Source organism: Canis aureus, chromosome 31 (genome assembly GCF_053574225.1).
Source record: "Canis aureus isolate CA01 chromosome 31, VMU_Caureus_v.1.0, whole genome shotgun sequence".
Lineage (NCBI taxonomy): Eukaryota > Metazoa > Chordata > Mammalia > Carnivora > Canidae > Canis > Canis aureus.
The window spans coordinates 6,376,181-6,448,269 of record NC_135641.1 but is presented as its reverse complement, the minus strand read 5'-3'; the positions used below and the strand labels follow the sequence as shown (position 1 = coordinate 6,448,269).

At 34.8% G+C, this 72,089-nt stretch overlaps 1 long non-coding RNA gene across 1 annotated transcript; it reads right to left on the bottom strand.

Annotated features, from left to right (window-relative positions):
* Positions 1-45,606: 45,606 nt before the first annotated feature.
* On the bottom strand, positions 45,607-61,289 carry LOC144302142 (uncharacterized). The gene is made up of 2 exons (XR_013369014.1): positions 61,153-61,289; positions 45,607-46,024 (listed from the first exon to the last, which is right to left on the bottom strand). It is a non-coding gene; the product is annotated as an uncharacterized LOC144302142 (long non-coding RNA).
* Between the last annotated feature and the right edge of the window lie 10,800 nt (positions 61,290-72,089).

The window sequence follows — 72,089 nt, the reverse complement described above, 5'->3', positions numbered from 1 at the left end:
GTGGGTCTATGTAGTTTAAACATTAGGTACTTTTACTCATTCTGGGTTAAGAAAGTAGTATGTCACTAAAAAATAAAATAGGAGTGTGCATAGTTGACTAGAACTAGTATGTAACAACTTGCTTGGTTATGGAGAAAGCTGCTTCTCAGAGAAGGATTGTGCAATGTTGAAATGCCAAAAAATGCAGATCTAAGAAACTTGTGGCAAAGGCAAAAAAGAAAGAAGGGTTTATTTGTAAGATGGAGAGTAAATAAAACAATGAGACTGTGGCAAGAAATGAGGTCTGGTGGGGCTACACGGCACAGGTATAAATGCTTCTAAGGAGGCAGGACTACTGGAAGCCCACTCCTGAGAGATGTCGAAGCACATTCTATCATTCTATTGCTGGCATGGCATGATTTGGGATATGTTGTTGTTATGTTCAACCTTCAGAGGCAGATAAACTCTCCATCCAAAATTTGGTTTGGATTATGTGACTAATGATGATATTCACACACACACACACACACACACACACACCCCAAGAAGATCTGAAAAAGTGTATTGTCTACAAAATTGATGACTCTGGGGAGAGCAGGACAGGCTTCTCAAGTGAATACAAAATGTCTTGGAAAGGCAAATGAGGATTTTATAGTGGCTAGCTCTGGGATCAGGGTGAGGGTTCTTGCAGCTGTGTAGGGGTTTGTGTGGTATGAATCCCCAGCTGATGCCAGAGGAGGGAGCACCCAGGCCTTCCAGGCAGCTTGCCAGCTTACCTGAAGTGAGAGAGTTAGGTTCTAGGTTCTTATCTCACAGTTGAAGAATGAATCTCAAGGTCAAAGGACAGGGAGTAAAACCATAGAGTTTTACTAAGCAAGAGTACAGAAAAAGCTCTCAGGAGTGAAAGGGGTCCCGACACCAGGGGCTTGTAGAGTTGGTCTTTTATCGGAAGCCAACTGGGGAACCTAAATCCTTTTAAGATCTCTATTGATATCACCCTTGAGTAAGGGCTAGTGATAACACCGTTAATGGCTTACTTCCTTTTTAGGGTCCTGTAATTCTTTGTTGGTCACAAGTAGCTGTTACAACTAGGCACCACCTCTGGCACCTGGGATGGGATGGTCTGGTTTATTTATTTTTGGTATCCTTTCATTTCCACATTTTTTGGATTTTTTTGTGAGCCTGACTCCATGGCCTCCCACCTAGCCCTGCCTGTCCCTTACTCAAACTCCAGTGTGGGACACAAAGGCAGAGGTGAGACCTAAACCTGCCAGCAGTCAAACACTAGCTAAAGGCATCAGAGCCTTCATTATGGCCACCATCTGCTGAAACCTGTGTAAGCCTCTCTGATGAACTTCTTCAGACCAAAGAGCTAAGCATTAACTGAAAGGGAAAGTAGAACCAGGGAATGCAGCAGAATTGGCTACAGCCATGCCTTAATTTATTTCTGAATCTTGCATTAAACACATGAAATTTAATGTAGTCTCAGTCAAATTCTCCTAATGGTTTATGACATGGCAAAATGGAAAATAAAGCCCAAATGACCAGCTCAAATATGGGCATGAAAACAAGGCAGCATAACCAGACCATTTAGGGCCGGTTGTAGAAAGACTATGTTGCTCAATACATGACGTTAAGACCATACGGATGAACACTGAGTCCCTGCCTCCTCCTCATATGGCAACGGATGTTCAGATGGGTTTTAGTTCATATCAAAATTATAAAACTGCTAACATGTTTGAGGTTGACTTTTTTTTTTTTTTTTTTTTAAGTTTTGGAACGTAGACACATTTTTTATTTCTAAAACCAGAGGTCAGAAAGTTAAAAAAATTATCTACTTATAAGAAAGGTACCTGTAGCAGCTTCCTGGGTTTTCTCTTAGAACAGAGAGGGTTCATCACCTCTCTTCTTTGTCTCTGTCTCTCTTCCACAGACAGTGAATATGAGGCTCTCACAGTAGAAATATTAACATGGTGTCCCAAAAAGTATCTGAAAGACTGTGAAAGAAGAATGCCATGCAAGCTTAGTATCTTTCATCTTTTCTGGGAGAGAGAAATAAATTCTCAACTTATTCTCACTTCTTAACTGGCAAACCGTAACAAAAACACTTGCAAGGTAATTGCGAAAAAAGTTACACAGTAGGCAAAAGATATGAGGAAAACATTCCCCACGAATTGACAATAGAGAGAATACAAAATCACTGTAAATTAATTTTATTTTTGAATTTTCTAAGAAGTGCTTAAATATGCCTAACAGTGACAAGATAAAGCAAATATCAGATATGTAAATATATATTATAAATATGCATTGTATATTAAATAGTAAGTTTTTAATATTATATACAATATGCTATTATAATAAAATACATTGATAGGTTACAAAATTAGATTGGCAAGGTTTATAAAAGTTTGGGGAAATTTTGCATTGGCTAATTTGTTAGGATTTAAGGAGTCCCATACCACCTGCTTTTGGCAAGGAAAATGCAAATAGGCTATATGAAGATCAATTTGACGAATGAAATCAAAGAATTGAGAAGTGACTCATTCAACCATTAAGAATAATCTCAACAAATTAAAAAAATATGGGTACATCGTTCTGTTTAAATTGGAAAAATTTATTTACAAGTAAAAAATTGGCTAGATAAAAATAAACAACTGAATTAAGGAATGATATTCATTCATTAGAAATATAGTTTAGGCATTACGTATATAAACATTGAATTTAAAACCAAAAATAAAGAGGTAGATTTGGTTCATTTGGAATGGGGGTAGCTAACTTTGGTGTGAAAATCCAGTCCTATGTCTATATAACAACTCATGTACGGAAAACTAATGTACAGAAAGAAATCCTTTCTGTAGATTATATCAATCCAGTCAATAGAGCTGATACAATTCTGAGTGTGGTGATTTAGTTGATTTTAATACTTATTCCTATTAATGAATCTAAAGTTCGTTCTAATGAAGAACATGATGATTTAGCCTAACCTACCATGTTAGGAAATCATTATTGCTAAAAAAAAAAAAAAAAAAATAGAGTTGTTGACTTTGAGTTTTTAAAGATGCTAAAGAATTTTCTTAAATCAATATGAACTTTTATTTTTTTTTACTTCTCAATATTCAAAAGAAAATGTCCATGAAAGATATTTGGTTTTTATAGTAAAAATGTATACTTTCTTTTTTTAGTAAGCACATTTCAAGATAAACATCATATATTTAAATTTATTTAAATATTTGTATTCTCACAGAACATAAATCTGATTTCTGGGTAAACTTGAATTGTGCAACTACCCATGTTACATTATTTAGAGATTGAATCTTTTAGTTATCAGATAGTAACAAGCTTCTGACTATGGATAATACTGACAGCATATCTACCTTATCCTCCCTTGAAAATGAAACCACTTATGCATATTTACTTTATTTTTTTGGCTTCTTTCTCTGTTAGTGACATTATACACAATGACTTAATTATCTGGATAGTAGTCCTGCCTCGCATTTTGTAAATGATGCACCATCACACCATCTTATAGTTTAATGACAGAGATAAATTGCATTTAAACAACTGAAGTTTTATTCCAGTCCAGTGTTCACTGATGGAATTGTTTGAGCCAACAATCCCATTCAGTTCTCTCTTTTCAGGAATTTCAAGTCCACACATTAAATATGATTTAGTGTAACACTTGGCAAACATCTCAGGCAAGAAGAAACTTACCGTGAATTTTACAAAGAAATTGAGGAAGTGGAATTGAGAATTGAAGAATGCAATGTGAAATATGATAAATAAAGGTACTGGAGTAATTGTTATAATATATGTTTATATAATTTATATGTTAATATAATTTTTATATTATATGTTTATGTAATTTATCCATAAATTTATGCAATTCTTGTCCCCAAAAATCCAGGGACCATACATAAATGAATAAAGTGTAGAATATTAAACCTTTTGAAAATATTGAAGGACAAATGCTGTAAAGAAAGATAACAACTATGTATTCTAGAGAAAAAAAACCAATCTGAACTTACTGTAATGTGAATAAAAGCAGGCAGATTCTAAAACGAAGCAGGAATTTGCAAAACCAGAATGACACAGGAGGTGAATATCTTGGCTTTAGCAGCTTTTAGCCTTACAACACCACTGCAGTTGATTTCACAGGCAGCAGCTAAAATTCTGATAGGATATTCAGGATCAGAGGGGCTTAAAAAGCAGAAGAGAGAGGTGGGGAAAATAACAGAGACCTCAGGGGTGCTGGTACCACTCAGAACAGAATTGGAGATGTGAGTCTTGTATTCTCACCTTAACACACTGTAAGATATAATTTTAAATTACTGGACCTAGAAGAAATAGGCAAACGTGTCTCATTCTCAAGAAAGATGACAACAGATATTGACAATGTAATAACCCAGATGTTGGAATTATCAGGTTAGAATTTTACACATGTATTTTTAATGATAGTTAATACTGTAAAGAAAAATATCTCTACCATGAGCGAAAAGGTAAGAAAATATCTCAGGGAGATAAAACATATAAATACAGGTGAAAAGAAAATTCTAGAAGTGGAAGCATACCTGAAATATTTTCAATGTTGAATCCTCTGAATTTGTTGAATACACATTACCACCCCTACCTCTACCTTCATCTTCCCTGTATGTGAGTCTGTAAACAAAATTCCCCTTTTTATAAGGACAGCAGTCATATTGGATTCAGGCCCACTCCAATGATCTCATTTTATTTAACTAATTATATTTGCAAGGACCCTATTCTGAAGTAAGGTCACATTCTGATGTGCTAGGGATTAGGATTAAATTTAGGGATTTGGGGGGGAAACAAGTCAACTCATAAGAGGTTCAATGGAGGAAAAAGTCAATAGCATAAAGATACTTAGTGGAAATTGTATGATCTAAAAAAAGAAAATGTTGAAAAAAAGAAAACATAAGAGAGCAGCGTCTTGTGGAATAATATCTAAATATCTAAAAAACAAAATGTAACAAGAACTCCACAAAGAGAGGAGAAAAAGAGATTATGACAGAAAACTAATTTAAAAAGATAGTGGTTGAGGGGCTCCTGGGTGACTCAGTTGGTTAAGGGTCTGAATGTTCAGCTCAGGTCATGACCTGGGGTCCTGGATGGAGTGAGCCCCCTAGTTGGGCTCCCTGCTTAGCAGGGGGTCTGCTATTCCCTGTCTCCACCCCCCATGCTCTCTTCCTCTCTCTCAAATAAATAAATAAATAAAATCTTTTTTTAAAAAAAGAAAAGATAGTGAAGCCTGGGTGGCTCAGTGGTTGAGTCTTTGGCCCAGGGTGTGATCCCAGTCCCAGGATGGAGTCCCGTCTGCATGGGGCTCCTCGCAGGGAGTCTGCTTCTCCCTCTGCCTGTGTCTCTGCTTCTCTCTGTGTCTCTCATGAATAAATAAAAAAATTTTTTTTTTAAATTAAAAAGAAAAGACAGTGGTTGATAATTTTAGAAAGACGATCTAAGATAAGAATTTACAGGTTTCTGAAGATAAACCCTAAGAAGAATAAAGTCAGATTAAACCAACATAGCAACGATGCTCAAAAACAAAGATAAAGACAACATCTTAAAAGCAGTGAAATTAAAAAGTACATTACATACAGAAGAACAATAATTTGAACAACTTCTGACTTGAATTATATCAATTAGCACATACTGATCAAAATAAATAAATAATTTAACAAATACATTAACTGAGAAGATAAAGCTCTTCTGTAGAATTCTAACTGTTGTTACATAGGATCTGATAGAAATAGATAATCCCCATTTAGAAATCATTATAATGATGTTTTTAAAAGATTTTATTTATTCATTCATGAGAGACATGGAGAGAGGCAGAGACACAGGGCAGAGGGAGAAACAGGCTCCCTATGGGGAGCCTGATGTGGGACTCGATCCCAGGACCCCAGGATCACACCCTGGGCCAAAGGCAGATGCTCAACCCCTGAGCCACCCAGGGATCCCTGTAATGATAATTGATACAGTTAAGTGTCATCAATGAAAACTAGAGCTAATGGGTGTACGTATGACAAAAAACTTGTGTGGTAGGGTAGTATCTATATATTCATATTGATTTATTTATTGCCAAGGTTATATGGGGTTATTGAGTTGTCTGTCACTGCTCAGGAAGGTGTACACTAGGGGATTTTAAGGTGATACTGCATATAGATACATTATAGAGAGATGATGGGTAAATATAAAGAAAGATGATGGAAGAAATATGGCATGATGTTAACAATTTGGATATCGTAGGTGAGATATGTTCTGTGTACTGCACTTGCAACTTCTTGCAGGTTGAAAACTGTTTTTAAAAGGATAGAAAATCAGTTTTCCAATATCATGAATGAAAAAAGGAACTCCCTGTAGATGTTGAATATATCAAATATAATATATACAAATAATATCACAATTATATATATATGAATAATATTTTTTCACAAGGCAATTTTCACAAAGAATATACAGATTATTTGAAAAAAATGCAAACTATGACATTTGGTAGGGGAAATAGAAATGAAATGAATGGCATATTTTTGAAGAAATTAATTCCATCATTAAATATCTTTCAATAAAGAAAATCCCAAGGCCCAAGGACTCCTGTGAGAATTTCTTTTGAAATTTCAAGGAGGAATTAATATTAATCCTAAGAAATTGTTTCAAGGAATAGAAGTTATGGAAGAGTTTCTAAATTTCTTGTGAGACCAGCAAAATCTTCCTATCAATAGTTAATGAAAATTTTGCAAATGAGAATACAGATAATCTTTATCACAAACTTAAATACAAAAATCCTTATATATTAGCAAATCAATCCAGTGCCATAAAAAAGTAACACATGATAATTAAGTAATGTTTATTCAACAGATTCAGAAGGATTCAACATTGAAAATTTAATTAATATAATCAGTCCTATTAACAAAAGAGGAGAGATTGCCAAAAAAACATTTGATAAAATTTAACATCAATCCATGAGAAAACTCTCAGCAAGTTGTATTTTAAAAGAATTCCTTTAATCTGATAGAGAATATCTTTTTAAAAATCCTAGCATTATTATCAAGCTAAATGGCAAACAATATTGAATGCTATTTCATTAGCTCTGGTTACAATCAGCGATTTCCACTTTAACAAGAGTAATATGAAGAAAGGAAAACTTACATAGTAAAATTAAGTGATGTCATTAAAAATAACACAAGAGTGAAAGAAGTAATACAGAGAGGGAACATAAATATTTTTGATGCATGAATCCAACAAAAGGCTCCTATCTTGACTATGTAAGAAAGAATACCTGCACTTAATTAAAAAAGAGATAATACAATGGATAAATGTGCAAAATGCATTAATAGAAACTTTATCGACACTCTCCAAAGGACTAATAACCTAAGAAAAGTTGTGTGAGGCTATTGATTGACAGGGAAATGCAATTAAAATCAAATTGTTATATCAAGTGACTAAAAGGAAAAAGAAAAAGCACTATTTGTGAGAAAATAGAGTAAGAGAAATTCTCACTCCCACACACCGCAGTGGGAATGCATATTGGTGCAACTGCAGCAGAATCTCTTAAGGTACTATGTGGCTATGTGTGCACATGCATCATAAAATTTGAAACTGGTGCCCTATCAATTGATTGATTGTTTTAAATCTTTGACTGTTATATACAATGCTTCATTCAATTATTTAAAAAAAAATACTATGCCTATCCTTAAAGGAAAAGGTAAAAGGTATACATGCAATTTATCATAAATTAAAATGATACACATGAATATATTTTTATATAAACATTCATATATATATATATAACTATATATAAGTTACCAGACTGCTGATAAAATATATTTGAAATTTAGAGCTGCTTCGATCACCAGATTTTTAAAAGGCCTTGTTCTTGTGTATCTGCATAGAAAGAATTTTATACCATGATCTAATGGCAAATTAGAATTTTCCTGAAGGGCAAAGATAATGTTGGGTCAATAAACAACATACAGCTTAGGTAAGCACTGTTATACAGTGAAATTAAACCACCTCGCCTGGCTTTTTATCACTTTTTCACAGTTGGCTTGCTAGTTACTACTTATCCTTGACATCATCCCCCTCATAAAATTTGAGGATATACTCCTTGACTTTGAGAGGCTCCAGTCACTCTTAGTTTCACATGTCTTCCTACTATCCACTTATCTTCACCAACTATAGAAAACAATGAAAATCTTTGACTGCAATTATCATGGGCCACCCACAGGTCATGAAGGGTTTGCTCCAATCCCGTCTGTGTATCTGCAGACCCTTGCCTCCCCTGGCTGAGCTCTGGCAAACTGCTTATGTTCCAAAGGTCACAGGATGGTTGTGGCGATTAACTCAGCTGTGGTAATCATTTCACAACATATACATAAATTAAGTCATCCCATAGTACACCTTAGAGATCACACTGTGCAGCCCAAATGTACACAATTTTTATATGTAATCTACCTTAATACGACTGGTAATTTTTTTTAAAAAAGAAGAAAAGGAAGATCACGGTTTGGAAAACACTGTTTTAGCAGCTAGATCTTGAATGTTTCAGCAGTGTTGGGGGTGGGGTTGTGCACTCCTCCCCTTTGCAAAACAATTTTCAACATATCGTCTTCTAGTTTGTCCTTGCAATTCATGCATGTGCTTATGACCAGCACAGCTAAAGATTAAATATATAAATGCTGGTTTTGCTGCATGGCAGTTTAGTTTGCCAAATCTGGTTTCGAATGGTTTGACAGCCTGGGAAAGGCTTGAGTTCAGTTGCTATGACAGTTTACTGTTAAGTGTTCAAATCATGCTAAGTTTGCACTAAAATTGTATGGTCTCAGCGGCAATTCCATGCAGCAATCAGTTTTGCATGTTTAATTGCATATCTTATACGAGTCATTTAGATTCAACTTCTTGCAAATATAGCCTTGATTTTGGGTAAGAGAAAACCTAAGATGTGTGTAAAGCTTCATGATAATGCATGGCAGAGGAAAGCCAAGTGGAGGCAGCTGGGAGATTGCACAGCAACATGTTGATTGGTAGGAAAACAAATTAAAATATACTGTACTATAAATACTTGCTTTTTCATTTGAAATCTCTGTTGGTGTACCTATGATGGACTTGAAGTGATCTTCCTTCACTTGGACATTATAGGAAAAAGGGAAAAAGTTATGAGTTCTGTTCTTCTTGGCTATACTTTTTGGTAATAACTTAGGAGTTATTACATATTTTATTCTTGATTTATCAATAGTACACTTACTATATTTTCCTATTTCATTGAAGCAAATTGGATTTATTAGATCAGATAAAATTGTGAATCTAAGAGTAGAAAAATAAAAATAAATCAAAACTAATGTTTCTCTACAGATCAAAAATGTGTTCGTAAGCTTTAATCCAAATTGCCTGTGATTATGAAATATGATTAAATACTTTTAAATCAGCTTTAAATTTAAGTGCATGTGGTAAAAATTAAAATGTGAGGAAAATAAATGATATATAGGGAATAATAAAGAACATTTTTTCCTTCCTGTAAATTCTCATTTCTAATCCTCAGAGTTATGGATTATTTTTATAATATTTGCGCTTAAAAAATCAAAGCTGGAATTGCTCTGAATAGATTATTATTCAGATAAAATAGTGATAGTCATAATTATACTGCTGTAGTGGTATCAGAAGCAGCCATGAAACTGAATGGATCCTGTATTAATTTCTAGAGAACTATATTAAGTAAAGTTTGTATATGACAATGAATATTTATTCACAAAATAACAAATGTAAGATATGAGGGTACTGTTCCAATAACCAGGACTTGAGGGGCAGCTGGGTGGTTCAGTGGCTTAAGCAACCAAACTCTTGGTTTCAGCTCAGGTCCATCTCAGGGTTCTGGGATCTTGCCCAGCATCAGGCTTTGCGCTCAGCAGGGAGTCTGCTTCTTCTGGATTCTCTCTCCCTCTCCTTCTGCCCCTCCCCCTGCTTGTGCTGTCTCTCTCTCTCTCTCATAAAGAAATCTTCAAATTACCAGGACTTGAAATCATTGTTGTTTTATCAAATTACTTAATTTTATTTTGAATAATAAAATAATGGTGAAGTTCATTTTCTCTACCCCAGACCAATTTCTATACACTGTTCCTGAGAAGAAGCACTGCTTGAATTTACAATGTACTGCCAGGGCCACTTCATATCTTTACAAGTGTAGCCTAGATTTTAGGGAAAAAACAAAACTGCTTTGTTGGTCCTATCATACATCACATGATATTTTCTTAATCAGGCTCCTTATTGTTGGATATTAAGAATGTTTTAAATAACTTTTTTCTCACAAGGAATGCACCGGTAAACATTTGTTCCATCTTACCTTATGAACCTGAGCTAGAGTTTAACCAGAAATGTGTTCTTCAGTATAGCGGTTTCCAGCCACATGTGGCTATTGAGCAATAGAAATGTGGCCAATGTGTATTTAGATGTGTTGTTAAATACATGCTTTATTTCCAAAGCTTTATAAAAAAAAAAAGGCAGACTGTAAAATACCTCATTAGTGTTTTAATGTTAATTACATGTTTAAATAATGATACTTTGGAAATAGGTTAGATATATTACTAAAATTAATGTCATATTTTTATTTTTACTTTTTAAACGTGTGGATATACACATGTATGCATAATATATCTATACACATGTACATGTATGTGCATATGTAATATGTATATGATTATGTATTATTATATGTAAACATGAATAAGTATAGTCAGAAAAGTGCATACCGTATAGACATATACAGAGATGGATTTGTTTAGCTAGCATTTTATTGTCACATATTTTTAATTATTATAGCTTTAAAATAAAATATGAAATCTGGCAGATTAAAACTCTAAATGTATTTTTTCTCCATTAATCGTGCCATTCTATCTGCCATGATGTAACTTTCCCTTTTCTATATACTGGGAATCAGTTTATTTTGTTCCATGGAAATAGTCTTTTGTTCATTTAAATATGATCACATTGCTTTTATAGATTATTTTGATCAATGCTGACTCTTCCAATCTATTTGTATGGTGTAACTCTCTCTTAGATGTTCCCTGAAAAAAAAATATTTTTATATAAACAACATGTACCTTCAGTAAAAAATATTATATAAAACCTTCAGTACAGTCTTTTATAATATTTGCTATTCCTGTTAATACATGAAATCGAATGCTCGAGTAGTGAATCATATATACCTCCAGCCTAAATTGATAATAACTCCAATTAAGTATTTTTCCCCCAGAGAAAACAGCACTTTGCACAATGATTTGTCTCATTGTTACGGAACTGACAGAGATTCTTTCAAAATAAAACTTTCAAAGTGTTAGCTTGTCTAACAAGCTCTCTGTTAAATTTAAGAAAAGAGGAAATGAATCCCGTGGGTGCACCTGCCTTCGCACTTTGTTCAATAGCCGACTTTGTTGACTGGACACACAACACTCCATGTAACAGCCCCAACATGCGGAAAATCCTTACATGTTTTGAAGACTAGAGCAGAATAATACAGTTAGATGTTGTTTCATGACATTTATGTGTATTGTAATAATTTTAATACATTTGTAAGTCTCAATATCAAACTATTTCTACAAATTATGCTTTGTGGATTTAGTGACACTCTAAACATATGCTTGAGTTCCTGTCAGCATGTCAGCATGTCTGACTTTATGTGACTCATCTGAGACTCATGATGTCCCTGACACAAGAAGATGTCCAGAAAGGATTGGCCTTGCACTGGTCGTTTTATGATACCTGGATTAAGATGATGGATATTACAATGCATTCAGAAGAGTCTTATGAATGTCACTTAATGTAATTTTTGTCATTTAGTATAGTTGAGTAGTTGAATATTGTGTCATGATTTTATGTCTTTTTTGAAAATTTTATGTCTTTTTGATCATTTCCTTTATCATGTTTGAAAGAGAAACAAACATGGCTTGGGAACTTTCCTGATGGGTCTTATTATTATGTTCTTGTGAGTTTTAACTTTATTGTATTTATATCACATATTTAAAGTATATACTTTCTTGCAAAAACTATTTTTATAGCATGCACAAATATGAATTTACCACTGATTTTTTGTCAACTTTAAAGGAATTGCATTGAAATCTCTACATAAAAAGTGAGGATTTTCCCCTCTGTATGTTCTCTTTCAGTTACCAATAAATGAGGCTTGAGTAGCCCCTGGCAAGATTTACTGTGTCTGCTTGGGCAGAGTTTCTCTATACGATTTAAAATTTTTATTTATTTTACAAATGCCATGACAGGAAGTCCCCAAGATGAAACTTGCCAAAGTAGAGTCTGAGTATCCTCAGGCAAATATACCAAGCAAAAATATATGCATGACAAATTTCTTGGAGTCAACGATTTTTAAAAATTATTTTAGTTATAATCCAAACACAGATGTGGTGCAGAGAAAAATCTCATTGGCCTTATTTTGAACACTAGACATTAAAGAAAAAGCACACATAAATCACATATAAAACTGCACTCTACAACCTTCATTCCAGTGTAAGCAAGGCCAGCTGCATGCTTTCCTCACAGAGAGGCAGTAAGCATGCATCCATGGAAGCATTTGATAAACACTTTCCAAATGTCAAAAGACTGTAAAAGTGTTATTTTTGTTTTTTGAGGTATTATTTGCAAAGGGTAAAACGCATAATTCTTCAGGGCACAATTCAATAAATTTTTATATCCATGTAACATCCAAGAACAAATTGTAAAATTAAAATGTATAGTTCATATTTTTCCTCAACATAATCTTTGGAGATTTATCCATGTTCTTGCATAATTCATTTTATGCTGCTGAGATAATCAGAAGAATGCTGTTTTATTGTTGTGTAATATTCTATTATAAAAAGACACCACACTTGTCTTCTACTATTTTCATAGATATTTAGGTTGTTTCCAACTTTTAAGTGGTGAAATAAAGCAGTTGTGAACACTTTCGTGTATGTGTGTACTCATTTCTCTTAAGTACATGCTTAAGCACAAGATTCCTGGGTGACAAGGTAGGCTTAAGTGTAGCACTGAATTGGAAAGAGCAAGACATTTTTTCCACAAGTGTTTTAACAATTTTACACTTACACAAGCACTGTGAGGTTTATATTTGCCCCACATCCTCTGCAAATCTGATTTGCCATTCTATTTGTTAATATATCTTTGTAATTCGGGATCCCTGGGTGGCGCAGCAGTTTGGCGCCTGCCTTTGGCCCAGGGCGCGATCCTGGAGACCCGGGATCGAATCCCACGTCGGGCTCCCGGTGCGTGGAGCCTGCTTCTCCCTCTGCCTGTGTCTCTGACTCTCTCTCTCTCTCTCTGTGACTATCATAAAAACAAACAAAAAACAAAACAAAACAAAAAGAATCATCTCATAAAAAAATATATATATATATCTTTGTAATTCATAAAAAATGAAATATACTTATTTAAATAAATGGCATAATGAAATTATGACAAATATATATGTCTGTCCTTACAAACACAATCAAAAGAATTAATATTTTCATCACCACAAAAGGATACCTATGTCCCAATATGATCCAGCAATTTCACTTTTGGCTATTTACTTAGAAGAATTGACAGCAGGATCTTGAAGAGATATTGTACACTCATGTTAACAGAAGCATTACTTATAATAGCTAATAGGTAAAAGTAACCCAAGAGTATGTCGATGGATAAATGGATTAAATACACACAATGGACTATTATTCAGCCTCATGAAGGAATGGAATTCTGATAAATGCTTAAATGTAGATGAAGCTCATGGGTATTTGTTTAAGGTGAGAGGGGAAATTTGATTCTTATTACTTCATTCTAACTGGAAACCAAAATCAGTTGTTTTTAAGGATCACATCTTTTAAATATAAACTCTGCTCGCCAGCTCAAATGTAAACTTTTCAGTCTAAATATAGATGTATTCATTTTTTAATCTCATATTCATTACATCTCCTCTTGACATGAAGCAATTGCTTAATAAATGTTGAATTATGGAATTAATGCAAGAAGTGATGAATGAATTAATAGTTATGTCGATATTAACAATGTCATTGTTTTTAATGACAGAATAATTTCACAATAGAAGAAGCAAGAAAAGAAGCATTATTTTGAAACAAAATGGAGAAAAGCTGAGAAACATAGATTTAGGCAGAATAGTCCACAAAGTCTTCAAAAAGATGCCCTAGGAGACACCTGCCCCTCTCCAGTCACAGATGCCAATTCTTATTTGAAAACTACTGCTTTAAATCCTCAGATGATAGCATTGGGAATATAATCTAAAATTATTTGCAAGTATTTTTTATTAGGATTTTTTTGTTCCTTGAAAAAGGGAACCAAGATTATAAGCAACTTTTGTTAACAACCCTTCCATATTAGAAGAAACCCACAAATTTTAAAGAGCTTTACATTTGAATAATAAAATGATTTTAAAAATTATCTCCAAGAATATTATTCAGCAATATCAAATTTTATAGACTGTTGCTATAATCAAGGAATATGTCTGCTGTGTAAACCTTTGTGATGCTCAAAATTATGGTGTAATTCCTTAGTGGAGTGTTATACTATAACTTTGCCAATAGAGAAACATGAGCTTCGTCACCTGTCATGAATTCCCTCAGATGTGGCTATTAGTGCAAACCTCTGGCTCAACCCAACTCTAAGTCATGCTGTAATTTGCTTCATGATGTGCTTTGATGGAACAAGAGAGAATCAATTTTCATTTTGGAGCAAATGGAATAAATCTGCACCTGCAGTTGACATGGAGGTCAGAACCTCATCCCAGAAACGCAGAGCATGCCACACATGTTTCTAGCTTTATAATTTCTATATTTGATGACTATAATTCACTGAGTATACACACCTGAAACTACTCACTCAATGACTTCAGCTGGTATAGAATGAAGTGGTTCAATTATTTAAACTGACTGTTGCTAATAACACTCCAATATAATTTCATAGTCATTGTATCTGCTTAAATGATACTCCAATATCATTTCAGATGACCAAGTAGATGACCTTGTCATAAAACATTCGAAATTGTCTGTGAAACTTCAAATAAAATAGAGCAAAACCAGAGGTGCTTACCTTTATTGCACACTTACCATATGTCAGATGGTGATCTATAGGTACATAGAAGCAAGCACAGCTGTCTTTCATTTCATGATTACAACAACCCTGTTATTTGACTTTTATGATTTTCGTGTTTGTATTAGGATTTTGAAACTTAAAACCATAACAAGCAATACTAGTTAGAATCCTGAAGCTTGATGGAGAGGCAAAGGCACAGCATAGCAACTAATCCCAGACTCCTTTTGACTTGTAGATATAAGTCTGATAATTCTCTGTATATCTTAATTAAAACTGGCTATTCTATGGAGGAGCTCTTCCTGGAGGTTAAATTATTTTAACAGACTATTGATGAGTGGACTCGGCAAAAACTGAACTAAAAATGTTTAGTTTGAATCAACAGAGGATTCTAATGAAATGATAGGACATTATAGTATGAATGTCTAAATCTGCCTCTGAAATCTATCTAGAAATGCAAAGAGGGGAAAAAAGAGGGAAAGATTGAGCCATGTTATTTACAGTGCATGTTTGGCATGCTAGAGATTAAGCAAGGACAGTTGAATAGACTTTTTATCATAGCAACAAATTCATGAGGTGGGGTCAACCACTCTCATCTTGCTCTGTTAAGACTGAGGCTCAAGGTTATATAAGGACTACATGATATTTACAGGAGGTGCCATATTCACTGCATGAACCAAGGTTTGTCTGACAAGCTCTGCCTGAGAAAATTCATGAGCTTTTAGGCAGATTAACACTTCTGATGTGCCATTTCTCAATGTCTGCTTCTCTTTCCAGCACTACTGATCCACCCTGGATTGACTTTTAGGAATGTGTGTGAAATGCATTTAGCACGTGAAAATGCATTGCAATTTTTTGCAAAGCAAGAGCAGCAGAATTAGATGTGAATAAAAATCTTCTTGAGAGCCATAGGGACCAAGAAATGCTAATAAATGAATTTTTTTTTTTTTTTGCTAGAAACAACTGTCATAGGCATTGTTGAATTAGTCCCTCAAAACTGAAGGAAGCGATCATTTATGTTGTATATTAACTAAATTTTAGTAAATAATACATCTTTATCTTTTTAAGTCTCATAAATAGATACATGCTCCAATTATTATTCCTTATTTTTAATGTCATATACTGGCATTTTATTAAAAAAACAGTATATGGGGGATCCCTGGGTGGCTCAGCAGTTTAGCACCTGCCTTCAGCCTAGGGTGTGATCCTGGAGTCCCGGGATCGAGTCCCACGTTGGGCTCCCTGCGTGGAGCCTGCTTCTCCCTCTGTGTCTCTGCCTCTCCCTCTCTGTGTCTCTCATTAACAAATAAATAAAATCTTAAAAAAAATTATATGATTATAATGGTCAATTTGAACATTTGAAAGGTATAATAGATAATTAATAAAAATAACATATTTTACTAACTAGAGCAAGAGTCAATAGACTATGGTCTGCTAGCCAAAATCTAAAATGTTTATTGTCTTATCTTTATAGAGTCTGCAATCCCTGACTTAATGAATAATATTTTTAACAACTAATTATATTGTTTTGCTATTTCTCTGTTCATTTGTTCCATTTCCCAATGTAGAATACACATTGCAGTTTGTATATTATATATATACACATATATATTATACATTTTAAATATTCTATATTTATTTATTTTCTTGGAATGAACTAAAAGCATGGGTGTGTATATACATGTACATATGTGTATATATATACACATATAATAGATATATGGCATATATATGTGTATATATAAATTATAAATATAAAAATAGTATATATACTAAATTTAGGGGCTGCTTTGAATTTCTAGTGAAACCCAGTGAAATAAAATTCAGCCCAAACTGCATGAATTAGAAAAAAGCTTTTCCTATTTTTGGACACTCATTGCCTCCTTCCAGAAAATGATGTAGCAAAGAGATTTATTTGTGTTCATTAGGAAGAGGAATTGAACCTGCTAAAATTGCATAATGCTATGTCACACATGTGTATGTTATAAACCTGAACTTTTTTACTATTATCAATACTGGCAAAACAATACCAAAGATAAATATTATCATATGAGTAAACTGCAATTCAGAATTGTTTATATATATATATTTAAGATTTTATTTATTTATTCATGAGAGACACAGAGAGAGAGGCAGAGACACAGGCAGAGGGAGAAGCAGGCTCCCCGCAGGGAACCCGATACAGGGACTTGATCCCAGGAACCCGGGATCCTGACCTGAGCCAAAAGCAGATGCTCAGCCTCTGAGCCACCCAGGCATCCCAGAATTGTTTATATAAAAGTGAAAAAAGAGGGGTTTGGGTGGGGCCCTCATCTAGGGGGTATGGGCTTCAGGCTGAAAGTGAGTGTCCAAGGTAAGGGAGGGAGAGAGCAGCAAAGCCCAGCTCCAGATTCACTTCTGAGCTGGGAGGACAATCACTTACAGGTCTGGCCTCTCTCTTTGTAGGGAGGTGGTGGGTTGCAGGTTCCTTATCTCTGTTCCTCCCTGTAACCCCGAGAACTCAAAACCACCAAGTAACAGGGCTTCTGATGCCTTTATCACTCTGGCATGGTACTATCCATGTTGCAATCAGATTATCATAGCCGTGGCCCAGTCTGGAAAACGTCGGAGAAAAAACGAGTCTCTGGTCTCTGTATATGGATTCGCCACTTACCATCATTTGGATGATGTGGGAGAAACCAGAAGGACAATGTTCAGGTGTTGTTCAGTGGCAGTCCAGATGTCTGGATGCCTTCCTCAAAATTCAGTAATTTAAATCTACCTTAAATTGCAGAGCTGGTTCAGAATTTTGGGGAAATTTGGGGGAAACACGGAAATTGTTTCTGTGTCTAGAGTACCCATACAAAATTTTCTAGTCCCAAAATGTGCTGACATAACAAGAAGAAAAAAGTGAGAAAAGAAGGAAAAACAAATGCTAAATACTAAAAAAGACACACATATAGAGACATACACATCTGTATGGATACATGCAGACAAAACACAATACATACCTATATGTATATGTATACCTATAATAAGAAGGTTATTAAAATGAGAAAATCTAGAATCCTTGCGAAATATCTCATTTGTTTTTAAAATTAACTTGTGAGAACATGGAAATAACAGGAGATTTGCCGTTTAACCTATAGTTCCATTCAGTCATCCGATATACACTGTGTACACACGGTGCCCCAAGGTCTGTGCTAAGTGCTGGGACTCTTGTAGCTCAGTTTTGGAAGTTTTTAATTTGAGACATTAAGTAGACATCCAGATCAAGTTACACAGCAGGCAGATAGATAGATGAGTTTTGAGTTTAAATGAGTGGTCTGGATGGGAAGTGTTTTGATCATCTCCTATTCACTCTGTTGCTGAGGGAGGGATTCTCACCCTAGGGTTAACACCCAATATGGGGCCGATGAAATCCACAGCAGTTTATCAGTCATATGTACACATAGCCTGGTAGGGGGAGACCCATGCAGGGCCAAATGGAGTTAATAGTAGGAAGGGAATCTACTTTGGGCCAATTAAAGGAAACCTAGAAATTACATTCATAAACTTGATGGCAACTTATGCCATCTTCATCTCTCTGGATATGAATAAGACACTTGTCATCATTCCAGCTGTGCACAGTGATGTAGCTCCCGAGCCAGCTGAGAAGAGAGCCAACAGACATGGAAGATGGCAGACTACAGACACCCACAGGGAAACACATTTAAACTGATTACATTGAGACTCTCCATGTCTCCATGTCTTCTCCATGTCTTACTTGAGGCAAACATCTCAGTGATAATGCTATCAAATGGAGTTCCTTCATTGCTTTAGCCAATTTAATTTAGCTTTCTCTTACAAATGTAATCATTTTTGAAAAGCTGTACTCTTCCATGTACAAACTTTAGCTTTCTCACAGAAGGCAGTTTTGAGAATTGAGAAGAGCAAATGGTACTTGCATAGTGTGAAGAACAAAAAAATACCAAGGAGGAAATGGCTGCAGTTTCCTTAGGCCTTCCTCACCAGGAGCTGACTAGTTACAAATTCACGGGAATTTTGAGAAATGACTTTATGGATGACCACTGACTCTCTCCTAGCGCATTTCTGCTCTGCTTCTTGATCAATGCCAATTCCTGCTGCTTACTGCCTCCTACCACAATCCTGCTTCATAAAGTCCTTATCTTCACCTCTAATTCACATTGGTTTCTGCTTGTTCTCTCAAATAGTCCTATGGATTGTACATATTCTCTAGTTTTCTAAGTTTTAATATTTTTGGATTGAAAACATATAGGGATTTATAATTTTATGTGCTTCATTCAGCCAATATTTTTATTATTATAGGTGCTAGCCTTTTTGTGACAAAAAGCCATTTCTTACACAATTAATCAATATTTTCCTTGTGTTTAATATGTTTGTTACAGATATATATTTTTATAAATATCCTTGTTTTAAAAGTTCTGAATTATTTGGAACTTAGTTTTATAAATCCTATGAACTAGAGATATAAAACATTTTTCTTTCAGCTTCATAACTTAGAGTCCAAATCTGTTTTCTGATTCAAATATATGATTTTTCACATATTTAAAACATATATATATATGACTCTATATTTTCTATTGTTATATTTAGCTAATCAATATTTCTTATGAGGAAATGACACTTTTAACTACTACAGTTTTATAGTATAATCAGATGTGATACAGTATAAATAAATGTCTTTAAAAATTTTTTTAGATATTATCACGTTTATTCTTCCGCATGAAATTAAAAATGAATTTGCCAATTTCCCACCCAAAGAAAGGATGTTGATATTTTGTTTTTCAATTACATTACATTTATATATTATTTTGGCCTGTCTTATATGGTTTGTATCTCCATTTATTTCTACTTTAAAGAGTGAAACTCTTTAGGTTTTCTTAATATGGACTTTCCTAATTTCTTATAAAGTCCATTTCTACATAATTTAAAATTTTATAGCTTTTGTGACTGGGATTTGTTTTTCATTATATTTTGTAATTGGTAATTTCTGTTACATAGTCAGACTATTGATTTTTGCTTATTTTTTTAAATTTATTTATTCATGAGAGAGAGACAGAGAGAGAGAGGCAGAGACACAGGCAGAGGAAGAAGCAGGCTCCATGCAGGAAGCCCAATGCAGGACTCAATCCTGGGACTCCAGGATCACGCCTTGGGCTGAAGGCAGACGCTCAACCGCTGAGCCACCCAGGTGTCCCTTGCTTATCTATCTAAAAACCAATGCCCTACCTAAAATCCAGAGGCTTTAGTGAATATCTTAGAGTTTTCAACATAGATAATATAATATGTATTTCTTCCAATAGGTATAATGCTAGTCAAGATATGAAAAATAGCTTTTGGCAAACAGCCATGGATGTGTTTTTTTCTAACATATTTATGAGTATATTTTATTTTTATTTTCATTTTTTTTAGAGAGAGAGCATGCATGCATGTGTACGCAAGTTGGGGGAGGGGTAGAGAGAGAATCTCTCTCTAAGTAGGTTCCATGCTCAACATGGAGCACAACTCTGGGCTCAGTCTCACTACCTTGAGGCCATGACCTGAGCCAAAATCAGGAGGTTCAGGCTTAACTGACTGAGCTACCCGGGCACCCCAATGTGCACATATTTTACATATGGATATTTATTTTGAGGTTCATATTTGGAATCATGTTGAATGAATGTATTTTTTTAAAATGTTTAATTAATTAATTTATTTGAGAGAGTGCAAGCTGGGGGAGGAGCAGAGGGAGAGGGACAAGCAGACTCCATGTTGAGCAATGGAGACAAATGAGGAGCTTGATTCCATGACCCTGAGATCATGACTGGAGCTGAAAGCAAGAGGTAGGTGCTCAACTGACTGAGCCACCCGGGTGCCCAATAAATATCCTTTGATTCATTTATCTGAGCTTTGTTTTATCAGTTTAATCAAGTGTTTGTCAGCATATTTGATAAAATTAATATGTTTAAAAATTTGATGCATTAACATGGTGAAATATTAAGCTTGATTTTCAATAGTAAAACCTCATAGTGTTCCTGAAAACTACATGCAGTGCTATAAACTGTTAATATTTTACTTATACTTTTTCATCATAATGCACTGATAAATTTTACCTACTATTTGTCCTTCTTCGTGTAATTTTATTTGAGGTTATCAACAGAATTCTGTACAACACAAACTGTAGAACATATTTGCTAATACTATGGGCTTTGGATTCATACCTTCTAGCTTGACCATCTTGGGTAATCTGGTTATATCTAACTTTCTCTGTTTCCTCATATTAAAAATTGGATATCTGTCATGTTTTATGAGGATTACATGAGGTTAGAGATAATGCAAGCAATATGCTTATTCTAGTCACTAGAATGTCAATGCTAGTCAATAAATATCAATCATAAAATAATGGTAATAATGCTATTTCTATTTTTCTTATTAATTTATATTTAGAAGGCATGATCTAAGTTGATCTATTGTTAATAATCAAAGTACATTTTCTGGACATTTTGTAGGTCCCTGCTTTCCAGATGTAGACCAAAGAAGAAGGCTACAACATTTCAGATATACATCAGTTTGTTAGAAAGAAGGTCATCACGATCAACCAAATCAATGGTTTCTTTCTCTGTTGAAGAACTTATTTTCCATGATTTGGGCAGATATAGATTAGCTTGGGTAGATCTACGTGCTATTTTTCACTTAACGTAATTTCATGACTACCATAGCTTTCCTCACTTTTCATACAGCACTAGTTTACCCACTGTGGGGTCTGGATATGGTGTCTGAGAATGCTGGAGGGATCATAATGAGCCCCAACTCTGAGCCTTGACCTTCAGCTATTGACATTCTGAGTTAACCGATTTGGCTGGGGAATCTTCTACTACTTCCCTCATATTCAGAAAAATCATAATTAGGTTGCTCTGCCTTCATTTTGCAATATTTCTAAAGTATCTTCTCTAATGATTAACTTCATATTCCTTTTAAAATTAGTGTAATTCAGTTTTTCTCCTCATGTATCCCATTTACCATCTCAAAAGGGAAAAGATTAGAGGATAACTAATAGAGATTTTCCATCTCCCTCTTAGTGAGAGTAATTTTTTTTTTTTGCATCAACAGTATTTGTTGATACTTTTACTTTCCATTGTTATAGTTCATAGGTCATGATGCCAGTTCCTAGGATTTAGCAATAAAGAAAAGCAAGTTAACACCTGAGAGTATAGCATCTGCTCTAACCAACTTAATTTCTTCATAGTAACTATTTAGGGAAAAGAGTATTTAGAATAGTTGGAAAACAGCTGTTCTGACAAAATATATCCCTGTCAATGTTATATCCTGATGTGAAATGAGTCTCTTGCCTAATTGTTGTGTTCTTGTTCTGAAAGCCCATTAAAGGCTAAACCAGAAACTCATATTGGAGGGGCTCCTATTTGCATGTTATAGTACAGCACAGTACCTACTGGAGTAAAAGATAACACATGGCAGATATCTTATAAATATGTCTAATGACATTTATGGAGCAGAATATAGCTTAGTAAAATGTATGTGTAGTATAAATATTTATAAATTAGAAGGCATATTTTGTATCATGGAAGTGTACAATAGATAGGTTTTACAAAAAGGCAAGAAAAGACAAGGATGAAGAGAAAAGGACAAATAAAAGCTAGCTGACTAGAGTCTGAATCTTTGCCATATGTATTTTTAAGCTTTTAAAAAATATTTTTATTTATTCATGAGAGACACAGAGAGAGGCAGAGACACTGGCAGAGGGAGAAGCAGGATCCCTGTGGGGAGCCCAATCTGGGACGCGATTCCAGGACCCCAAGATCACGTCCTAAGCAGAAAGCAGATGCTCAAACACTGAGCCACCTAAGTGTCCCATATTTTTGTTTTTTTAAGACTTTTCAGGAAATACATGATTACTGATACTCAGACTAGATAGCCTGTGATTACTGAGCATTTTCCATTACAGAATACAAGGAAATATATTTATTTTATAAGGGACTAAAGAAATATATACACACATTTTATAGGTATGTTTTAAATACATTTTTATAAAACACATGAGATTCATCATAATCACAACATTACATCTAATCAAGAGTAATAAATTATACTCAGGGTTCATCCAAATTAGTAGAAATTTTGTATTAGTCACATTCAGACACTTACTTAGCTCAGCAGACCATTTACTGTGTGAGATACCCTTAGAATGATTTCCCTTTCATTGAAATAAAGATTAAATATATTGCAGTGGCCTGTACACAAATACTCTCACCCTAATTAAGCCAAAAATATTGTCATATTGTCTTTAACATTTGGCAAAGAAATCAACATTGTCTTATTTATCTTTTAGTGTTATGCAAGTTCACAGCATCATCTGCATTATAGCTGAATATATCCTGAATTTGACCAAATACTGCTGTGCTGTTTTGCACTAACACTACAAGTAGGAGTTTGTTAGGGAGAGTTCAGAGCAAAAAAAAATCTCACACCAGGTTTTTCTAATTACCTGAGTGATTTTTTTGGAGACATTTTTCTCCATTTCAGAATTTCTATGACAATTGCTTGTGGCCCTATGGATTTTTATATTGACAGCCATCAAATAGGAGAGTAGTTATTTCCACAGATTAGTTACATATTGATAAAGAGCGCATTACTGAAAAATGTTAACCTAATTTAGGGACTGTACTAACACAAGGGAAAAAATAATCCATACTTTCGAATAAGGACTGGTTTTTTCCAAGGAAGAGGGTCCAAAGTATGTATTCTTAATCCCCAATCTTTTTCTCTTGTACTTAGAATATTTTACTGTGGCTTAAGGGATCTTGGCCAATCCATATCTCCAATCCTGATTTCATAACGAGTGCCCTAACATGTTCCATAATGGCGACTGTTTTTTATGCCAAGTACCTGCTGAAAGGTTTCTCACTTTAGGACCTTTTTTAAAAAAAAAAAAATAAGTTCAATTAGCCAACATATATTACATCATTAGTTTCAGATGCAGGATTCAATAATTCATCAGTTGCATATAGCACCCAGTGCTCATCACATCATGTCCCTCCTTCATGCCCATCACTCAGTTATCCCATCCCCTCATCCACTCTCCCTTTAGCAACCCTCAGTATGTTTACTATAGTTAAGAGTCTCTCATGGTTTTTCTCCCTCTCTGATGACTTCCCATTCAGTTTTCCCTGCCTTCTTCCATGATCCTCTGCACTGTTGCTTATATTCCTCATATGAGTGGAATCATAATTATCTTTCTCCTTGACTTATTTCGTTCAGCATGATACCTTCCAGTTCCATCCACATCAGTGTAAATGGTAAGTATTCATCCTTTCTAATGACTGAGTAATATAGTCCATTAGATAGATAGATAATAGATAAATGATAGATAGATAGATGATAGATAGATAGATCGATTGATGTCATATCTTCTTTATCCGTTCATCTGTTGATGGACATCTTGACTTCAAGATTTTTTAATTCAATTCAAAACTCCTTTTTCCTGGCCTTTCACATAGCTGGCTCCTTCTCATGAGCCAAGATTCACAAGTAAGGCTGCCACCCTGTAAAATCTGCCCAAACACCCTTGTTAAATACTTTCATACATTCCTTGACAGCAAGAGCTTATTTTACTTTGAAAGATTATACTCATTTATTTTGTTTTGTTTTGTTTCATTTGTTCATCTCTGATAGAATGCAAGCTCCAGGCAAGCAGTGAATACTTTTCTCTTGTTCCAGACTTTTGACATATGCCTGAAAGCCACATAAGGTACTAAAGAAATATATATTGAGTGAATGAGTGGATAAATAAGATGAGTGATGGCAAGTCAAATGTTTGTAAGGAAGTAGTGATAGCACAAAATCTCTCAGAAAAGTAAAAAAAAAAAATGCTTCCCTTTTAAATAAACTTATTTTTACTCAAATACAACATGCATGCAGAATGGAACACAAAATAAAGTGGACAGTTGACCAAAATTTTACAAACTGATCATATTCGTGTAAACAGAAAACAAGTTAAGAAACAGAATATTATCAGTACCTGAAAGCTCCCATTCATCCTCATTTAAGTCATTATTCTAGACAACCTCCTTAAAAACACAAATTGCAGGTATATTAAGACTTAGCTATGTAAGCAGACTGGATATGTTTTGCTATGTATGATTTCGTAGATAAGAACTCATCAATATTATTCTTTTAGCAAAAATTATTAGCAAATTTACAAAGAGGTCCATCCCTTTAATGCAATAATTCCATCAGAATCCTAGGAGAGAAAAAGGGAACTACTGCCTGTTACTAGATCTTTCTTTCTCAGGACATGAACATTTATGAAAGAAAATGGCCCAAACACTAATTGGATACCTTGAAAAAAAACTTACCTCATTATTTTCTTTAAATGTTTGTTTATGAGAGAGAGAGAGAGAGAGAGAATCTCAAGGAGACTCAGGCTTGATGTGGGGCTTGATGTCATGACCCTGGGATCATGACCTGAACCAAAACCAAGAGTCAGAGGCTTAACTGACTGGACCACTCAGGAGCCCCATAAAATCTTACCTCATTATCAAGTCATGGCAAATTATAACAATGGCATCCTAACCTATCAACTATTAAATTAATATTTGTTTTCAATTGTGATCACTTGTCTTAATTTAGACCAATGCTGGAAAACACTTTGGCAATTTGTATAAGGATTCTTAAAAATGTTCATAATATCTAATACCTATGTATGCTCATGGAATATTACCAAAGGAAAGTATCAATAATATGTGAATAATGGTAAAATATTCCAACACAATCTTAATATGCAACATCATGTATCAAAAACTGCAGAATGGTTAAATATTCACTAATTTGCTCTAAAAATAAATTTTACCACTATTTCAGATGCTATGTAACACAGGATCTTCTCATAGTATAGTCTCTATTAAGATCCTTTAAAAATATCATAGTTTTGGAGCACCTGGGCGGCACAGTCTATGAAGCATCCAACTCTTGATTTCAGTTCTGGTCATAATATCAGGGTAAGTGATGATATTAAGCCACTCATTCAGCTCAGCACTGGGCATGGACTGTGCTTGTGCTTCTCTCTCTCTTCTTCTCCCTCTTTCTCTTCTTTCTCTTAAAAAAAAAAAAAAAGTCTCATAGCTTTAAGCTTATTAGTTTAGCTTCCTGAAAGTTATCAACAAAATGTAGGCACATTGAAATATATTAAAATACCCCAAATTTTGGAAGTAATGACATAGTATCAAATAGAGTTTAAAAAATATTAAAATGGGGTAGCCCTGGTGGCGCAGCGGTTTGGTGCTGCCTGCAGCCTGGAGTGTGATCCTGGAGACCCGGGTTTGAGTCCCACATCGGGCTCCCTGCGTGGAGCCTGCTTCTCCCTCTGTCTGTGTCTCTGCCCCTCTCTCTCTGTGTCTATGAATAAATAAATAAAATCTTAAAAAATTATTAAAATGTGAATTCTCTACATGAAAATGTGCATTAGTTATAGTTGTATTATAAAAAAATCCCATTCTTATTAGGAATTATTTCTAATAAGGTTACCTTTTAAAAGTATGGAAAAACACACATAATAAAAATCAGCAGAAGTAACTTTAAGGTAAAACTACATGAAAAATTTAAAAACTAGAGAAAACTAGCGATTTCCTAGTTCAATATAAATCACTAAGAGCTACCCACCAATATAACAGCTATATTATTATGATCATTACATTCTAGAATATAATCCAACCTTTCCGCTTAACAACTTGGTTTTCTTACTTACTAGCTTTACAATTGTTTTTTTCAGTAATAATTTATTACATTATTGTCAAGTGACCTTTTATTATCACTGTTAAGTGTGAAATAAATTAAATCCTGTGTTGTCTATATGTTCCCTGATATTAAACAAAAGACAGTTTATTTCCTTTACAGAAATTCACAGAAGAGTGGAGGTAATTATACTAAGTAGTTATGTAAATTCCAATAGTAAAAGTAAATCAGTTTTCCTAATGAATTTCAATAGGTTTCTAAATTCTTGTGAGAAAAGATATTTATTTCTTTGTGTATAAGGTTTATACAAATTATTCAATTGGCATAATAAAATATCAATTTATATTCCATTAGAAAAATTTTCATTTTTTGGTTTCCTTCATAAACAAACATGTTATAAAATATGAATCCAAAAATGAACATAGATTACAATAAAAGGTAATAAAAACACATTTAAAAAAATAAAAGGGCACTTGATGGGATGAGCACTGGGTGTTATATATATGTTGGCAAATTGAACTTCAATTCAAAAATAAGTAAATAAATAAAATGTAAATAAATAACACTTATAATCACAACTTTCCTATCAAATCTTATATGTTCTTTAATATAACAATGTTTAAAGATATATATATAATATATATTTTGCATTCCTCTATGCTAATCACAAAGACAACAAAATAATAAATATTGCACCATTTAAAGTCACTCACAAAAACAGAAATACTCAGATGTAAATAGAACATGTGATTGATTTGTATCTTGAAAATTACGAAATGCTGATTAAATAGATCAAAGAAGTTCTAAAGAAATGGACAGACTGTATTCAAGAATTGGACCATTCAGTATGATAGAAATGCTACTTCTTCTCAATTGTTATACTAGGATAACATAATTCCTATCAGAATCCCAGCAAGATTAACAAATATGGACAATATTCTAAAACTCATATGGAAAAGACTAAGAATTAGAAGAACTAAAACAATTATGAAAAAGAAAAATAAAGAGGGGAAATTATTCTATCATTTTTCAAGATATTATATATTTAGAGTAATCAAGACTGTTTGATATTAGAAGAATAGATTCATAGATCAATGTAACAGAATCGAGAACCCAGAAATAGACCCATACAAATATGCCCAACTTATTTTGAAAAAAGTGAAAAAGCAATTGCCACAGATGGTACCAGAGCAATTGATGATGTCTCATACTTCACATGAAAATGAACTCAACTTGGATTATAGACTTAAATATAAATGTAAAAAAAAGCTAAGTAAAACTTTTTTAAAGAAAGAAGAGGAAAATATTGGAGATGTAGGTAAAGAATTCTTAGACTGTGAAGATGCTGCCTTTTAGTTGAATGTAGTCTCACTTGTTTATCTTGTTTATCTTGTCTGTGCTTTTGGTGTTATATCCAAAAAAATCATTACCAAGACAATGTCAAAGCATTTTTCCTATATTTTCTTCTATGAGTTTTATGGTTCTGTGTCTTCCATATAATGTTTAGTTGATTTTAAGTTGATTCTTGTGTAGTGTAAGGGTCCAATTTAACTTTTTTTTTGCATAAGAATATCCAATTTGCCCAATATCATTTGTTGAAGAGACTATTCTTTTCCTGTTTTGTATTCTTGTGGTCCTTATCAAAGATTAGTTGACTGTACATGCATGGATTAATTTCTAGTTTCTGTAACATCCATTGGTGTGTGTGTCTGTATCATGTTGTTTTGATTGCTATAGCTTTGTAATATAACTTGAAATCAGAAAATATGATGCCCTAACTTTGTCTTCTTGCTCAAGATTGCTCTGACTACTTGGCATCTTCTGTGGTTCCCTATGGATTTTAGGATTAGTTCTGTATTTCTGTGAAAAATGCCACTGGTTTATTGGTAGGAATTGCACTGACATTTCTTCAAGAAGAACATACAAATGACCAAAAGGTAATAAAAAAATGCTTAACATAATTAATCATCTGGGAAATTCAAGTCAAAACTACAAGGAAGTATCACTTCACACTTGTTAAAATGGCCATTATCAAAAAGAAAAAAGATAACAATTGTTGGCAAGTAAGTGGAGGAAAGAAAACCCTTGTGCACTGTTGGTGAGAATGTAAATTGGTGCAGTTGCCATAGAAAACAATATAGAGATTCCTCAAAAAATTAAAAATAGAACCAAATGATCCAGAAATTCCACTTCTAGGAATATAACCCAGGAAAATTAAAATAGGATATGGAAAATATATCTATACGCCTATGTTTATTGCATCATTATTCACAACAGTCAAAATAGGGAAACAGCTAAGTTCCATTAAAAGATAAATAAAGAATCACAAATTCTTTATAAAATACATGTCACACCACACACACACACGTACACACAATGGAATATGTTTCAGGTATGAGAAAGAGGTAAATCCTGCCATTTATGGCAGCACGAATGGAACTTGAAGTCTTTATGCTAAGTGAAATAGGTTAGATAGATAAAGACAAATACTGGTCAGTATCACTTATGTGTGGAATTTTAAAAAGCCAAACTCATAGAAACAGAGGTTAGATTGTTGATTTTCAGGGGTTGTTGGGAGGTTGATGGAAATGGAGAGATACAGGCCAAAGGGTAAAAACTTGCAGTTAGAAGATGAACAAGTTCTAGAGATCTGACACAGAACTGTGACTGAAGTTGACAATAGTGTAAGTTATGCTTCAAACTTGCCGAGAGCCTAGATCTTAGATACTTTTGCCATAGAAAAGAACTGATCATTTTGCAATATGATGGAGGGGTTAGGTAATGCTGCAGTGGTAAATTATCAAACCAATACAATGTATCTGCTAAACTCACACTGTATTATGTGTCGACTCTATCTCAACAAGAAAGCATTAACTTAAAAAATAGTTGCAAATTGCATTGTTCTTTTTTCTTTAAAGATTTTATTTATTTATTTGAGAGAGAGAGCAAGAGCAAGAAAGAGCATGATCAAGGGAAGGGGCCAAGGCAGAGGCAGAAGCAGGCTTCCCATTGAGCAGAGCCCCTGATGCTGGGCTCGTGGGAGATAAGGCTTTATCCTTCCCTAGGTTATTGAGGTGAAGTTGGTGCAGAATTTAAGAATACTAAATATAACTTTATGAGACATTTACTTCATCGGAGGTCTTCATGTGCTTTCCACGCTGCCACCCTTGCTAAGAGGAAAGGAGTATTTCTTCTACCACAGATAATGGCTTCAGAAAACTGGCCATGAATGACTAGAATGTTAAGGACAAAGCAGTGAGGACCAAGGTAAATCTGGAGTTTGGGGGATCTAAAGTGCATTCACGTTAATCCAGGCACTCAAAGTTCCAGGGTTCCCGAACTAAGCTATCAGACCACCACTACGGCATAAAACATATGTTGGTACTGGGTAAGTCTTCTTTTTTTGTAACTCTGATATTCACACAATTTGATCCTGGGGTTCTTACCAGCACAGCTTTTGTCTGGCTCAGAAAAATGAGCCCTTGCCACATGGGTCTTATAGCTTTCACACCAAGCCACGAGTTTGTAGTTCCTAACTTAGGCATATTGTCTGTATGGTGGCTCTTTGCAACAACAACAAACCTTATAATTCTTATAATTACTTTTTATGCCTCTCATGTACAATTTGTACATGCCTCAATAGTACAATTTGTAAGACTATCACATATTGTGAATTGGGATGGTGTATAATTGGAAGCATGCTATATCATCTCACTATGGATATAGCATTGACGAGGGAATGCTTCCAATTATACACCATCCCAATTCACAATATGTGATAGTCTTACAAATTGTACTATTATATGTGTCACTTACTGAAAACCAGCAAAGGGACACTGGCTAATACCTGGCCAGAACTATCAGCTGTTGCCAAGATCCCAGACTGAGGATCTGCTAGCTAGGTTTGTCACTAGCTGCTTAAGCTTAAGTTTTCCAAAGCAGATCCCAAAACAAGACTTCAAATACAAGTAATTTATTTAGAGGGACGCCTGGGTGGCTCAGCGGTTGAGTGTCTACCTTTGGCTCAGGGCATGATCCTGGGGTCCCAGGATCAAGTCCCACATTGGGTTCCCTGCATGGATCCTACTTCTCTCTGTGTCTCTCATGAATAAATAAATAAAATCTTTAAAAAACAACAACAACAAGTAGTTTATTTAGAAAGTAATCCTAGGAACCACTGGTATAAACTGGGAAAGTATAATGAAAACCGGCATATAGGTAATTGTACACTATCGATGAATCACCTTATGGCCAACTGGAGCTTGATTCTACTGAGGAATTCTGAATTGCAGTTTAGAAACTCTTGTCTAAAAGTAATCCCACCTGAGACAGATTTATTTATTCATTAACTCCTGAGAGTCATTATTGGAGAGCTACTGAACAGGGTCTGGGGATGGTGATGATGCTTTATAGGCCTAGTGGGCAGGAGGTCTAATATGGTACCAGTTGATGTAGAAAGTTATCAGGCAAAGATACACAGATGCTGACCTTTGGAAATTGGACAAGAATCATTGCAGGGTTAGGACAGACCAAAGGATTTGAACATGGTGCCAACAGCTTCTGCTACAACAGTTAATTCAGTAAAGGAAAATTGTATATGTGTTTCACTTTAATCATCTTGGGTCTGTAAGAATATAGAGTGCATTCAAGAGATGTGTATTCGGGAGGTCAGCTGCCATGATTTCAAGAGATACAGTGAGATGGTGTTGGCGTTAGTATTAGCTGAATTTCTTGCATAGCATGGCAGGCACCTTGGTCATTTTAAAAATTTGAATACTAACCTAATTAGTATTGAATCTATTTAAATTTAGAGTAAGATAATAAAGATAGATGGCTGTAACACTCCAATCAGGCATTGTTTGAAATTGCAAAATAAATTAGTGTTTTTTATTTAACAAGACACCGTTTTCCAATTGAGTCATGTGATTTAAAACAGGGAACAAACTATTGATTATTCCTTTTAGTCATTACAAGTAAATTAAAGCTTAGTAATTCTCTAATAGGAATCCAATTCATTATTTCATCATTCAATTTAGAACTCTCTAAATTATTATAAAAGCAAACATTATATGCCCGTTTATTTAGTTGCACAAACATAATAATGCCAAATGTAAGGTAACTATAGATTTATTCCATTTTCTTTTCCCCAAAACATAATTTTATATTACTGTGTTATATATACTGTGGTTTAGGTTTTTATTATTTTTTTGGAATTGAGTATAATCTAAATATTATAGTATTTGCTGCATCATTTTTGGTGTTTTCAAATCAAGCACAGCGGACCAAAATATTTATTGCTATGTTCCATTCAAATCACATATATAATATCAATATTGTGAAGGTAGCAACCTGCCATTATGTTTCTATAATTTAGCAGTGCAATAGAATTTTTCTGCTTTAGAATCTGCATTTCCTTGGAAACTTGATCAATGGCAAAAGGTCCAAATTTGTTACAAGCAGTCATTTTTTCCAACTTTCTTGCTCTGAATTAATGCTTCAAAATTGAGTGCAGGATCTCCAATTGAAAATAAGAGTGAGATTAACAATGAGAACGTACAATAGTGTTCTCCGTGTGTTCAGACTAGCTTAGCTCTGAAATACATTTCATTTTCAGCTTATTTATGGTCAAATAAAATATTAAGTAAAGCCCAACGTCTTTCCTGAGGCCTATGTACCCAAGGTTACATAAAAATAACGTAAAATATTTTAAAAACATAAACTTCTAAAATATTATTTAACCATATGCAAAGGAAATTCTCTCACAAACAGTAAATTATTTTAGTATTGTTCCATAGGAGCAGCTATTAATTTAAAAACAGCTTTGTATGTATGTATGTATGTATGTATTTTAATTAAAATAATAAAAAACAAAATAGCACTTTATTCATTACGGAGAATTTCCATTAATTACAACAGTAAAGGTAAGAGTATAAAGAGCTCCTAGCCAAAAAATGTCAACATATAACTATTCTTTAAAAAAAAAAAATAAGTAGACTCTGTGTTTTTTTTTTAAGATTTATTTATTTATTCATCAGAGACACAGAGAGAAAGAGACAGAGACACAGGCAGATGGAGAAGCGGGGTCTTCGCAGGAGCTCAATGCGGGACTTGATCCTACATGATGAGATTACGCCCTGAACCAAAGGCAGCAGCCCAACCACTGAGCCACGCAGGCGTCCTTAGACTCTGTTCAACATGGGGATTGTACTCACAATCTTGATTTTGAGAGTCACATGCTCTACCAACTGAGCCAGCCAGACCCCCAACATATAGCTATTCTTGTCATCTGTAACACACACACTTATTGTGAAATCAATCACAGAAATCATTTCCACAATAAATACTATGTGTATCTTTAAAAGATACCACAGATTTTAAAACATATACACATGCCATTATCCATCCTAACAATCAATGATTATCATGCAATACCTACTTAATCAAGAAAGTGTTCAAATCTTTCCACTCCACAACATTTAAAAAAAATTAATTTAGTCAATGTCCACACATTGTATATGAATATCATATCTTTTACGTGTTTCTAGAGGTTTCTTTCTCACTTTCTTGTCTCTTCCTTCAGCCTTAGGAGCTATTTTATTAATAAACTGGTACATTTATGTCGTAAGTTATGTATATCAGATTTTGGACTCCACAAAATGCATTCTCATGACATAAGCCTCTGTTCTCTGCTATTGTCTATACTCTGCCAATTATTTTTCCTGGTATTTAGATCTAGAGACCTAATTTGATCCAGTTTCCATTTTCAATAGGAATGCTTCATAGGTGGTGAGGTGCAGTCTAAACAGAACAACACATACTATTCATGGTCTTTTTTTTTTATGGGCGATAACCTTACTAATGACTATTGTCTACTTTTTTTGTTTCAAAAAGGTTTTAGAAATGATAACAGCCAAGTTCTATTATTCCTTCTTTACCTATTAACTGGAATCAATCATTAATTTTTATTGATTAATTTTTTAGAACAGTTTTAAGTTCAAAGCAAAATTGAATGGAAAAGTACAAGATTTCCAACATATCCTTGGCCCCAACATGCACACAGATTCCTTCATCATTAATAATGGCATCAGAGTGGTACATTTGTTACAACTGGTAAACCTACATTGCTGTTTCATTATCACCCAGAGACCGTGGTTTACCTCTGGATTCATCTGTTGGTATTGTAGATTCAATGGATTTGGACAAATGAAAGATGACATGTATAGATATTTAAATAGCATACAGAGTATTTTCACTGTTCTAAAATTTTTTTGTGCTCTGCCTATTAACTCCTTTCTCCTTAATTATTCTTTTCTATGCAAATTCTATTAGTTCTGCACTAATTTTACATCCTGAAGTTACATAGATTAACTTTTTGGTTTTCTATTTTTGTGTAATATTTTCATTGTTCCCATGGAATATTTGTTATCTACAACTGGATTATTTCACTTCTCTTTTTGAATTATTTTGTCTCTAGTTATTTTCTCTGGTCTATTTGCAAGGATTAATACATTCATCACAATGTTATAATAGAGGAGATAGGAGTCAAAGGATATAGTTGTATACACACATAGACTATGTTTCACCTGTATTTTTATATACATAGTTTTTTTGCTCCTGAGTGTGACATTATGTATACATGTAAAAACGTGTGGAAAATATATAGTCTTTATAACAAGAAATTAGCCCTCAGTCCTTATTTGTACAGATAAATAATAATTAGATTATTAAAGGGAAAAATAAAACAAAATTATAAATTAATTTATTTAACAAATATAATGCAATCTCAAATCTGAAAAATATGCAATAACAAAAAAGAAAATCAGTGAACAATCTTACTAAAATAATCAGTGTAAAAACATTTACCAAGACAATAACAAATAATAAATTAAGAGAATATTGAGAAATAATATGTGATAATAACTTGAATTTTATTCCAGGAATTTAAAAGAGTTAAATTTTAGAAATTTTAATATATTACATAATAGTAATAGAGCTAAGAAGAAAAATTATATGATCATTTGCATAGATGCAGAAATGACAGTTACGAGCTGCTTAGATTTGGTATTTTACTTACTTTGCACTTCATATCATTGAGGTTTGCTTTTATTTATCAATCCAATCCTGTTGGATTTTGATTTGCTGTATTTTTCTTTTGCTAACTTTTACAGTCATTTGATAATTTTATTGATACAATGTCTGTTGCTTACATATATTCCTCTGGTACATGATTTTTCTGGATTCCTTAGCATGAGGCTTATAACTTTTACTTTACCATTATATTTAAGAAATTTTAAAACTTCATCTAATTTTGTCTTTGAAGCAAGTGTTGCTTAAAGAACCTTTTTATCATTCATTTGTTTTTAAATTTTCTGCATAAAGTGGCTCTTTTGTTTGTTGTTAATTCCCCCTACTATTTGCCTCTTATCCTCAAATAAAAGGTATTATGGACAAATAAAAGCTGTATATATTTTCTGTGTACAATGGGATGTTTTGGTATACATATATACCTTGTGAAATAACTACTATAATCAAGTTAATTAACATACCTATCACCTCATATTTTCACCATTCTCATGTATATGTGTGTGATGAGAACACTGGAGACCTACTCTCAGCAAATTTCAAATATATAGCACGTTTACAGTAGTCACCATGTGTACATTAGGTCTCCAGAACTTACTGTGCAATTTCTTTTTTTATTCCTTTGAATTTTTTGAGTTGTTCATTTTAGTCAAGTTATTAAAAAATGTGAATATCCCAGGGAATCTGAAAAATATGGTACAATCACTATTGTTGCCATATACACTTAGGAATTTTCATCTTAAAACATGTTTTATTAGGGCACACATCAAGTTGACTAGAAGTACATTACTGACCCTCTACTCCACCAAAAGTCAATCCACTCTAGAATAACAAATCCATATAAAATACTCATTAACTGAAAAGTATATACAAAAAGTTTTATTAACTTTATTTCTCCTTGGATCTCCTTCTGTTTTCATCTCACATCGGTTGTTGCTATGAATTGGGTGCATAAATTTTAATATCTGCTGACTAGTTATTGAGAAACGTAGCCCTTAGCATTATAAAGTATCTGTCTTTGTCTCTTAGTTCTTTTGGTCAGGAATCTACCTTTTAATATATAAGAATTGTGTCCCCTGCTTTCTTATTATCTGTATCTTCCCAGTGTCTCTTCATCTATAATTTATTTTTAATCATTCCAAGTTAATTTACTTTATGTATTTTTGAAATCTTTTATGTTTTATAGTTTAAGAAATCTTCTTTCTTTTTATTTTTTTGGCATAATACAGTTAAGCATTGTTCTCTTGCATTCTTTCTAGTTTAATCTTCATGTGTAAAATATTTTCTCTCATTTTCAATTTTATCTGAATCTATAAGGTCTTTTTAAAGATTTGAAAAATCATACTAATTCTCATTTTTGCATTGGTTCTGATAGAGACCCAAAAGTTGCAATTTTAATTATCAATTTGTTGAAGTAACTATTCTTAGTTACTAACACGTAGAAGTGACTGAAGTCAAATAGATAAAAGTATGTCTACATTTCTGACACAGTTGTACTAAAGAAATCACAGACCTTGATTACAAGGTATTGGGACAATACGTTGGCATATAATCTCCCTAGAAAAAGAAACAGACTGAGAAAGCTCTATGAATTCTATGGAGGACGTGCTCATCAAAGCTGTTTCTCCGCCGAGACACCTGCACCCCGATGTTTATAGCAGCAATGTCCACAATAGCCAAACTGTGGAAGGAGCCTCGGTGTCCAATGAAAGATGAATGGATAAAGAAGATGTGGTTTATGTACACAATGGAATATTCCTCAGCCATTAGAAACGACAAATACCCACCATTTGCTTCAACGTGGATGGAACTGGAGGGTATTATGCTGAGTGAAGTAAGTCAATCGGAGAAGGACAAACATTATATGTTCTCATTCATTTGGGGAATATAACAAATAGTGCAAGGGAATAGAAGGGAAGGGAGAAGAAATGGGTAGGAAATATCAAAAAGGGAGACAGAACATAAAGACTCCTAATTCTGGGAAACGAACTAGGGATGGTGGAAGGGGAGGAGGGCGGGGGTGGGGGTGACTGGGTGACGGGCACTGACGGGCACTTGACGGGATGAGCACTGGGTGTTATTCTGTATGTTGGCAAATTGAACACCAATAAAAAATAAATTTATTATAAAAAAAAAGCTGTTTCTCTTTGCCTAAAGAAGATGATACATAGGAAGAATGTCCTGACCCACACATGGATTCAGATGATTGTAGAGAATAGTGGGGAATGAGGGACAAGATAGTTTATTCCAGAGAATAAGATTCCTGGTTGCTGAGGGGATACCCACACCTCCAGGTCTGTGGGCCATCTCTAGATCTGATAAAATGATCTTAGAACTACTGTGGCTCTATCTTTTCACTTCTTCCTATTTCAAAAGTGTGTGTGTGTGTGTGTGTGTGTGTTTGTGAGTGTGTCAGTGTGTGCATACTGTAGAGGTAAGATAACTTGATTTACTACCTCATTAATTCCAAATTAAGGAAAAATAAGTTTAGTATAGGAAATAGAAATAACCGTGCATCAACCAGAAATCTTGGACATTAAGCTGGATGCAGTGATGGCAGTCTGTTCAGGCTGCTATAACAGAATGCCACAGACCAGGTGCCTTAAACAATAAACATCTATTTTTCACTGTTCTGGAGGCTGGCAAGTCCAAAATCAAGGCATCAGAAGATTTGGTGCACTGCGAGGACTTGCTTCCTTGTTTACAAATCGTCTTCTGGGCACTGTGTCCTCATGTGGTGGAAAGTGGAAAGTAATTCCCTTCAGACTTCTTTTATCAAGGCACATTCTTAGGAGCTCACCCTCGTGGGGAAAGCACCTCCCAAAGACTTCACTTCCAAATGCCATCCATGGAGGATTAAGTTTTAACCTATGAATTCTGGGGGAGTGAGACAAAATTTCAGTTCATAGCAGATGGGATGCCACTTCTGGGCTCTTTTCCTTGGCAGGGATTTATTTAGTTAGGTCTATGTGTAGGAGAAAAAAAAAAGAATACAAAAGGATGTTTAGTTCAGGAGAGAAGACTGGATCAGAGACTGGTATTGTTTTCTAATGAACCCTTGTGCTTCCCCACATTTCTCAGACTCCTTCAAGTGGGAGGCTGTGCTCTATAACCAGCCACTGGCCAATGGCTGTGGCGGAATGGCAGGTTTCATCTATTCCTGAGCCAGTGCTTTGTTTTCTGTGCTCTATTTTCATGAGCTGGAAGTTTTGAAAAACATCATGAAATGGTGCAACTGTCAGATTCGGTCCCTTTCTGAAACACTATTGGTTATGTATTATTAGTAGGAAAGAAAGTGCCCAAGAGTTGGCTGGGTGGCATTTTTTGTTTGTTTTGTTTTGTTTTGTTCGTTTTGCCATACTCTATTCCGACTAATAGATTGAGGAGTCATAATTGCCTAACATTTTATAGTTCATCAGATTTTGTATGGATTTTTATTTAAGCTCAAATTATTTTTAAAAAAATACATAAAGCCAGTTTTTAGTAAACAACTTTCCTTCACACTTCTTTCATACAGTTGTTTAGATTACAAGTATAGATGATAAATAAAATATAATGTATGTTTAAGAAAGGATACCAGGAAAATCTATTTTTTTTTCTTAAGTCCTGAAAAAAGGGGAAACGTAAGGATATGTTAACAAGTGGCAAAATAAATTTTGAAATCACTTTAAGTGTAAAATGTAAATGTAAATTAATAAATATTATTAACATATGAAATAATTAAAAATAAAATACACACGCCCTCCCCGCTATTTTTAGAAAACACATTCTCAATTCAAATACATCAGTGATAGCCATGCCTAGGTGGCTCAGTGGTTGAGCGTCTGCCTTCTACTCAGGGTCTGATCCCTGGATCAGGATCCCGGGATTGAGTCCTGCATGGGACTCCTGGCAGGGAGCCTGCTTCTCCCTCTGTCTGTGTCCCTGCCTTTCTCTCTGTGTCTCTCATGAATAAATAAATAAAATCTAAAAAAAAAAAAAAAAAAAACCCAAAAAACAAAAAAATAACAAAGAAAACCAACAAATACATCAGTGATAAAATTTAAGCGTAAAACTCAAAATGTAGTATTATGTTGTATATAAAATCAGGTATAACATTGTTAGTTATTTTCTTTATTAAGTGTATCTTCAGTGTTGAAGGTTTTCCAATACTATTCTTAAATCCATCATTAACATTAACTCATAAAAATTCACCTTTGCTACAAGACATACTGCAAGTTCTGCTGTTCCTGGAATTAATCAGTATCATTAATGGTCTAGAAAAGTCACCTTTAAAAAAATGTCTGTAATACCTACTTACTGTTTTCTTTAATCGCCAATACTTACTTGACCAAGTTATTAGCAGCTGTAGGTGGCAGTGCTTGGTGCTCTGCCATCAATTGTAAACAAGGCATATGTTCTCCGGGTTACACCAGTTATTTGAAAATAATTTTAAAACTTAGATCTTTTTCACTGGAAAACTTTCAGTGACTTTCCAACCAATGCCTTGGTTTTCTCACTGTATGCTTGACAAAAATTAATAAAATATTCCTTTCCCTCACTATTAGGGGGAACAAACTTCTCTTAAACAATGATGGGGATCCCTGGGTGGCGCAGCGGTTTGGCGCCTGCCTTTGGCCCAGGGCGCGATCCTGGAGACCCGGGATCGAATCCCACGTCAGGCTCCCGGTGCATGGAGCCTGCTTCTCCCTCTGCCTATGTCTCTGCCTCTCTCTCTCTCTGTGTGACTATCATAAATAAATAAAAATTTAAAAAAAAAAACAAAAACTAAAACAAAAAAAAAACAATGAGCACTTCAGGGGCATAGGTAACAACGTATTTGTAGTGTACCTCATTCCACACTTCCAGAATTTAGTTATTTTAATGCTGTGTGTATGGTTTGTGTGTATGGATGTGTGTATGTGTGTGCTCGTGTTTACACACCTGTGTAAACTCCTGGGAATTGGACTTACTTGGCTAGATTACTTTAGTAAGTACTAATTCATAAAAACCAATTGAACAAAATTTTGATTTGCCAAAATTGACATATGTTAAATTTACAATAAAGTTATAAATTATCCCTCAAATTTAGTTCAAACAATTTTGAAAATTCTTTTGACATTTCAATTTTCCGGTATCAGTCAAAATTTTCAGTCTTGTTGAGTGAAATGATAATTATATATTTATTTCAGGTTCTAAATATCCTAATCTCAAAAGACATGTTAAATAGTGTTTCCATCATAATAGGCTAGTGAATTGGGAACAAAGGAATTGGAAACAAAAGGAGAATGGAAATGTATTGGAAGAAAGAAACTTGCCCCATTCATTACACTCAAATTTCAAAATACAGAAGAAATTCTCATTTCACAATGCAGTATATTCTGGAATTAATGATATTTTTTGGCCTGTACTGAGAAAATGACTTCAGCTATTCTATACTAATTATGTTGAACTATATGGTAACTAAAGAATAACAGAGATAATTAAAAATATTCCATGCCACTGTAATGGCAAAAGTAGGTGTTGTGAACGTGATTTTGGAGAATAGATATATGGCAATGGTGATTTTCAAATGAAAAATAATTTACATTTTAATCCTCACATATAATCCTATGAGTAGATACTACTTTACATCTGTAGAAATGAGTCAAATGAGGTAGAGGGTGTTAAGTAATTTACCCAAATGCATTATTTGAATAATGTGAACCTAGGCAATATATCTGTAGTATTTTTAGTATACTTGATTGATTTTTATGGAATTAATTTTTTTAAAAGATTTTATTTATTTATTCATGAAAGACACAGAGAGAGACAGAGACACAGGCAGAGAGAGAAGCAGGCTGCATCCAGGTGTCCGATGCGGAACTGGATCCCGGATCACCAAGATCATGCCCGGGCTCAAGGCGGCGCTAAACTGCTAATCCATGGATGCTGTCCTGGAATTAATTTTCTGAGACTTCTTCTTTCCACAGTTGGTGAATTCACTGACATTTTGCAAGTTAATTTCAATGAATATATTCTCCACAATTACAGTATCGTTAACATTTTTGGGCCCTATAAAACAAATAATGAACTATCATATGTTTAGTAACAGTAGAAAGTAGCATATACTTTTTAATCTTTTAAATCTTTTATCTATCTATCTATCTATCTATCTATCTATCTAATCTATCATCTATCTACTTACCTGTCATTGTCATCTATCCATTGTCTACTAAAGTTAAATAAGGTTGAGACAGACAGTAATTTCCAGTATTAAAGTAGGATGAGTGGTTCTCCAGACATACCCAGTGAAGCAGGCAGGGGAATTAGAATCATTGTAATTCATTCAGGTTTGGTTCAGCTCTTGGTTATAGTTGTAGATAATGTGAATATATTAACAAATAGGCAACATCTGCTCCATAGGCCAAATTTTATTTTTTAAAAGATTTTATTTATTTATTTATTCATGAGAGAGAAAGAGAGAGAGAGGCAGAGACACAGGCAGAGGGAGAAGCAGGCTCCATGCAAGGAGCCTGATGCAGGACTCGATTCCAGGACTCCAGGATCATGCCCTGAGCCAAAGGTAGGCATGAAATCACTGAGCCACCCAGGGATCCCCCAAATTTTAATTTATTAATTGTCAATGAATAAATGTTTTCCCTAGGACCTGCAAATGTGTCTACTGTTTGGGGTACCATTTTCTTCATTTTAAGTTAGAGCATTTCTTTAATTAGGTCATGGAGAATTGAAGAATGCTTTTTATGTAAGTGTTCATTTCTTGACCTCAGAACCTCAGAGCCAGGCCCAGATAGAACATGTGACAGCGTTTGCAGATTAATACTGAAAGGATCATGGGAGGGTAAAATAAACAAATCTTTCCCCCAGTCATATTTTTCAATTGCCACAATCCTCACACTCAAATATTTCCTATGATTTCTGGACTGTAATGAATAAATAAATGTTATACTTTGTGACATTCCCTGCCCCCAAAAGTAGAGACTATCTCAGTCTTTTTTTAAAGATTTTATTTATTTATTTTGAAATAGAAGCAGAAATAATGAGAGAGAGCACGAGTGGGAAGGCAAGAGAGAAGCAGGCTCCCCACCAAGCAGGGTGCCTGATGTAGGGCTCAATCCCAGGACCCGAGTATCATGACCTGAGTAGAAGGAAGATTGTAACCCACGGAGCTACCCAGGTGCTCCTATGTCAGTCCTTCTTATTTGATCATTCCTGCATGACATGTTTCTCTGTTTCCCTTCTTTAAATTCCTGGTGTTTCTCTTTCCTTTTCTTTGTTTAACATTGCCTATGTCTCTACCTGTCTCCTTATTTTCAGCCTATTTTAAGTTTGTTGCAAATGTGTTGTTATTTTTATAGCATAAATAAATATTTTCTGGTTATTACAATATTATATTTTCATGGCATTCTGTCATATGGAAGGGCTCAGAACATAAACATGTAGAGTGTTAACTTCTATGCTTTGATTTCTGCAAGCTTATTTATGATATTTGCTTATTTGGTGCTTCTATTTCCTCTTTTATCTCTAGTTGGGTCACTGCTGTTCATTTCCAATTTTCCCGTGTAAATTTGCAAATCATTTTTCTTTCTATTTATAGATACCTTCCCTTTTCCTGGCTTAGGAAGGAATGCATGAGTCTGAATTATTTGCTAAATCTTTGAACTTTACTCCAAAAGAGGGAAATATTTTTCTTTTACTTTATCATTATACATTATTCATCAGTCATATTTTCATGTTATTATGCCATGTCTCTTCTTATTTTTTAAGATTTATTTATTTTGAGAGAGAGAAAGAGAGAGAGAGAAGGGGGGAGGGGCAGTGGGAGAGAATCTCAAGTCAATTCTCTGTGGAGCATGGAGCCCCCATGGGGCTCACTCTCAAGACCCTGAGATCATGATCTGAGCAGAAACAAAGCCTGATGCTTTGTCACCCAGTGCTCTATGCCATGTCTCTTTTACATCTCACAATCTTTTTACCTTCTGTTCTATTAATCCCATTCTTTCAAGTTTTTGATTTATGCTTAGACTCATGGCCTGGCCTTGAAAGGCAAGCAATATTTCTGATATTTAATTGATGGGTGGCAGACACGCCTTGGCTTAACTTGATAAGTCACACATGCAATCATCCCTCCCCTTCAGGGCATGTACAAGATGATACTGGCTTTTAGTCCACAGAATATGAGGAAGGATAGGGATCATCACCCTCAGGACTATTTATATTATGTAAAACTCCATCGTAGAAGGATGGAGGGGCAAGCTCTCTTCTAGAACTCTAAAAAAGCAAGCTGCCATGCTGTGAGATCCCCCTCATGGGTAGGCCAGGTGGCACAGAACTGCAGGCAACCTCCGGGAGTGACAAAGACCTGCTGACAGCTAATGGGAAGTAAAAGCCTAACTCTTAAGCCACAAGACTCAGAATTCTGCCAATAGCCACTCGATTTCGATTTGGGAGGGGACACAGTGCTCCACGGAGGAGCACAGCCTGACAGGCCCCTTGATTGCAGCTTTATCAGACTCTGAGCAGAAGACCCAGTGAGACTGTGGCTGACTCCTGACCCACAGAAACTGTGGCCAACAGATGTTATTTCAAGTCGATAACTTTATAGTCTTTTGTTAAGCAGCAATAGAGAAATAAAACAAGACTATTTCTTGTTTTTATAATTTTTTACCTTCTATATTAATGCTTTTATATTTATTTATTTATATTTTTTCCTACTTTTACTGAGGTATGATTAACAAACTAAAATTGTATATATAACAACCGAAATATATTTTTAAAGTGTACAATATGATTTAGTATAGGTTTATAATGTGAAGCGCTTACCACAACCAAGTTAATTAAAATATCTATTACCTCACATAGTAACCACTGTGTGCATATGTGGTACGAACACTTAAGATTTATTCTCTTAGAAAATTTCAAGTATACAATAAAGTATTATATTCATAATAGTCACCATGCTGTACATTAGATCATTAGAGCTTATTTTTATATAACTGAAAGTCATATAAAGGCAGCTATTTGACTGGCTCCCCATTTCCCCCACAACCCCAGCCCCTGGAAATCACTATTCTATTCTCTGTTTCTATAAACTTGACTTTGTTTTAGATTCTACCTATAAATGAGATCATACAGGATTTGTCTTTCATCATCCTCCTTATTTTACTTGCATTATGTTTTTCAAGTTCATCCATGTTGCCACAAATGGCAGGATTTCCTTCTTTTTTATATCTGAATAATATGCCATTGTGTATATATATATTATATTCTTTTTCCTCTCATTTGCTAGGGATATAAATTGGTACAAGAAAACAGTATGGAGGGTTCTCAAAAAATTAAAAAATAGAATTACCAATGAGCATTCCCACTTCTGGGTATATATATATCTAAAGGAAATGAAATCAGAATCCATGTTTATTGCAGTATTATCCACAAAAGCAAAGATGTGCTCTAATTTTTCAATTTCAGTTTTCATAAATCCTCTGGTAATTTTGTTTCCTTGGGTCTGAATTGAAAATACTTTGCCTGATAATGTGTGTTCTGGGTCTCTTCAGCTGAGTTTTCTATTTTCTTTCAGCTCATTTTTTACTGAAGTCTAGTTATAGGAGAGTGCTAAAGAGCAAGGTGTTTGCTGGTGATTAGAGAAATGTGATATTTATTTACGTGGCCATAAGATGTGAAGTGTGGCATAATGTGTGACCTTAGTAAAGACTTCTTCTCTCTGGTCAGAGGGTTTTCTTCCAACTCCAAAGTCAGAAGACTCAGCCAGACTCTATCACATTCTTAGCCTTTCCTGGGTTAGAAACCATAGTACACATGGGTAATTAAAAACTTTTGTGGAAATAAGGTTGTTGTTATCCATAAAACCAGGATAATCTATTTCTTTTCAGAATTCATACCTTTCTGCCTGTTGGGGATTTCCTCAGCCAATGAGGTGAAAATGGTGGACAATGCCTCCTTGCTAGAATACAGGGAGAGGCCATGGCTTCACTTACATCCAGATGCCAGGGTCTTAGAAGCCACTTGACTTATGGAAATCCAATATCATAGAGCTGGCAGGAAAGGAAAATAGAACTAGAACAATGCTTCATATTCCTAGAACTCTATTCCCTTGTCACTATGTGTCCTATCAACCTCTCTCAATAATCATATACTTTTCTACTTTAATTTGAGATATATCCTGTAAGGATATGGAGGCTTATGTTTTGATATAGACTTTAATAGTTTAATGCTCTAAATTTCAACTTTTCCTCAAATAAGAGTAAAAGAAACAAACAACAAAAAAGCCCAAATTCAATAATTATGGACAATATGTACCTTTATTAATAAAATCAATATATATATTTAAAAATCTTCATGTTTATCACTATATTTTGCAAATTTAATTACAATATGTCTTGGTGTCAGCCTGCTTTTGTTGATTTTGATGAGAATTTTTTGTGCCTTATAGATCTGGATGTATGTCTCATTCCCCAGACTCAGGAAGTTTTCAGCTATCATGCCCTCAAATAAACCTTCTGCCCCCTTTTCTCTCTCCTCTTCCTCTGGGACTCCTATGATATGAATGCTATTACATTTGATGGAGTTACAGAGTTCCTTAAGTCTTTTCTCATGTTGTATAATTCTTCTTTCTTTTTTTCAGCTTCATTATTTTTCATTATTTTGTCTTCTAGGACATTAATTTGTTCCTTTGTTTTTCCCAGCCTGCCATTAATTGTATCTAGCCTATTTCCAGTCTCATTTATTGCATTGTTTATCTCTGATTGATTCTTTTTTTTTTTTTTTTACTTCTTTTTTCTCTGTGGTAAGGGACTCCCTGATGTCTTCTATTCTTTTCTCAAGCCCAGTGAGTATCTTCATGATTGTTCTTTAAATTTTCCATCAGGAATGTTATTTATGTCTGCTTTGCTTAGATCTCCAACCATGGCCTTATCTTGTTCTATCACATGAAATAAATTCCTATGTCTTAGCATTTTGTCTAAATCTTTCCTTTTTCATCTGTTTTAGAAAGGCCAGTGTGTCTTCTGATCCTGAAAATAATGGCCTTATGAATAAGTCATGTAGTGCTCAGAGCCTGGGGCTCCTAGGAGTGTCTGTGGTGTGTGCTGCATGGGCTCTGCTGCTGTATTTTGGCTGCTCTGTTCCTTAGGCCAGTTGTCTGCAGAGACAAACATAGTGATAAAGAAAAAAGGTCAAAAGTAGCAAACAAACAAACAAACAAACAAACAAACAAAAAAGTCCTTAACTTACAAGGGGAAACCCATAAGGCTAGCTGGAGATTTCTCAATTGAAAGTTGGTAAGACAGAAGGAAGTGACATGATATATCAAAGTGTTGAATAGGAGAAATCTGCCAAGAGTATTAAATCCAGCAAGGTTATCATTCAGAATAGAAAAAGAGTTAAAGAGTTTCCCAGATAAACAAAAACTACAGGAGTTTGTGACCACTAAAACACCCCTGGGTGGCTCAGTGGCTTAAATGTCTACCTTCAACTCAGGTCATGCTCCTGGAGTCCAAGGATCAGACCCACATCAGGCTCCCTGCTCAGTGCCCCTCACCCTACTCATGCTCCCTTTCTCTCAAATAAATAAATAAAATCTTTATTTAAAAAATGTTAAAGGGGACTCTGAGTGCAAAGGAGAGACCAAAGGTGATAAAGAGAAGAAAGGATGAGAGAAAATCTCCAGAAACAATAATAAAACAAGTAATAAAATGGCAATTAATACATATCTACCAAGAATTACTTTGAAAGTAAATGGACTAAATGCTTAAATCAAAAGACATAGGGTGTCAGAATCAATTAAAAAAAAGAAACAATAACCCTCTGTATGCTGCCTACACAAGACTCATTTTAGACCTAAAGACACCATCAGACTGAAAGTGAGGGGACAAAGAAACACTTATCACACAAATGGATGTCAAAAGAAAGTGAGGTAGCAATATTTTATATCAGACAAACTAGACTTTTTTGTTCTTGTGTTGTTTTTATCTTACTTTGGTATCATGGTAGTACTGGCCTCAGGGAATGATTTTGAGTGTTTCTTCTATTCTATTATTTATAATATTTTGATAAAGATTATCATTAATTATTTTATTTTAATATTTGGCAGAATATACCACTGAAACCACATGATCTTGGGCTTTTCTGTGCAGGGAAATTTTTGATTCCTAATTCAACTTTCATTCCTTTTATTGGTCTAAGATTTCCTATTTCTTGTATTCAAAATTCATGATTCAATCTTGGTAACTTGTACATTTTTAAGATTATCTGGGTTTTCTTTTAAGTTATCTGATTTGTTAGTATATGATTTTTTATGGTAATCTATTATCACAATATGTATTTCTGCCGTTAACTGTTGTATTGTTTTCTATTCCATTACTCATTTTGGTTTTTAAGTCTTTCCTTTTTTATTTTTTTTAGTTATGTAGTTAAAGCATTACCAGTTTTGTTTATTATTTTTTTTTGGGGGGGGAACTGGTTATTACTTTCAATGTTATATTATTATTTTTTTCTGGTATCTATATTATTTCTGATTTTTCTTTGTTATTTTCTTCCTCTAGTAAATTTCAGCTAAGTTTCTTCTTTTTCTAGTTCCTTGTGGTGTAATGTTGTTTATTCAAACTTTTTTTCTTGACAGAAGCATTTAGAGCATTAAAAAAGCTTCATATTAACACTATTAATTTTTTTATTTTTTAATTTTATTTTTAAATTTAGTTGAGAAAGTAAGAGAGTGCATAGAGGGAGATGGAAAAGCAGACTTCCTGCTGAGCAGAGAACCCTATGGTGTTGGACAAGATCATGACCTTAGCTGAAGGCGGACATCCAACTGACTAAGTCACCCAGGTACCCTAAAACTTTTAATTTTTTAGATACAGAACTTTTAGATAAAAGGCAAATACCATATCAAAAGGACTCTATTTTACAATCTGAAAAGGTCATTATTAGCTTTGTATAAGTAAGAAGGAGAATACAACAGTTAATTTTTTTAAGTTCACTAATTATAATTTGCTTTCAAACTTTAGTAGACAAGGATTAATTATCTAATTATGAAATGACAATACAACATAAACCCTTCTATGTTTTCCCTAATACAGAATATTTTAATGTACCAATCTTTTTTTAAGTGGACTCAGGAGAAACATAGTCTTTAAAACTGTGATTCTCATCTCACATGATGCATGCATGCATGTACATACACTAAAGTGAGAATAATATTTCAGAAAGCTTACTTTTAATCACTTCACACTGGATATAACCATTTACACATGTTACACATTCACTGATATTTGAAAGATTACTTTAACATCTAAAGCCAGTTTATGTTTTTATCATATTTATACTTCTCAAATACAATGAAACTTAAAGTTTTGGCTAAGTATTGACAAATTGACCTTAATAATTAATTTAAAACTTCTTCTCCTCTAATCCCTAGAGTTTTACTGCCTATACACACACACATCAGCCTACTATTTCAAAAGTTAAAAGAAAAATCTCTGTCATAAATATATCTGAATCTTTTTATAGAAAATGAATAAAAATTACTATATTTAAAGGTGAAGTACTTTAATTAGAAAGATAAATTATAATATTGACATGATTATTTGGAAGAAAGCAAACACAATTATATTTATTTTATAAAATTAATTTTGTTGTGTTCTTGTTCTTTTAATATAAGTGGAGAACATATGTATATTTTTAAATTTTCTTTAGTAAAATTTAAATAAAAATTAATATTGCTTGATCTCAGAGAGTTAAGCAAACATTCAGAAAGGTTATTATTAGCACATGGGAGAGAAAAAAGAGTAAAGATTCACTTTGTTTCTTTTTGACTAAATCAAACTTAAGTAAATTTTGCAATAGCTAATTTTAAATTTATACTTTAGAAGACAATCCAAATGACAGATCAAACAATAATGCACCCAATCTATGTTTTTGCCAACAAAATGTTAAGAGGGACATTGCAAACATAGAAGAATGTATGCAAACATAGAAGAATCTGGTGGGTATTTTCTTGCTATAATTATGGAAGTATTATGTATATGTATAAATAAATGATAAATGGGTAAATATATAAGTCTTCTAGTCAGAGATTATACCATGTGTGATTACAATAATTTTTTATTCATTGAGACTTGTTTATTACACTTAGTGAAATACATTTTATATTCAAGAATATGGTATATTTTTCTTCAAAGTCAGTTTCATTATTTAAAATTTTTCTTAATCTATTTAATAGTAGTGATCCAAACTGATTGATTTTTTTTTTTTTTTTTTAGATCGGAAGATTGGGGAATTCACTCCCCATTTTAGTACCTGTTCAGAAATAAAATGCCAGGTGCAATTTAGGACATGAAATTTTAATGATGCAACCGAAAATCAGAAAGTTATATTCCCATGTAAGGCCCCAGTGGTAACATAACAGCTGAAAGTAGCAGCAATTTTGGCTCTAGTTAAGCTCGGGATGTATCACCCCATAAGCAAAATTATTTTATGAAAATCTCTACTCTAAGCCCTAAAGATAAGCCTAGGTAGAAATACTTTTCAATATACAGCTGTTACTACATCAAGATGATCTTTCTGAAAATGAGTTTGACTAGCTTACTCGATGGAAGTCCTAATGATCTATTTCTTTAGAATATACAAAAATCTTCAATTGTTCTATTCAAAACTTGTAATGGAAAATTCCATAGTGTATTGGATAAATATTAATGTCTCAAGTTATGTGAGACTATCTGCTGCCTGGCTTTTCATAAAATTGCTAGATTTCATCTTAAAATATAATCACTTTTTAACCTCTGTAGAATAACATGTCACTTTGAGCTACAGTTGCTACACTCCATAAATGATACTAAAGCAATACTGGGAAATCTTTCCTAATTAGACAGACTTCTATAAAAATAAATTTCAATGTGCAATGTGAGATGCCTGTTCAGGAGTCCATATATCAAATTAATAATGTTCATGCTTTTGGCTTGTTTAGAGAATGTTCCTCAGGAAATGGAACAACATGGAAGCCTCTCCTAGGTACCAACACATCTTTTCATAGACCTGTCTGCTCAAACATAACTGAATTGATCTTGAGTAGACTCAGAAGAGAAAGTTTTCTAGAAGTATATTATCTATTTTACAGAATTACTTATATCTTGCATTTTGTTCATCTTCCTTCTGTATAAAGGACTATACATCTCCAGAAAGTCAGGAAGAAGAGAAATATATTTTTCTACAAATATAACCTGTAAGGAAGTGAATATGTCCTTAAACCAAAAATTTGATTAGAATTAAAATGCTTTAGAGCATGATGCTAGTTTATATTCTGCTATTTATATAATGAGAAGATTTTGTTCCATACTACCAAATAAATTGAGAGAGCATATGGTTTTCCTACGGTGTTCTCTAACTCTGGTCCAAAGATACCTGACCCCACCGTTGATGTTGAGTTTGACCAAGTACCTTCCTTCAGTCGATGGAATGTCATTGCATAGGGTATGAACCTAGGCTTTAAATGAATTCACCTGGTTTGGCTTGCCTCTTATCTTCCAGTGAATCTTTCAGAGAATAAAATTCCCAGGCAGTCAGAATTCTGTGGTAAGTAGGCATAATAATGGTCCCTCACAGACATCTACTTCCTAAATCCCAAAACGTAGATATGTTATATGACCACAGGGACTTTGCAGATGTAATTAAGCTAAGCAGCTTGAGATGGGAAGCTAATCTGGTGTTATCTGGGTAGACCCAATCTAATCACAATGGTTTTCATAAGGAGAAAGCAGAATAGTCAGAGAGAGAAAAGGAAGATGGGGTAGTAGTTGCAGAGGTTGGAGAGATGCAAGAAATTCAGGGAGGAGGTCATTAGTCAAGGCATGTGGGTGAACTTTGTAAATCAGAATAAGCCAGAAAATGTTCTTGCTCAGAGGATGCAGAAAGAATGCAGCCCTGTCAAACCTGCAGTTTGGGGCTTCTAACCCCTAGGACCATAAGGTAATACATTTGCGTTGTTTAAAGCCAGCAAGTTTGTGAAAATTTTTTAAAGCAGCAAAAGGAAACTAATACAATACCTCTGAACACATAAGACACAAACCTGAACCCAACTGACGGCCTGGGTCCCACCAGGCAGCTTTTGGTCTACAACAGAGCCAACTTAGATGTGCTATAGAAGTTTGTGGAACAGATACTCTTTCTCTCTTTGCCTGTTTCTCTCTCTCTCTCTCTCTCTCTCTCTCTCTCTCCCTCCTGCAAGATAATTACATATTTTTATTTTTATGTTTTAACTAAAATAGGATTATAGACAGATGGATACATAGATTCTGTTTTGAACTTGCTGTTATTACTGAAGACCATATTCTGTACATAGTTTCATATCTGCTTATACAGCTATATTTATTCTTTTAAATGGCTCTGCATTATTAAGTACTATAGTTTGTTTATTTAGTAGCCAGATGAGGAATAAAAGTCAGCTTAACTGTCCTTACAATACAGAAAGAAAATATGTATTTTTAGCAAACTGGTAAATGTTATAGTGAGGAAAGATGCATTAGAAATTGTTTGGAATTTGTTAAATACGCATGAATGTTAATTTATGCTGAATTATCCACCATGCATCTGGCCTGAATGACAGGAATTAAAATTTAGATGATGAATCATACTGAATTGAGAATTATATGCAGCTTTTAAAAATTTATGTAACTGATCAGTCTGAACTTTCTCCTGTACTTATAGAAATAGAGAAATAGACCTTTAAATGTTGGGAAAAAAGATTCCTTTTGTATTTCATGTTACCTTATTCTATGTTAAGTTAAAAATATTGTAAAAATTTTAGATTTTGAATTTCTTTGAAAATACAGACTATATGTCAATAGAGACTATATATCATATGTATTTAGTTAATTAAAGACAGTGCACATAATTTCTACAGAAGACAATTGCATAATTATTTATTATCAATGGAAGATTATAATTAATCTTTCAAATCCTCAGAGTTATGGTTTTTTGCCCAAATCATAGAACAAAAAAGATTAGCACACATTTAAAATTCAGAACAATACTCAATCTTTTGCTAATCAGTTAATATTTTGATTGTGAAGTGAATAGAAAAATAGCTGAGTACCTTGCTAATATTATGTCACTAAAAAAAAAAAAAAACATAAAATAGGGGCTTTGATTTAGCAGCTTAGCAATAATTTAATTATCTTCTTGAGGAAGAGGACTATGTCCATGTCGATCTACCTGACTTGTATCCTCTATCTAAAAATCATTAGAGAAATTAAAGCTAGGCTTGATGGATAGGGCCTATGAATGGAAATTGGAGATGAGTGGTTAGTAATATGTCATGCAAAGTGTGCAAAGGTAGACTCTCCATACAGATGTGTCTTCACTGTGTGTTCCTAATTGCTAATGGAGGGAGAAGTTCATCCTGGGGGTCAGCTCTTTTTGCATATTGGTGATGTAACTTCCTCCCTAGCACAAGCTTTCAAGGTTGTTCTGTCCTTAGCTCCAGTTCAGTGATAAGGCTTCCCTGTAACCACATCACCAGATGTCCAGCAGCCATTCCTTTGGTTTAGCAAATAGCATAGGGATGACATTCACCCTGGATAGTATGGAAGTATCAAGTGATATCTTGACATGCCAAAAAACGTCTGAGCTATTGCAAAAGTTGTGTAAGATCTTGGCAGATATTGATGGGATGGGAGGATTAACAGGTATTGGATCTGGGTACACGTACTGGGAGATTATCCTTCAAGTAGAAACTGTCAGAGGTGGACTAGGACTCCGTGTACTCTTTACTGCAAAAACAGTGGTGCTTGCATGGGCCAATTGCGAGATCCACTTACTCTGTCTTCTCTGGGAAAGAACTCTGTTATGAGTCCATTGGGGCTTTTATAACAAATATCACAGACTGATAACTTAAAAGCAACAGAAATCTATTTTACACAGTTCTGGATGTTGAGATTCCCAAGACCATGGAAACAGCATGGTCAGGTTCTGGTGAAAGCTCTCTTCCAGTTTGCTGACTGCCAACTTCTCACTGTGTTCTCACATGATGGGAGTGGCTTGCATAGTACCATTTGGTACTGCTTTCTGGGAAGAGCTCCCATGCTTAGGACTTGCCATCTATTAAATTCCCCTTCTTCCTCAACTCTCTCAGTCCACTCTCCAAAGCTGTACCAGAGCTACTCCACCCCTCTGTATCCACCCCTCATTTGCCAAAAATGATTTTGTTCCTGCTCTTTTCTGATGGAATTTGATGTTCTAATTATTGGCAATTTTGAAACAAATGACTTTTTTCCCAGAGGGGGAAAGGGCTTCAACTATAGACACACCCAGAAGGAGTGGACATAATATGGGCTTGCCATTCTTCTAATGAAGTAAGGAACAAACAAGAAATGTCAGTTGATCACTAATTTTCTGTCACATTTAACAGTATGTGTGAATGACATAAAGAGATATTTGCTAGCAACTTCCTGAGTTGCTATCATTGAAATTCATAAAATGAAATTTGGTGGAGATTAGCACTTTATCAGTTCAATTTTGACTAGGAAGGCCATCCACCAAGCAAAAATCTCCAAGTTCTACAGCATATGATCACTGAGGTCAGAAAGTTGTAATTTCATAGGTTTGAATGAAGGATATTTGTGATTTCCTATCTTGATTACGTATATTAATTGCTGTGCTTTTATTTTCTTTTAGTAGAAAATATTAACACCTTTATTATTACAAATGTTTACATAATATTCAATGTATTATCCTACATCAGCGTCAGTTGAACATAGTCTTATGAATGGATGCAACTAGAATAGCATACAACTTGCTATCAATATAGCTATAGGAAAATATTTTGGTAGTATTTAGAAATATTAGAAATCATTTTAAACAGGCTATCTCTGTATTATTTAAGTTAATATTTATTGAATTCATTTGATGTTTAAATTATTATGCATTTTAATATTTTGAATGAAATTGCTAACTTGGAATTTATATAATTTCCTAGCAGTGCCACTACTGAAACTTGCTTATTCTGCTTGTCTCCAGTTCTTTGTTATTGCTTAATCCTTCTGCTCTGGAAAGTGAAATATGTTCCCCATGGAGGTTTTTGCTCTCCAAAAATGTAAAAAAAAATTGACAGCTCTCCAATGAAGATTAAATTAGAATAACAGCCCACAAAAGGAAAAAAAATACAACCATATAAGCACATAATTGTTCATCAGAACCTAGAACTTGTGAGACAATGACTTGTTTCCAGGCAATTATGTCATTGCCTGGTATGCCTCAGATATTGCTGTTCAGGCATCATCAAGGGGCGAATCTGAGGCTATAAACTCCTCCCTGAAATGTGTAATTATCAATGAAAGCATGCACCCAGCAGTTACTCTGCATTGTTTCTCTGAGGTTACTGAAATAGCCACAAACAGCTAAAAATGGCTGCCTAAGACTGGAAATCCAGGAAAAAGAGATTTCCATGAACTTGTTAGTTTTTTGTTGTTGCTAATGAGTTTCAACTCATTGCTGCTAATGAGTTTTAATGCTTGTACCAACTAGCAACAAACTGAATCAATGAAACAGGCTCCCATTTAGCTGGAGGAAATGTAATTAACCGTGATGATTTATAATAGTAATAACTGAAATAATTAATAATAAAGTAATCTTAATATTTTAGGCATTTGTATTTGTGTATTACTGGGTTTCTGTCTTCCGTCAGCATTTTGATTACCAGGGTAAATATAGGGAGTATTTCAATTATGTACAATTGAGTCAACCACAAAACTATGATTAGAGTGATTTTCCCTTCATCAATATGGTGCACTAATTTAAATTTGATAGAAAAAGGAAGCAATGTGTATAATATATGAAAGAAAATAAAATATACACGCATTTTTCTCTTGAATTTCTAAGCATTGGAAGGCATGTTTCATGAAATGTAGGTCATATATACATATTTTATGACACCACAAGTACTGATACATAGAAGAAAATCAACCAAATGATAATAGCATATTAATGTTCTATTTTACAAATTCAGAATGATTTCTAATGAATTTTGCTATTCAATAGTCCAATTTTCTTTCACAGGTAGATAACTAGTGATTATATATGGGCTCAAGTATGTTAGCTTCCTTAAGAAATTACCTGCTTTAGAGGGAAATTCCTTGCTTTAATTCTCTTAATTTCTGGATGGCAAAGGAATATTGCCATATAGGTAGTATAAGTTAACAAGGAAATTACATTTTAAGACTATAACTTTTAAGGCACAGTTTTTTATTAAAAGAATGATGTATTTTTTGAAAGTAGAATTTTTATATAATTTACGTATTTTCCAATATAATACAAGTACTTGTAAATAACAAATTAAATGTCATGACCTAGTTTACATTCTTGTGATATATTGATTTTTATGTTTTCTCCTGGCAAGACATCAAGCTTAGCTCTGTGGTTTTGTGTACCTGGGAAATGACACACTCTTAGAAAAGTTGTGATCATCTCAGCTAAATTGCCAGAATGAAAGCAATCCATGTTCAAATGCAAAACATGGCCAATTACATGAATTCATCTGTCATAAAATGCTTCAAAAAAGTTTTCCAAAAAACCTGAGCTATTTCTGTCCTAATTCTAAGTGTTCTTATTATTGTATAAATGCCAGGAAGGCAAGCATCTATTCTGTTACTCTTGGAAGTAATAAGAGTAGACTGAGGTCTCCTATAAAACCCCTGATTAAGTCCTTACCTTATCTGTCTTCATTGGTTATTGAATATGTTCAATTTCACTGTGAATTGAAATGGTAACATAACAAGACAAAAATGAATTTACCTAAGTGTGTTTCCCAGACACAAGAGTTCTAGTTCTATACTTTCAGTATTTTTAATTAATAAAGTGATGCTAAACAGTGGGAATTCCTTGGGGTGTCTTGGTGCACAGTCTTGAGGTCCTGTCCTGCTCCCTCTACTGTTTTCTGAACCACCAAGATCTCCACTTCAAATTCCCTTGGACTATGACAATAGGACAGATTATATAAAACACTGTGAAATAGTTATACTCACATTCAACTATAAACACATGATAATTACAGATCAATTACTTATAAGATTAAGATAATAAGAACCACAAAATTAATGATTCAATTGTTTTGAGTCACTTGGAGAATAGAAAAGACTACACAGAATCATTTTCTTAGCTGTCCAATTTTTCTCTTTAGGACAACAGGGTCAGAGAAAAAGATGGGACTGTGGAAGTATAACTTTGAAGTAATGACTGATTTGAGGTGTTTTAACCCATGTTTTGGGTTAAGACAGGCTGTTCTCATATTTTGCTTAAGGAGTTCCCACTTTATTGACTTGAACCTACTTCATTCACCTTTTGGAGTGAATAGAAATAGAGAATTGTGATACAAATTTTTATTGACAGATCCTCATAGGTATGAGCGAGGGTGCTCATGTGTTTCATCATATCATCTCTTGCAATTTCTTTTCCATTATTATTAGGTTTAAACTTCTCAAATTTCCTCTGTCTTCAGTGCTAGCTAATGGATTTTCCATATTTGGTCCTGATATTTCACATCCTATCTAAAAACTAGTGAAAGGAATCTGAGAAAGATAAAAGAGAAAAATATTCCCCTTTCCCCTGCAGAAAATTCAGTACTATTCTGCATCCTAATATAAATTCTCACAAACTTGTGAAATGAGAACACTCACCAAAGTCAGGGCAGAATTTTGGAAAAAATGTCTAACATTCTTGCTGTTGTTAAATTGTCTCAGAGAAGTTATTTGTACAAAGATGTCCTTTAGGGAACTTGAACTTCAGTGAATGATATTATGGATTGGGACCTATAACTCCTAAACATTTGCACTTTAGATGCTGGTTTTTAAAAGCTTAAACGATTCTGTAGTTGTGTAATGACAAACTAAGAGCTTTGCAACGCCCGTCTTTTCTGGGTATCCAGGGGTATGAATAAATACAAAATCTCTTAAATTCCTCATTCATTCACACAGTGGAGACTTTTGTCCTCAAATAAATTAGTAATGATCTTTTTTAAGTATTAACTTAGATAAGCTTGTTGAATTTCCCAATACTACTAAACTCTTCTAAGTATCAAATTTGTTTTTACTTGATCTACTATAATGTATGCATAGTAATTACATATGTAACACAATATGTATGATATATGATATATATGGTGCACGTGTACTCAGATATATATATTTAATTACAGGGTATTGAGTTGCCATCTACCCAATCCACATCTGTCAATATCAGGCCCAGTTGTTGATATTAATTTTCCCCAATTTTGGTTAACATATACAAGTAGTTCTGTACTAGTGGTATTTTTGCACCCCCCCCCCAGCACATTTATCAATATCTGGAGACATTTTTTTGCTGATTAGATTTGGAAGGGGAAGCTGTTCCTTGCACCTAGTGAGTAGAAGAAGCTAGGGACGCTGCTACACCATCCTATAATGCACAGGACAGCCCTTACAACCAAAAATTACATGGCCCCAAATTTCAACAACATTGAGGTTGAGAAACCCTCATATAACTGCTAAATGAATAACAAATAATATATATTAAGATGTAAGGAATTAAGAACTTAATATATTAGTTTATTGAACCAAAATCTAAGTAACTACCATTATAGTTCATGCAGTCCTGAAGTCCCAATTTTTATGTTACCAGTAGATAAAACTACTTATTTTTAGAAAAGCAAGGTGTTAAGGTCCTACAATTTGGAATCATGTCAAAATTTAGGCTCATGTCAAAGTTTCACTTACTATACGTACGACCCTTGGACAATTAATTACTAAATAGCACATGCTGAATTAGTCAGCTTGGGCTGCTGTAACAAAACACCATAGACTGAGTGGCTTAAATGACAAAAATATATTAATCACAGTTCTGGAGGATGGAAAGGCCATGGTCAAGGTGCTGGCTGATTCAGTTCCTGGTGAGGACCCTCCTCCTCCTGGCTGGATGGATGCCTTCTTGTTGTGTTTTCATATGGCAGACAGATCATCTTTCTTTCATCTGTTCTATAAGACCACTAGTCCTATTCTTGAGGGCATCACCCTTACGAACTAATTACTTATTAAAGGCCCCATATTTAAATGCAATTACATTTGGAGTGAGGGCCTCCACATATGAATTTTGGGAACACATTATTCAGGCCATAGCATATGCCTTAGTTTACTCATCTAAAAAACATTCATACTAATATTTACATGTTAGAATTATTGTGGTATTAAATCATTTAAAATTTATAAAGTTTGTATGGTAGTAGCTGTCACACATTATACATTATATAAATACTATCATTGTATGTTTGAATATTGAATTTTACAATTAAGGGTTTTCCAAATATGTGAGGGTTTAATATGCAGATCATTTTCAGGATGAGAAAGCATTTTACTAATATAAAAAAGCATTTATTTTAATTTGAGAGCATTTCATATTAATAGTATTTTGTTTTTGAATGATACTTTCACCTTCTTGTCTAATATTTTAAACACTCTTATAAGTGAAAAGATTTAAAATCTACTATCTCTCAAGCAAGAGCTTCCAAATCATTATACCAAATGAGTACTTTCAATCTATCAAAGAAGGGTCAAAAATATTTTTATGTTGCTTATATTCAATAATCAATCATATTCTGCAGAATGGTGCTGTTGACTTCAATTTTAATTGATTTTTGAGATAAATGATAAAAAATGAGTATTCTATAAGGAAAAGTATAAGGACATTTACTAATGTAAGATATGAATAAAGTTTAAAGGATAGAATTGTTTCTGTTTGTGATTTTTAAACTTCTTAGTCATTAAGCATGCAAAGTTAATATATAGTTTTTATATATAAAAGTACTTATGAAATTTGAACATTGTATAATGTACGTTAGAAATATGCCAGCTAAGTAAGGCTTATATTGAATTTTCTCTTGCTTCTTCTTCAGACATTTTATCTAATGTTTCTATACCCTATACACACTTGTGATGATGTGACCCATTTTCATGCCTTGGAGTTCCATATACACTCTGAAAAAATCCCAAAATGTTATCTGTACTTCAGAACTCTACTTCATCTACACTCCAATCATTAGATAATTTCTGAACTAAATTTGCATCTAGGTTTGGCAAGATCATCCTTAAGTCTACTCTTGAAAATCTAAATGCAAAAATAAAATAAAATATTTAGTAGAAATAAATACCTGCATCTCTTACTCTGCATAATGCCTAGTGTGAACTGCTTGCAACCAGTGAATATTACTTCTGAGACCTTGATTCATAAGTTTCTTTGGTAAATGAAGTTCAACACTGGTCACCATAAAGTCATGCAAAGTAGGACTGCTCATGACATAATGAATCTTTGGAGTAATGTTCCCCTGCCCTCTACTCTCACAATAGAGGCTCGTGCAACTCATTTCCCAGTTGAGGAAGGGTGTTAGTGAGTTTTGACAGAGGTTTCCTCCCTATCATTCCATATAAAAAATTAAATATACAAGTTTCCCTACAGCAATGTGTAAACTCAAATTTAATAATGAGTAAATTATCTTTCAATTTTGCATTTATTTCTAGATCAAATGCTTAAATTTAAAAGTGTCTTAAAATCCCGAGTGAAATTTTGCCATATGGAAAAATATTCTTGTTTTGTTAACACTTTTAATTTTAAAAACTGTTATTTTAATGAATTTCATCAAAGCCCACTCCTCAGATAAACTTGAAGTGTGTGTGTGTTAAGTTCAAAAGAAGTATAGATTAAACTTCAATTTACATAATACTCGACTAAATTAAAAAAAAAAAAAAACGGCATTCATTTGGTGAATAGAACTTCCTCTCTATGGTCTTTCTCCCAGAAAATGTTAATCACAGTCAAACCGTGAGATAAATATTAGAAAAACAAATTGAGGGGCATTTTATAAAATGTCAGATCAGTGTTTCTCAAAGTTGTCAATAACAGCAAGAAAAAGGAAAGTTTAGAAAAAGTTACAGAGCAGAGGAGGCTAAGGAGACATGATGCGTAAATGTAAAGTGTTATCCTGGATTGGATCCTGAAACACAAAAAGGACACGAGGGAAGAGAGAATGAAATCTGAATTGACTATGGAAGTTAGCAAATAAGAGTATACCAGTTGCTTACTTAGTCTTGACAAATGCATCATACAGATGTAAGTTAACAATAGGGGAATCCAGGTGTGGTGCCTATGGGAACTCTCTGTACTCCATTTACAACTTCCCTGTGAATCTAAATTTAATTAATTTTTTTTTTTAAATTTTTTATGATAGTCACACACAGAGAGAGAGAGAGAGAGGCAGAGACATAGGCAGAGGGAGAAGCAGGCTCCATGCACCGGGAGCCCGAAGTGGGATTCGATCCCGGGTCTCCAGGATCGCGCCCTGGGCCAAAGGCAGGCGCCAAACCGCTGCGCCACCCAGGGATCCCTAAATTTAATTTATTTTTAAAAGATTGTATTTATTTGTTTGTTCATGAGAGACACAGAGACAGGCAGAGACACAGGCAGAGGGAGAAGCAGGTTCCCTGCCGGGAGCCCGATGTGGGACCCGATTCCAGGACTCCAGGATCAGCCCTGGGTTAAAGGCAGGTGCTAAACCGCTGGGCCACACAGGCGTCCCTCTACATTTATTTTAAAATAGAACTTATTTGCCTAAAATATAGCATTCAGCAAAAGGTCAACAGATTACACAAATGGAGTTATAAGCAAAACTTGCCATTTCAAATAATTGATTTCTTTATATCTTTAATCATTTGGTAGGATAGAAATTTAAAGCATAGTGACATTTATGAGAAAGGCCAAAAAAAATGGTTTTTTTTCTGTTAATTAAAAGAGGGCCATAGGAAAACAAAAGTTACAATTAAATTTAGAATTTGGGAGAGTATAGCCGTATCTATAGTGGCAAAAGAGCCGTCCGTCTTTCCTTCTGGAGATGCTTACGAACTAAATGAAACTAATGAGCAGAAGATAGTGTGAATAGCTATTCTACATTTTACTTTCACGTAATTTACTTTGTCCAGATCCCTAGAAGGATTTGTATCAGTCCAACTAGATTCTAATTACATGCTCAAGTCAGCACAACCGAGGTCTCTACAAGATGAAACCGTTTGGAATGGTTCCTCGAGTCCCGCTAAGCGCGTCCCCACTCCTGAGTCAGCACCTTGCGGTCCCGCGGGGCGCACCGGCTACCGCCGTCGAGGGGCGCGGAGGGCTGCGAACGGCCGCGGCGAGTCCGTGCGGGCTCGAGCGAAGCACACAGGCGCGCGCATGCGCCCTGCGTCATCCGGCAAGTACGGACCGTACCTGGAACGTTTCGATGCAAGAGTAGAGCTGCATTTGCCGCAGGAGAACAGGTACTTCCCACCCAGGAGAAATCACCTTTAAAGGAACCTTTAAAAGACCGATGGAGACCAGCGGCAGCGCCCTGAGGTCTGGAGGGAGCAGCCGCCTGCGGACAACGGGCTCGGCGCGGCCGGTCGGGACTGGGCGCCGGGCACCGGGCACCCCCGCCGCCGCCCTCCGGGCCGCACCGTCGCCCCGCGGACCACGGGGAGGACGTTGCCGCCAATTTGGGGCCCGAGCTGGGCGTCGCGGAGCCAGTGCGGGAGCGCCCGCGGGGGTCCCGGCCCTCGGGGGCCACCGGGGCAGGGAGGCGGGAGCGGGGGAGGCGCCCTGCGCAGGCCGGGGCGAGCCTCGCGGCCGCGGGTGCTGAGCGCGGGGGGCCGCGTGCAGGACGGGGAGGCCTCGTGCACCCGCGCCCCACGGCAGCGCCGAGACTCGGCCGGCTGCGGCGGGGCCCACCTCGGGGCCTGCCCGGGAGCCGCCGGCCCCCGCCGGCCCCCGCCGGCCCCCACCGGCCCCCGGGCAGGGCAGGGACGACCCGCGGGGACCAAGCCCTGGCGACCCCCGGCGCCTGGGGTGGCTGCGCAGGCCGGCGTGACACTTCTGGTTTCACTGCGACAAACCATGACGATATTTTAAGAGTCTCAAACCTTGCTATTTGGGGATTATTAATTCAACAAAAATAGTAATTTACCTTGAGTAGGTCAAAGTCCTTAACTGAGTATCAAACGCCTGAACCTTGAATCCTGCACATACGAGAAGGTGCTACGGCAGCCGCCATCCGCCATCCGGCAACTTTGGTAGCACGTCGGTACTGTGGGTCATTGAGCACTGACCTTTAACGTCCTGGATTAGGAGCTCTAGAAAGCACAGAGACCTCTATCTCGCGTTATAAGCATCTTTGTAGCAAAAACGGATAACTGCTGCATATTTAATGTTTTATATTTAATCAAAAATTGCTTCTAGGTGATTTTCTGGAAATAAGATGTATACTTCTGCCCACATTCCATTTGTAAACATGCCGCTTACTGGGCCCATGGACAACATTTTGCACATTATAATTTGGATGAAATATTTAAGAACCATATTGCACTATTAGTTAAAAGAAAAGCAGCTTAGAGAATAAACTTTCTACAATTTATAGAATAGACTGACAATACCTGATCTTATTATTGATAGAGGAAATACTCTTTTGCATTATAAATTAATAGAACATGATCTGGAAAGGAATAGAAAAGTCTTCCTTCTGATTAAAATGGGCACTTTACTAATCACTATGTAGTATTGTCGTCCTAATACTTTTTATGCCAGTTTTCCTTTTAGAAGCTATATTACACTCTTGATATATTTAGTTTGAAGAACTCTCCACATTCCCAACCATTTCCAAAAAAAAAATTACGATAAGTGTGGGTGAGACAGAACTTTTCTGTAATCCGCCAGCTCAAACTATTTTTAGACTTTTTAGGTTGCTTGAAATTTTATACAGTGTATTGAGCATCTTCCCCCAAAGTTTATTTTTCATATGCATGACCATTACTTTTGTGTGTGTGACATGTAAGCCAAACACTAAAATGCTTATAAAAATCTTTAAAAATGCAGGTGATTGGATTATTATAAAGTGAAAACTGATGGGCCCACCACCCAAAGAAAGAATAAAAAATTGGCAGAAACTTTCTTGAACCTTACTTCTTTTGGTTCTCTTCCCCAAATTTTAAGATAATCATTCACTGTATCATTTTCATTTATTTGTATTACCACCTAGGTATGTATTTCTTTTTTTTTTTTTTTTTTTTGAGACCTTATTTATTTATGAGAGATGCAGAGAAAGAGGCAGAAGGAGAAGCAGGCTCCCTTTCGGGACCCTGATGTGGGACTTGATCCCAGGACCCCGGGATCACAACCTGAGCCAAAGGCAGATGCTCAACCACTGAGCCACCCAGGCTTCCCTAAGTATATATTTCTTAATATCCCTCCCTAAACTTTATGGTTTGATTTGTATACTTAAGAAATCTCTGATTAGTAAACCAGAAAACAGATGATACTGTTATTAATATATGAAAGTCTAAGTTATTTTGTCATAAAATAGAAGAAATGTTCACATTACAATTATCAGAAATGATTGAATTCCTGTTATTACATAATTATTGATCGGTTTAATGGAAGAATTAACCAATCCATGTAAAAGGGAAGACATGACTAATGATATGTAAATTAGCAAGAAATACTATCAAATTGTAATTATTTGTCATTAATGATTTATCTAAAGGAAACCCAAGATAACTAACTGATAAAGTTAGAACAATAATAGGAAAAAAATGATAAAGGCTTCAGAGAGCTCTCTGTAGTAGACTTTATTAGACTAAAATTACCTTCTTTTATTATATCATTCATAAACAATCAAAAATAGTTACTAAAATAGCATTTCAAAAGTAAAGCTATAGAATAATATGTAAAAATTGTGTATTACTTATGTATTGAAAATGTCACAAAATATATTTGGCCACATAAAAAAGACTAGATCAGATTGAGGTACATAAATATTTTGTCCTAATCTGGTTTAATCTGATATTATTTGGTTTAATCTGATATTTGTTTAATCTGATATTGAGAGTTATCTCTAAATCAATTTATAAAATCAATAATGAAAATTACAAAGCTAGCAGAATTTATTTGAAAATCTATTTAAAAGATCATCTAAATAAAAACACATATGAAGCTATGGCAATAAATATTCTGATAAAATAAGGAAATGAACATTTTGATAAAACATGTGCCTTTGTAAAAAAAAAACTTAAATCAACTATATTTTCTTTAGATCTGATATTTGCTTTTAAAAGTTTAATCAATTTGTAATTTATTTTCTATGATATGAGTTGAGAAAAGCAAGGTACCTGACCTTGAGGTAGCTATCCAATGACCCTACTGGCATTTACTTTACTCTTCCCTCTATTGCGTTAGAATACCTCGAATTGAATTTCATTTTATAACTAAAATTTTATGTGAACACTTTTAATTTTGTGACATCAAACAGAATTTACAATTTTATATCATTACAAAGCTATTTTAAAGGGTTGCATGTGTGTATGATGCTATGCACAAGAAGGATGAATTGCAACAAGTATGGAGCATTGAGCATCAACAGTTATACGGGGATGCAGAGAACATTTAAAGCATTATATTGGGTAGCGGATCAAACTAAAAATTAGAAAAATAAAATATGTCTTTTTCACTTTTTATGCTTTAGGCATCTTCATCAGGAGACACCATTGTCTTCCTCCTCTTCCTCCTCTTCCTTTTGTTTCTTCTCCTTCCTCTTTATAGATTGCTTGCACGGAGGGGCATTTTTTTTTTTTTTTGTCATTGCAAAAGTTGTACGTCCATTTCAGACTTTATATATTATTAATGTATTAATGTTTTTCTACTTTCAGTTATATTATGGAGTCACGTGATAAAGTTATTTTTAAGTGTTTAAAATGATTTTTAATAAAAGTGAGATGAACAACTTCAATATTTGCAGGGAGCGTAAAGATGAGGAAAAAATATTTAAGCTTATAGATAGATTTTTTTTATTTATTTTTTTATTGTCACAAAACCAGATAACATTTTCTGCTCCTCTCTGTCTGACAAGATAAATAACTGAATATCACATAGTATTTCCTGACATCCTTCCCAGGGCTCAAAGCTAGGGATGCTTATAATTACGGAACACTGAGAAACCACCCTGATGCAGAGGCCAGTGCTCAGCCCTGCAGCGAGGCCAGTAGCAGAAGGTGAGGAGGGGCAAGAAAGTAGCCGTTGAGAGGAGCACTTGATGTGTGCTCATGTCTCCTCCTTGTAGCTCTGGACCAACCTTGCCTTCTCACACTTGTATTATTAAAAAGAAATGTGGTTTTGGTTCAGCAATCCTGGGACAGGTGTGCATAAAGAGATGGGACCAGAGTTGTTATAAGAGAGAGTCTGCAATCTTGAGGCAGGGAACGTGGAGGATCAGGAAAGAGCTGATGTTACACTTCCGGCCCAAAGGCAACCTGAAAGCAGAACTCCTTCTTCTTCCCGATACCTCATGTTTTTTCCCTGATGGTTTTCACAACCGACTAGAGGTCCACCCACATCATGGATGGTCTTATGCATGACTCACATCTAAAGAAATGCCTTCACAACAAAATCCCCACTGGTGTTTGACCTGAAAGTGGATATCATGGTCTTGCAGATTGACACACAAAATTCACCACCATGGTGTGGCTGAGTGGGAGGTGACTGACCCATAGGATTTCTACCTATCCATCCTCAGCAACAATGACCCAAGGCAGTGCTGAGATTAGATCCTTCCTTCTTGTGTATTTGAACTGCCAGTTTACCTGATAACCCCGAGGGAATCTGAGCTCACGGGAAAACCATGCTAGTGTTCTGGCTACCATAACGGCCTCAAAGAGAAATAAACTCACCAAAAAAACTAATAATAGACAAAATAGAAAAAAAAATGTAGCAGAGATAAAAATAAATCTTTTGCAAAGCACACAAACACCCTTAGAAAGTCATGAAATAGTGTTGTAAATAAAAAGTGGGAATCATTTGATAAAATGCTGAATCAAAGGGAAGTTCTAGAGTTCTAGGTAAGAACAATATCATGAGTGAAATAAAAACTTGGTAGACGAACTAAGTATCAGAATGGGTAGTTGAGGAGATTTAATTAAGCTGGAAGATGCCTTTGGGGAACTCTTTCAGAAGTCATAAAGAAGTGATAATGAGAGGAAGTGTATGCAGGTAAAGTTAAAAGACATGGCAGAGAGGAGGGCAGAAATAGGAGAGACAACACTTACTGCTGGACAGGAGCACTCACTTATCATAAAATTGGAGTCCCAAAAGTAGAGAAAAAAAATCTGAAGGAATATTTATCAAGAATTATTGAGAAAGAAAATGGAAGAATTCTAACTTAACAGCTGTAGGAATACTGAAGAGGATGGATAACAAATCCTACATGGGACAATCGATAGTGAGCTTCAGGAACATTAAAACATATACATTTCTAAAAAAAAAAAATATATATATATATATATATATATATATATATATATATATATATAAATTTCTAGAGCCTTCCAGAGACCCATTATGAGCCAATAATCAGTTTTAATTTAGACTTTATAATAGTGATGCCAAATGGAGACAAACATCATTTAATATTTAAAGCAAATGAAGGGAAAAAAATCATGTGTTTGAATATATTTGACAATGTGTGTTCAAAGGATTTTTCTGTTTATACATTATTACAGAGAGAGTTATACAGACATAGTGTTTGATGAAAAAGAGAAACAAAGAGGTTCAGGCAGAGAAACCCAAGGGGCAGCAGTACATTCAAGCAGATAGAATTATAAAAGAGTTTCCACATAAATATCAAAGAGTATGTCTCTTGCCCTTTCCTCTAAGCAGCCACTTGAAAACGAAGCATCTAGGATAATTTTAGAGAGAAGGAAGGCTACTTAAATGCAACTCACTTTATAGAAAATTCCTTTTCTAATAGTGTATAATTTAGTACCCCAAAACAAATCTCTTTAAATTCAAAAGATGGAAAATATACAGAATGAAATAATTTTGCAATAAACTTTAGAATACATTTCAAAACAGAAAAATCAATCATTTATAAAAGTTTTCACAAATATGATTGTCAGTAAATCACTGATGTACTTTTGCTGAGAGCTGGCGAATCCTGTGAGCAGATGACAGCTGCTAAAGGCAATTTTAGCCATCTTCCGGGTTGTTTTCATTGGAGTTTCAAGTTCATTTCACTCTTCTGCTCACTTTCTTCAGCTGATAGCTATATCTTAATCCATATGACCTGAAGGGACTTCTCATATTCACTCTGCATTTGCAAAACTTCATTTTTGGCTCCTATGTCTACTCTTACACTGCAAAGCACACAAACACCAATGTATTATGTTGCTTTCCAATAACTGTATTATTTTGCTTTCACATATTCATACATTGTATTGGCCAGCAAGATAAAAGATGATCTACTGGTTAGAGTGTGGAAATCTCACAATTTTTTCTGCACAGATACTGTACATTGTGCTTTGACCCCTGATCTAAGAACAAGTCTTTGCTTATCTATCAATATTTAGCTAATTGAAAATACAGATCATCCCAGGTCCCCAGCATCATGACTTCTATAGTGGCAGTTCAATAAATTTTTGAATTTAGCAAGAAAATTCCTCCCCACAACCCCTTCTTGGAACTGTTTGTATAACCTTGGAAATTTGAGGAAGAAATCCTAGTTTTCAGCCAAAAAAGGAAAAATGTATACTGTTTATACTCATTCACTTCCTATACTTTCCATTCTTTTCTCTTTTCCCTGGATGATAAAAATAATAATAATAAATAAAAGAAGCCTTGATACTTTATATACATAAGTTACAATCAAGTTTCAGACATTGTTATTCTAGAAAAAAAAAGACATTTCAAGCAGCATTAATCATTAAATTTCAGACTCATTATATTTGATGACGCATTAGCACATAGACTAAAGACTTAGAGAGTTTGTCCTTAGGAAAATCAGTGGTGAACACTGAAACATACTGTTAAATGTTTTAACTTTTAACATACTGTTAAAATTATTATTTTTATTATTATTTTAAAGATTGTATTTATTTATTCATGAGAGACAGAGAGGAGAGAGAGGCAGAGACACAGGCAGAGGGAGAAGCAGGCTCCACGCAGGGAGCCCGATATGGGACTCGATCCTGGGACTCCAGGACCATGTCCTGGGCCGAAGGCAGGCACTAAACCACTGAGCCACCCAGAGATCCCAAATTATTTTTTTATTATGAAGTCGCAGAAGAGACAGGTTTTAAATTAATTAAAATAATTACATAAATCCACACTTACATGAAATGTTAGGCTACCAGTTGTCCAAAGGTAAAAAAGGAAAGGAAATTATTCTCAAAAGGTCATATAATTAATCTCATAAATATATTTACCCTGTTTCTCTGGATCCATTAAGATTTTCTCTGTTGTCATGAAGAATTTTAATACTACATACTTTTATTTTTTTGGTAGGAAAGCACTTAGGTATGAAACGAGTATGTTTCAGGGATAAATGGCAGATTTTTTACTCTGTTCTAGTAACGATTGTGTTCTGCAGCTGATATTTGCTAAACTTCTAAGAAGTGTCTAAGCGTGATGTACTTGCATTAAGACACAATTATTTTTTTTTAATTTTTATTTATTTATTTATGATAGTCACAGAGAGAGAGAGAGAGGCAGGGACACAGGCAGAGGGAGAAGCAGGCTCCATGCACCGGGAGCCCGACGTGGGATTCGATCCCGGGTCTCCAGGATCGCGCCCTGGGCCAAAGGCAGGTGCTAAACTGCTGCGCCACCCAGGGATCCCCAAGACACAATTATTATGTTATTTTGGGTGGTTCTAGAGAATAAAACACAAGTATCCACTGCTTTTCAAAAGTTTGTAATGTCATTTCACTTTTCCCAAAGACTTACTTGTACCTGTTGTCACTGATCGAAAGAAATCCAGAGAGGATATTTACTTTAATTTAAAAAGATGATAAGCAAAACTAATGGCCAGGGTTAGTTTTGCAGTGGGCACTCACAGAGGCAGAGGCAGAGCACATCCTGAGCAGGTGGAGTGGTGCCCCGCTGCTCTTACCCAGGAAACCAGGCTCGGCATCTCCGTGTCCAGTCCCCAGAGCTTTGAACTGTGAGTGAGCATCTAGGCTTTAACTCTGTTTTGTTCATCTGTTAGCAAGATATGTCTTAAGGTATCAGAAAAGCCTAGAAGAGGTGATCTTTGGTATCTTGGAATGCTCGCAAATTTTTTTCCATATAAATTGATGGTAATTGCTCCTTTACTTGATGTCATTTTGGCCTGTTGAAGGTTTTGTAAGAACACTCCTTTTGGATAGTGGAAACCTGTCATTAAATGTAAAATCAAAACCTGAAAAGAAAATTGATTTTTTTCTTTGATGTTCCTCAGATTCAAATGTAGTGGCCCAAGATATTTCAGAAAGGAGGTGTTGAAGGGAGTGGCTAAAACACGGAAAAATTTTAAAATCAATAAATCCCCAGATTCTATGACGGTCTCTGCTGTGTCCCCTTCCCAATACAGTGAAAGCAGAAGGTTGAACTTATTAGAAGGTAAACCAAATCTCTCTGGAGTAAGGGATGTGAGGCGAACTCGAGGATGAGGGCACAGACAAGATACAGAGGTGGCATCAACTTTGCTTAAAAATTTATTTATTTATTTATTTATTTATTTATTTATTTATTTATTTGAGAGAGAGAACAGGGGGAGGGGCAGAGGGCAAGAGAGACAAGCACACTCCCTGGTGAGCAAGGAGCCCAATGCCAGGCTTGATCCCAGGACCCTGAGATCAAGACCTGAGCCAAAGGCAGATCCTTAATCGACTGAGCCACTTGGGTACCCCTGGAGTCAACTCTTAAATACAGAATTGGGAGTCTTGGTGCTCTTCATGTGAATTTCCAGAATGTTTGCTTCCAGACCTATAAAAATTGCCATGAGGAGTTCCATGATCACATGATCAAATGATCCAGCTGATCACTAAACTACTCAACTATATCACCAATCAGTTGAGATACCCAAATGAAATTTTTAAAACCTCAATTTTATATTGAATAGCACATCAAGTGTCACTAAATATCTGGGATAACTTGGTAATTTCAAGAGAGCCAGAGACAGAAAGAAAATACAAATATTGAAAAAAACAGTCAAGATTTATATTTACAGATACAGACGATAGAAAATGAAACAGAAATAATTTGGGGGGTTGCCTGGGTGGCTCAGCAGTTTAGAGCTTGCTTTTGGCCCAGGGTGTGATCCTGGAGACCCGGGATTGAGTCCCACATCAGGCTCCCTGCATGGAGCCTGCTTCTCCCTCTGCCTGTGTCTCTGCCTCTCTCTGTGTCTCTCATGAATAAATAAACAAAATATTTAAAAAAATAATTTTTTGAAAAATAAAAATACACATATGATATATATGCATAGACTATGCTATATAACCATATTTTAAAACTAAAAAATAGTGAGAACATCATTTTTAAGAATTTTTGAAAATATCCTTAAAGTCTAGTTGAATTTTTTTTTTTTAATTATGATAATCACAGAAAGAGAGAGAGGTAGAGACATAGGCAGAGGGAGAAGCAGGCTCCATGCACCAGGAGCCCGATGTGGGATTCGATCCCGGGTCTCCAGGATCGCGCCCTGGGCCAAAGGCAGGCGCCAAACCACTGCGCCACCCAGGAATCCCTTAAAGTCTAGTTGAATAGGTAGCTGACATCTTATGTGGGCTTCAGCTTCAATATGTTGGGATAACTTTTTTACATACATAGAAAACATGACCTCCCACAGATGTTTAGTTAGAAAGAGAGGAGTTTTTAAAAGGACTTTTCAGATAATAATGGGTATTTTTGGTCCTGTACAGAAAACTGATTTTTTTGTGGGGTCTATGCTGTGTATATTTGAGAGATGGTGACAAATCAGAGAGAAGAGAAACAAAGAGAATTAGAACTCAGGAAGATGGAGAAAAAAACAAACATGAAGACAGGAGACAGGTGGCTGAGGAAGAGGAGGAAGAAAGGAGGAGAAGCCACAGCAAGAGACAGGATGGGAGAAAGAACAGGAAGGAAAAGACATGAAGGAGAGTACAGGCAGAAAAGAAACAGCTGAATTGTCTATTTCCAGAGAAAAAATTAAAAATTTTAGCATAATCTCACCTTCCAGAGAGTCGTAGACTATTTAATTTTTAGGCAGCATTTCTGGTTCTTTTCCCACGATAAACTTAATTTTTGTTTACTGGTTGGTATAAAGCTTCATTTCAAATAGTTTGGTTGGAGCAATACCAATGTGAGAATTTTGTAAACAAAACAAAACAAAAAAACCCAAAATGGGGTTAAGACTATTTCTTCACCCTCTAAGTACCAGAGGGTGATTCCTTTGGATCCTTAGATCCAAAGATTCCTTTGTTGACAAAGAAAAATTATAAATCAAAGTCAACTGGCAGTAACATCTTAGAACCTCAACACTCTCACACAGTTCTATGATTTCCTCATCTTTCTTGCTGGAGGGTGGGTAATTCTCTGACCTCATGTGTCCAGAGGGTTGCGTCTACACTGGAGTTGCTTTCTTGGCTCAACTCCCGCCTTTAACTTTTCCCAGGTGGGGAGGATCCGACTCAGATTGGAGTTTGATTGATGGAATGTAAACTGCGAAGCTGAGAACCTTCTGAGTCCCCACCTAAGAATGTGTTAATTCCTGTAGGGGGGTCGTATTCTTTCATCCCTATGGTGAAAGAGGGACAATCACTTTGGGTGAAGTTGCCTCAATAGCAGACATTTTTAAAGCTCTTTTGGCTAGAGGTTTTTCCTATTCTCTCATCGCTCCATCTTCCTATCGCGTGACATAATGATTTATGTTGATTTCTCGCGACTTATTTCTTAATGGATTTCAAACTGGAAGGGTTTATGTTGTCATTTTAAAATTAATTAAAATAATATGAATTTTAAAAATAATTTCATAGTTGCCCTAGCCATAGTTTTTGTATTTAATAGCCGCAGGTGGCTACTATTACTCTGTTGGAAAGCACTGAGTTATAAACATTTATAAACATATTCATAATTACAGAAAGTGCTATAGGACAATATTGTTCTAGAAAATACCTTCATTCTATGTATGGATCATTTTTTTCTGCTAGAGAAGTCTAGAGTCTTAGGCATGGCAGCACACTATAGCATATCTAATGCTTTTGCATTATTTTAACATATATTAATTAAATAATTTAAATAGTCTTTTATAAAATGATGGATATATCATTAAAAGCAGTGGCCAGGAGTGCCTAGGTGGCTCAGTCAGCTGAGCATCCTCCTTGAGC